A 71406-nucleotide genomic window follows, 5' to 3' on the forward strand; every position below is an offset into this window, starting at 1 on the left:
ATTTAAAGGTAAAGTAGAAATCAATAAATAGTTTTATTTCCAAATCTTTGAAACATTTTTCCAAATACATATACATATATACAATAGTCTTTTTTCACTGAACTTACTTTTCAAATGTGGCCATCACAGATCATTACATTAATGTGTTAAATTTAACAGCATATGACACCAAACTGAGGCAGGAGCATCCACCCCTGCAGATCTGCCCCAAAGGAAGACACAGGGATAAAATGGATGGATTTAAGCCTTTTTACAAAAAATAAAAAATCTATTTATTTAGCCGCCATTTAAAGAAAGAACAATAGTGAAATTTAAACGCCTTGCCAAAAAAAACTTACTTATAGGTTGTTTGTAATGACAAACCGGCATGGCTGTAGGGGTAGTTTATGAACCCAGGAAGCCCAGGATCCTCTTGCTATGAAGTGACAGATCCGCTTAACTACCATGAGTATTTTAAATATACAAAACAAGAATATCTTTTCCCAACCTTTTATCAATAAGTGGGTTAATCAATGAATATCTGCCTCTCTCTGCCTATATCTGACATCACCAGTGCATGTCACACTACAATTCCAGAGAAAATTCTAAATATGTTTTCATACTATCTATTTAAAACTTTCATTATGCAGCAGGAATCTAAATATTATTATCCAATCCAATCCAACTTTATTTGTTAAGCACTTTAGCCCCTTCAGACCCGCCTTATGTTCCAAGGTTGTGAAAAATATAATAATGACTTTTTCCCATCCTTAATGCAACCAGAAATGAGAATCAATAAAAAAAATGTTTTTAATCAAAACCCTTTAATTGTTATTTTTCTTGTCCATTTCAATGGACATCGGGTATGACAACATCATACCTATTTTTTGTCTGTTAAATGTTGCAAAAAGTAAAAAAGAAGCCCCTGTCAAGTTACGTCCATTGTAATGGACACAGGGTCTGAAGGGGTTAAAAACAACTAAAGTTGACCAAAGTGCTGTACAGGAGAATAAATAAGACATCATAAATGTAAACAGTGATGGTGATGATGAAGACCACTGTGAGGAACATAGACAGTAGGAAGAAATGCTCTCACATTATCATGTTAAAAGTGGGTGGTGTGTGGGAGATTTGCGGCAGAAAGGTGTATGAGGCAATAACCATGTGTCCTACTTACAGTGGCCAAAAACATGTTCCATAAGTTAATGCTCTGTGGTAACCTCACATGTTTACTATGGGGTGTACCTGTGGCTGGGTACGCCACTTAGCTAAGGACAATAGGCAGGGTGGATCTGGAGGGGTGGCCTGAAAATGCCTTTCCACCCCAGTTTGGTGTGAATGTCATTTAGACTAGGTGATAAAGGTTAAATTCAGTGAAAAATACATACATTTTGAAGAATGTCTGAAGATTTGAAATGTATTCCTAACCTACCTTTAGATGTTTCTTTGTGCCACAAAAATGAAAAAATTATTTTCCCTAATTAGAATATATATATATATATATATATATATATATATATATATATATATTTGGGGGATTTTCCTAGCAAATATTGATATATTAGATTGTTTGCGATTAAATAATCATATATTTCTGCCGCCCCTGAGTCATAAAAGAGTTCTAAAGTGAACGGATTATGACGTGAGTTCACCTGCGGTTCATGAAGCCTGCAGCGATGTTGCTACTCTGTATCCATGGTAACACCAAGATGTGACGACGTTTTATCATGCTGCCTTCCGGTACTGTCTTCAGTTGTGAAACTTTTATTTAAAAATCCCCCAAATAACTACAACGCGTTGTCTGTGTCAGTAAGGAGTACAGTGGCAGTTTAAATGGTACACACAGAGCATGAATTCATGGTTGTAATAGGTAGGCTCCTACAAACATCAGTCTTACGCATTTTTCCACTTAAGTCTGGTGTTGCAGAGCAAAGTAAAGTCTGTACGTTCGTTAGTGAAACAAACTACCAAAAGTGCTACTCTGTGTTATAACAGTGTGATAACTTGGCCTATGTTAGTGTTTCGAATTATTATTATTTTCACGCAAGAGGTCTTAAAGAAGTGGAGTTTCCGTGGAACTTGAATGTCGCACCAGCTGTAGCGGAAAGTTCTCGCTGTCCGGAGACTCACAGCTGGACTCTGTGTGTGGAGAGAAGTGGAGGCACCACCACCACGACACCATGTAAGTTTACCATCGGTCTATGCCTGCGTCGTTCATTTAAAGCGAAGAATCATTATCTATTATAAAATATATATATTATATATATTATAAAAAGTTGTTTTATTTGGTCCTAGAAAGGTTCTCTTGTCAATACTCTGTGTCAATCATTTACACTCTGTAGTGTAAATAAATACGTGTGATTGGGAAGAATCAATAGGGCAATGTGTCACCTGTAGCCTACACGTTGTATTTGTCCCTGTGCTCGAGGCTGGCTGCATCCCTGTGCTCGCGCGAGTGTGCGCGAGTGGGCCGATGACAGTTTGATTAATCACCGCAAACCAGGTGATTCAGAGACCAAACGAGGCCAAACGTTAACGAAGCTACTCTGTTGGCCGTCAGTGAACAGTTTCAGACAGAAGGTCAGGTAACGTCAGGTAAGGTCTCCCTCCGCCTCCAGCTGCACACACACCGACACAGCGCTCTGTCCCTCGCCACAGCTGCTCGAGAGAAACATGGGGTCCGCAGGACAGCTCTGCTCGGTGCTGCTGCTGCTCTTCCTCCTGGGGCTTCATCACTCCTCAGGTTTCTGGATCGTCAACGTCGTCTTCCCGCCAAACGCCAAACCCAGAGCACCAAGCAACAGCACTCCACCGCTCATTATTGGTAAGTGTTGGCATTGTTGTGGTCCATTTAGTCTTTTTAGATTATTTAAAAATACTCTTATATGATAAAATATGTATTGAAGGGCCAGGGCTTGACTACCAGCTGGGCAAATCAGGCAACATGGTCCCTGAAAGCGCCATTTAAATACCTTCTGTTATTTCAGTTACGTACTCCATACTCTGTTATTATTTCATCTTTTTAAAATAAAATTATGAAACCTGTGGCCAAGTGGTATTCTATCTATCTATCTTCTATCTATCTATCTATCTATCTATCTATCTATCTATCTATCTATCTATCTAATTGAATTATCTGTCTGTCTCTGTATTGATGTCTAGGCTATCAGTGTGGTTGTACTCTGTACATTTGACCCTGCTCTACTGTTTGTTTGCTGCTTATCTAGGTCATAGTAAGGCATTTTAGGCTCAAAGGGCCAAAACCTGATTCAGTGGTCATGCTCTTCCCTGGCCCTCCACGCTCCAGCTGTAAGGGTTTTTCACTGTCTGGCCTCATAAAGTCCCCCAATTTAGCCCGTAACCAACCCAACTGCAGAATTGTCTCTCTCTTGATTTATGCCCCCAAGGCCCCTGTGGTAAAAGGGGTGACATGTGAAAAAACTCTTGCATATTTATTTCACCCAAAAATGGGCCAGTAGTGTTTGCACATTATGACCTAACTTCTGCAGCTTGGCTTCAGAGAGTAAGGATCTTAATGAAATTAACATTATCACAAAAGAAAGAGGTCAATACTGGCCCACCAACACCTCATACAACTACATAATCAGTCATTTTGAGTGAAGCTTTCTTTACTCCATCCACTCATGAAAAGCGGACAACTATTCAAGCCTTCGTCATCCTAGGGGGAAAAAATTCAGCTCCCAGAACTCTGCTGAGTAATGAAGTGGGTGTACCCAATGCAGACTGAAAATTAAGTAGCTATACTCCGTATACCTGCATATACCCTGCACTACACCACTGGTCAAGACCTCCCTCAATTCTCAATTCCCTCTTTACTTTCTTCATAATGATTCTTTATCTCATGTTATTACATTAGCTTTAATAGTAACAGTTAGTCCACACTAGCCCACTGATATTTGTCTGGATCTTTTATTTTCCATTGGGTTGTACTGAAATATAATTCTGCACAGTCTTAGAGATCGTCTTTGTCAGAAATAACAACATTAGTTTTAAAGTGTAGCTTGAAAAATACCCAAAGATGGAAACCCTATAGTATAAACTTTGACATAATGATGTTAGAACCCTAGAGGCTGCCAACACCATGAATTATGAGGGATGTTTTGCCCATTTGTTGTTGGTACCACTCATAAGCAGGTGTCACAGATTGTTACCATAGAAACAAGGCTCTTGGTTAAGAATTGGTGGGGGGTGGCTCCCCAGTAGCTCACCTTATTGAGCTTGCGACCCAGGTACTAAGGCTTAGTCCTTCCCTCAGCGACCTTGGTTCAGTTCAGTAAAAACATCTGCACGTCCTTCTTTATCTTCTCTACACAAAGGGGCAAACTTGAGTCCTATTCGTGGGTCCTTCTTTGCAGTCTTCATGCAACACATGCAACTGATGCGTCATTCAAGACAGTAGGTTTCGTAGTTCATTTTAAGATTACACTGCGGGGCATTTTCTCTTCCCACCGCTTTATTACTCATTGTTTGCAGTCAAAGGTCATTGTCCAGGTCAGGATACACGCTGTCTACTGTAGAGGAACTCCAAGTAGAGGACAGGCAACACAGTGTAGGGGTCGCTAGTCTACAGTACATTTTGTTCAAGGCCAAAAAAGTAAAGTTGTGGAGTAAGGCTGTATTTGTCAATATGATGTGGAAAGTGTAAAAGGTGGGCACACATCCACATTCTGAAAAGTTTCCAAATCTCTAAACATTTAGAAAACCTGCTGTTTAGTCAAAATAAACATTTTACTGCACACTTTATTTAAAGGTTGGTAATGTCACACATTCTGCAAGATATAGTGAAAAAAATAAAAATAAATCTTTAACAAACGTTTTCTGACTCTTTTCTGACCCCAGGTTGAGTTCTAACCTCATTCCTTCCTAACTGTGAAGCAATTTCCCTCCTACACAGGACAAAGTACAAATAAGACCTTACAAATACAGTATTTATAAAAGAGGATTACACAATAATAGTTCTTAATTTATTTTATTTTATTACTTTGCATTTGCCAATATTTTTATGTTAACAATACATAAAATCACATATCACCGTAATGTGATGCTCACAGTGAACAGAATTATAACCCAACTCTGCATGTCCCCTCAGCACCGCAGAGGTTTGTAGCTTCTTTCAGCTCATTGTTTTGGTTTCTGACAGCAAACTCCAGCTGCAGCAGGCAGTTTATATTAGCCAAAGAGGCCCAGTAAACACACAGGACACTACCTGCCCAGCCCCAAGCGGCAGATAGACAAAGTTAGCGAATAGCAGGTGAACATGGTGGAGCATTTAGTGGATAAAGAGCAGTTTTATATGTTTTTTACTTTTCTCAGGAGTTGGTGAAGATCAAGAGAGAGCTAAAAGGAGAGTGAATATCAAATGTTTAGAAACACCACTTATATAAATGCTAATGTTGCTCTGTGTCTGCTGGGTGTGTATGCGAGCGTTAGCTAATGCATTCACCATAACAGTATAACGGATTGTTGGTCTTCCCTCAAGTGAAAATCTAGTGAAGGTCCAGTATGTAACATTTAGGAAGCTCTATTGGTAGAAATGTAATATAATATTCATAGGTATTTTTTTATTGGTGTATAATCACCTGAACATAAGAATCATTATGTTTTTGTTACCTTAGAATGAGTTTTAAACCAAACACTTGCTCTAGAGTGGGGTGTTAACATTTTTCCTACATCTCGTGGCCACCGTAGTTTCTCCTTCGTGCTTGGAAACTAAATAAACTAAACTAAATCCTACACACTGGGCATTTTCACTCTGTGTTTCATATTTGTAACGTACTTGAGTCGTCACCAGTTATGACCAGTGACCTACAGCAGTGGTTCCCAACCTTTTCACCTGGTGACCACTTAAATAAGTCAGCTTATAACCCCTTATCACAACTTACATGTACAGTAACACAGGAGGAAAAACTGTCCAGGGAATTTTAATGTATAGCAAAACAATGAATATTACTGCCTCAAATTCCATTAAACATCCTGTGACCCCCTCAGTTTGATTCACTGATATGTGTGTGCGTGTGTGTGTCCAGTGCCAGGGAACTTGGGGAACCGTCTGGAAGCTAAGATAAACAAGCAGACGCTGGTCCACTGGATGTGCTACAAGAAAACTGAACACTGGTTCCCACTGTGGATTGACCTCAACATGTTCATGCCCATAGGTGTTGATTGCTGGATTGATAACATTAGGTAACACTGACACTTTTAATGTCCTCTGTCCTCTTTCTGTATCTGTATGTCTTACAGCCGTGTTTACATGTTCTCTTCCTGTTTGTGATCTCCTGTCAGAAACTATTCAAGTCACAGTAGAGAATGTTTTTGCCCAATTATAACACATAAATGTCTATGTGCGTGCCCCAGACTTGTTTACAACAAGACGACTCGGCGATCATCCAACTCACCAGGAGTGCAGGTGCGGGTGCCAGGATTTGGGCAGACGTATCCCATTGAGTTTCTTGACTATAACAAACTGGCGGGTGAGAGATTTATATCTGTGCTGGTGGATTATGTAATCTTTCCTTTAATTTCTTTGTTGGATAATACAGATATGTCAAAAATATGTTTATGTCATATGTCATAGATATGTTTTCATTAGTGTATAATCTCCTGAAAATAAGAATGGTTAGGTATTTTTGTTACCTTAAAATGAGCCCTCTATAGAGGGAGCGGGTGTTCTACAGAGGCTGCCATGTTGAACTGCCATGTCTCTACAGTAGCCCAGAACGGACAAACCAAACACTAACTCTCTCTGTCATGCTTTACACAAGCTTTGCATCCACCCTAGTTTCTCTACATGCTTGAAACAAAAGGGTGAGGCGAGGGAGTTGTAGTCACCTAATGCACTGCTAGATGCCACCATGTCCTACACACTGGTCCTTTAATTCCTACACTAGATTGACTAAATATCCTTAATCCACTCTGTAGCTCAGCTGCTTTGTAGCAAGGGTTGCTTTAGACTCTGACATCTGTATTGATTTAGTCTGCTGCTGTTTTTTTGCAGGTTATTTCTACACTATGGTGCAACACTTGGTCAACGTGGGCTACATCCGAAATGAGACAGTCCGAGGAGCTCCATACGATTGGAGATTAGCTCCGAGTAAGCAGCAAAACTACACATGCACCTTCACATGCACACTTTACACATTAAAAGGGCTTAGTACAGTCTAGCACACTGTCATATCACACACTTACTATGTGGAATTTTTATCTTGAGAGCATATGTAAATGGGAAGGTTTAGCACTGGATGTGTTGGCTTGGAAGTATAAAAAGTACATCAGCAGGCAAAATGAGCCTACAGACCAACTCAGCTTGTTCTTTTTAAGTTATAAGGTGCTGTGTAGTTGGTATTTGGGCTCTCTTTCCCCAATATGGTATTAATAATATGTATTAAAGTAAAAATATCAGCTGAGAAAACAAAAACAGTGTGTAACTCATAAAGGCCTCTTATATACAAACGTATTTAAAGCTCCACCAATCAATATTTGTTACATTAAAGCTGCATCAGTTAATTACTTTTTGCCACTTAATGGCAGCAGAGCAAGCTGTAAACACAACACTGACACACTTTATATAAAGTTATTACGAACATGTAAGCAATCAGTTGCTTATTTACACATCCAGCAAACCCAGAGCAACATTAGTGTTGTGATCTGTTATTTCAGCAGCTACTGGCTTGACCCTTGAGAGTGGAGTTTCTGGAAGCAACAAGAGCAAAGTGACACAAAGCAGTTGAACAACGTTCCAGGTTTTAACAAAGCACACTGAATTATATAGTCAAGATGAAACAACTTACATATAGCTTGAGATAAGAAAGAAATACATAAGATGTCTAGGTTGGTAACAAGGCATTCAGGGTTCAGGGTGTGATGAGAATGGAATGTGACAGGGACAGAAACATTTCCCAACAGTTGGCATTCATTTGGAGTCGTGTTTCTGGACACCTGATGAATATAAGCCTAATATTCACTGCTTCACAGCTAAAGTTAAAGCTAATGTCTGTCTGTCTTTTGGTGCCGGAAAGGTGGTGGGTTTATCAGAAAATGGCTGCCTGTTGCAACTAGAAACGAGGCTGATGGGAGCAGTGAGACTGAACCTAAACAGTAAAGTTGTGAGTTGTAAAACCACAACGATGAGCTGAAAGGAGAGTGAACATTAGACATTAAGACATTCTGGTGGCCACAAACACAAATAATACAAAATGTTGCAAATGTGGAGTTCCTCTGACCACATGTGGTCAAAAGAATTGAATACAGTTTTAAAGAACAAACCCAAACTCCATATCATTCTTTATACCACATTTCACACCCTCCTGTCATCCTCCCTCACACAGATGAGAACACAGAGTATTTCACAAAGCTGCAGGACCTGGTTGAGGAGATGTACGAGCAGTACCAGCAGCCTGTTTACCTGCTGGGACACAGCATGGGCGGCCACTACGTCCTCTACTTCCTCAACCATCGACCCCAGGCCTGGAAGGACAAGTACATCAAGGGCTTCATTTCCCTGGGAGCTCCATGGGGGGGTGCTGTTAAACCACTTAGAGTCCTGGCGTCAGGTAAGGGCACTTTGAGTACAGTACACGAGAAGAAGCCACTAAATGGATCTGTAGCTGGCACTCTCAATACAACAAAAGAAGTATTACTGTACATCTTTTATATTTGTTGTTATCTTTTTATTAAGGATCAGAAACTCCACAGGGCAGTGTTAGCTTTGTGGAGCAATGAAACAATCACGTGATTTATAGTATTTCATATTTGATCCATTTATTTTTGCTTTAACTTGCTGTTCACTGCAGGTGAAAATGACGGCATCCCAATGATTTCCAACATTAAGATCCGCGAGGAGCAGAGGATGACAACAACAAATCCCTGGATGGTGCCGTCTGAGGAAGTCTGGCCAAAGGACCACGTCTTTGTCTCCACACCAACTTTCAATTACACCAACCAGGACTACCAGCGCTTCTTCACAGACATCAATTATGAGGACGGCTGGTAACTAACACCTTTAATGTTATTACACAGCCTTGATTAACAAAAGCTGTGCCCATTACCCACCTCAGTTTTAGATATTCCTGAATCAACCTAACCGACTCGGAAATGTTTTGGAATTTGGATTTGGAAATGTTTACGATGTGCAGAACAGTGACTATATAGTGTTAGGGGTAATCTATGGTCAGTTTTACCTCTTAGGAAACAGGAAAACCTGGTCAATTATGTCAATTGCTGCTTTGGGAGCAGATAAGTGTGTAGTCTCTGCACCATGATAGACAGAACAGTGTTTCATTGTGGTAGCATCTGTGTAGACACATTGTGAGGAACAGCAGTTAATGATGGGACATTTTAAAGCCCCCATGTATTGAATTTTCCTGTGTACTAAGCAACTTAAAATCATTTTGATGGCTAACATTTTTATTTGTAGAAAAATCTGACAGTCTATAGGTTTTTATTTTATACTACCACTGGGATCTGCCATTGTCAAAAATGTTCAAATCGGACATACAGTATACAGCAGTAGGGGCTTTAAACCTGCACTAACAGATTTTGGTCATTTGGGGGCAGCAGACTCAAGCTGTTAACATAACCGTAACATTATTATTATAACCTTTTAAGTTGATATGGTGAACATGTTAGCAAATAGTTTCCTATTTACACATCAAGCAGATACAGGTGAAAGCCCAATATTCAGACTGCTCTTTAGCTCTTTTATTTCGTCTCCAGCAGCTCCTGAGGGAAATATCAGACTCTTTAGCTCAGGGGTGCCCAAACTGATTTCCTTGGAGGGCCAAAACTGAAACTTAATGGTGGGCTGTGCTCACTGTGTCTGCCTAATGGTGCTGGGCAGGTAGCGTACAGTCTTTTTAAAACTGTTTTCACTCAAAACAGCAAAAACACAGAGTGAACCAAAGTTGCAGGCTGCAAAAACCAAAACAATGTGCTTTAAGGGGAGATCTGACACTGATTTTACACATCAAAGTCTGTTAACAGGTTTTGCGGAGTACTAGTCCATATGTGAGAAAAGTTGTTTAAAACCTTTTGTGGGTCTAGAGGGAGCAATCTGATTGCCTTAAGTGATGCCATGTGAGTCAGTGTTGGTTGGCACTGCTAACTCCAAGCTGGAAAATGGAATAAAATCGGGGGCCTGGAGTCACATATCTCTGTAGCCTGATCCTCATCTCTGCTTGAGGCTACATTAACCTCTACTAGCATAACATACCCAAACACCAGACCCCAGACAGTTCGGTTTGGCAGCCATCCCTCCTCCACTCCAGTGCTCAACACGGGAGCCCCTAAGGGCTGTGTGCTCTGCCCCCCCAACTCTGTTGTAAAATTTGCAGAGGACACCACCAATCATCAGCTGGAATTCAAACAACAAGACTGAGACGTATATATCTTATATCAAAAGCAAAGAAAACTGCTCAAAGTCAGCAAGAGCAAGGAGCTGATTGTTGATTTTAGGAAAATAGAGGCAAAGACACACATCCCTGTTAACATTAGTGGAGCTGAGGTGGAGCAGGTGAATTGTTTTCGGTTCCTGAGAATTAACATCACAGAGAGCCTGGCATGGTCATCTCAAATCTCCACTCTGGTAAAGAAATCTCAGAAAAGACTGTACATGTGTTAAAGCTATGTGATGCTAAATCAGTGGAGTAGTCTTTTAAGGTCACTATAGTTCCATAGAGCTGAGGAGAACCCAGAGTTCATCCCTACAGACGACCTTTTTCACAAGTAGTCATGTGATCCATTGTTAATATAAAAATATTGTAACTGCTTTAACGTTTTGGTCCTTATATCGCTCCATTTCACAACCCCCTTTATGCTCTTGTTGGTTCCAGGCACATGTTGGAAGACACCAAGAACCTCACCAGTGCTCTCCACCCACCTGGCGTTGAGGTGTGGTGTATGTATGGCGTGGGGCTTCCTACTCCAGTAACATACATTTACGACGAGGAGTTTCCCAACGCGGACCCGGTGGACTTTGTTTACGCCGACGGGGATGACACAGTGGACAGCTTTAGCATGAGTTTGTGCAAACGTTGGGCGGACCAGCAGGAGCAGCCCGTCCACATTACAGAGTACCGAGGGCTGACCCACCTGGACATAGTGTTCCATGAAAAGGTGCTCAATGTAATCCAGCATATCCTGGAGGGCAATTCAGACACACCCAGAGAGGTTGACGTCCGATCTGGAACTGAATAGCAGACAACAGCATTTAAGAGTTTAATAAACCAAAAACACACAGTGCTGGATTTTTACATAGCCTATAGTCTGTTCTAGTGCCCCAAACAACACAACACATTCCACATGAAATAGCCCCCCCCAGCCCATAACCATGACCCCCTTATCTAAACTACTTGCTGATGACTTGCAGAATGGGTTTGACTCTGATTTGTTTATGTCGATTTGCAGAGTATTATGTTGTTGTGTATCTCTCATATTTGATGTTGCTCATGACAAGACTTAGTGGTTATCATGATACACATAATTATCACAATAATTACAGAAATAGTAATGTGGAGTTATTTTCAAATGATGGTTTATTCAGAGTTGTAGTCAGGCGTTTTATCATTCAGGCAACGTCAAATCCTGTGACATACATCTTTACAAAATACACAATGGTTGGTTTACTTTTGATGGATGATGAATTAATCATCACACTATATCACAGGCGTATTTGTAATATTCTGGGTAGATAGAGTGGGACTGTAATGAATAGAAGCCTATTTTATTGTGTGTGATGTCACTGTAATATTTCTGTTCTATCTAAAGATTTATATATTTTTAGATGTGTGTGTATAAAATCCTTATTAAAAATGACAGTTTGCTCACTCATATACAGTAGCGTATACAATGAATAGTGTGAAATGATAAGGATATTTCATACTGCCAAATGTGTTTGAATGTTTCCACTTGTAATAAAGTATCTGCTGCCACAAAAGCCACGCGTATCAAATGATTAGTTCAGATCTTATAAGGTTATATAGTGTCCGTGGTGTAGATCCAGTCCTCTCTTGTCCGTCCGACTACATCTGAGATCGATGACTTTTGACTCCACTGTTGAAGTTGTCGGGTGGGTTGCTCTGTGATCTGGACCTCGTGATCGTCACCTTCTTGATCACTGACCACCGTCAACGTTTACATTGCGGTAAATCCCATCACAGGACTTGAACAGCACACCGCAAGACCTCCTCTGCACATCTACACACACCGAGGAGGCGACCATGACCGGTGGGCTATGAGACACCAGGAGCCATGGCGGCTTGGCAACGGATAACCGCCTTCTCTTCGCTGCTCCACGTCGGTTTGTTGTTGTTGCTGTTGTCGGCTCGGAGCAGCGAGAGACCGTTGGGGAAATGTGTCGGCGACAAGCCTTGTTCCCCGCGACCTCCCGTAGTCCTCGGTAAGTGTTTTCTTCGGTGTTTCTAGTCTTGTTTACCTGACTGTCTTCTGGCGGACAGCTCATTGTGCAACTTACTCATCAACAGCTAGCGATGGCCAAGACAGGCCAAACTCCATTCAAAATTAATTCAATTTTATCTCTCTTTGCTTGTCACAAATGCTGTATAAAGCATACAGTAAGATTCAACATTTTTCAAATGAGTATATGGCCAGTCTTATATTCGGCTTAAACATATTCCTCCAATTTGTATATACGTCGGTTAAATTTCTACTTTTGTAAATGTTTGGCCTGTCGCTCCTATTATCTTCTTCCACCTAAACAACCAGCTGTTTGTCGTAGAGAGCGGTCTGCACCAGGTTGTATGTCTAATTTTATCAGAAGAAATATCATTTTGACTATTATATTGGCGCTGTATCGAAAGCACAGTCCCGTCGAATCCGAAATGTGTTTAGTCATCGGTTGTAGAGGATATAATGTCTCTTTCCAGGAAGACGTCTTCACATTGCTATATTTGCGAACGGAGTTTGGCAGGACAGTGTCGAAGAAATGAACTCCCGTATTGAGGATTATAAGTAAAAAAAAAACACACTTATTACCACACTAATGCTGACATGTATTTACGTGGTTTAGTAAACATTTAAACGTTGTGTTCAGTGAGTGTGTGTGTGTATGTTGTTTACAGTCAGCTGTCCTCTGATCACATGACTGAGTTGGAACACAATCTGACTCTCCAGCATTGCAGCCAATTAAAGTGCTCAGGATACCGAGGAGGTCTGATATGGACTCTCTTTAATCTCACAGTAACTGTGTAACGTTTATGTACATTTCTATTCATAATCCAAGTTAAAAGCTAACACACTGCCACACTCCCTCCACTCATTGAAGGGGTCTTGGGTTTAGAGGAATCTGTGTTTGTCCAGCTTACAACCACAGCCTCAGTCTGTGCCTATGCATGTGTGATAAGAGTCTGTGTAACTGCTTGACCCACAGTGACCTCCTGCTGTTTGCTTGTTCTTGTGGTGAAACAGTAGAATATTACAGTTTTAGAGAAGCCGGTGTTGGGCTGCTGTAATTTTGTGGTAAATTGACAGTGAGGCAACCAGAAGGGCCCGTTCGACCATTTCAATATTATAGAGTGGGATAAAATGCTAAACTAATAGCTGAAAAAGGCTAAACACAGTCCATTCAGTCATAGGGGGAGAAAAGGTTAATATTTATTCACTGTCAGAAAACAAAACTCCCCCTCTAGTCAAAAATCAGTTTTCTTGCATTTTCATAGATTTGGGATTTTTTTATTTATTTTTTTTATGATGTAAAAGGAGTAGAGCAGATTTAATGCAGAAATTATACCTTTTTTGTGGAAAAACTCATTATTGTTTCGAGCAGACTATTTGTATTCAGGCTTTGTGTCTTCATACGTTTCTGGAATAGATCTTTAAGCTGTGAGTGTTGCTGCATTGGCGCAATCAGAGAAACAACTACCCATATGGTAGTAGTGGTGAATATTCATCGTTGTCTATAGAAAAAACAAAATTTAAAAAGTAATTTAAATAAAGTTCCCGCTTGGACTGAATCATGTTGAACCAGTTTTTATTTTGACAGTATTTCAACAGATATTTACCCATCCATCAATTAGTTTCTGGCACATTTAAGCCCAAAGGATAGGAAAACATATTCTTAGACATATCTTTGTCTATATCCATCATATCTCTACCGCAATTCTGACATTAGAACCAACTATTGAAGAGTCTAAAAAATTTAAGTATAATGTTTAAATTTCAAAGTCTTTGAAAAAGAACAAAACAGCCCAGCGATGCTCAGAATTTCCACTGACTGTCTGGCTTTTTAAAATGTTTTAAAAAGTGTTTAGAACTGTAAAGTATGCATTGGGTTCATGGCATCCATCGGGACAGTTGGCCTCATACTATATACTATACGTGGCCTTGGACTGTGCAATGTTTTGTGTGTGTTGTTTGATCATACACAGAGGAGGAGGAATAGACCAAGGGCAAGTAAATAAAGCTTCCTGTCCCGTCTCATGTCAAGTTGAATTATTGATAACTGACAAATATACATACATTAGAAACGTGTCACAGTATGGAAGAAGAGTAAGAATGAGATAATCACTAATGAATATGCACATTAACAGTTATAATTAAAAACCTTTAATGTCATCCGGACGGTCTTACTATGTGACTCATTCCTAATGTTACCTGTTGCAGTTCCAGGGGATCTGGGAAACCAGTTGGAGGCGAAGCTCGATAAACCTAGTGTGGTTCACTACATCTGCTATAAGAAGACTGAGTCCTTCTTCACTCTGTGGCTGAACCTGGAGCTGCTGGTCCCTGTAGCCATAGACTGTTGGATTGACAACATAAGGTATGACGTGGGTCTTTCTGTTCGCATTCAGACATCAATAAAGTACTGTTTGTCTGATGAATTTATCCGACTCACCAAATGTATGTACGAGGTTTGCTGATGGCCCATTTTGAACATCATGTGATGATTAGTGTGGCATGTTTCTGTTGTGAAATTGATTAATATTTTGCCGTTGGTGTTTTTATGGGGAAGGCTTGATTTTTATTTTTTTTTTTTTGTGTGTGTGAAAACATGCTGTGGTGCAAATTCCTGGAAGTGCTGTCATAGAATAAGGGAGTAGGTAGATGGGTTCGACAGCCTGTTTGACTTTCTGCTAACAGTTATCACCCAGCACTGGATAAACTAACCTTTGAACCCTCTATTTATCAACAAGGTATGGAAGGAAACAAAGGGTGAGATAACATTCCTTTTAAACCTTTCCATCAGCACTCAACTAAAAACCACTCACATGTTAGATTATTCATTTAGACATGAGAACTGTGAGCTGCTGTATCTCTAAATGAGAGCTCTGCTGTGATGCAATTAAATAGAGAGCCATTTTGCAGTTATGTTGAATAATTGCCCTCTTCCCTGTTCTTAAGATGTGGGTTCACTAATGCAGACTTCCTCTGCAGTTAGAGGATTGATTTGTTCATCGTGGACTAAATTTATCTTGACTGACAGTGGGCTCTTATTTTGAAAGGAACACAACATGATTAGTGAGTGGAAACCGTGATCAACACTCCTACGACTGGCTGCTCATATGATTGGACTTGCGTGACTGACTGTCATGGCAATGTGGCCACAAACAGAACATTTTTTATTGCAGATGCACAATAGTTCATTTAAAGCTCAGGAACCGCCTGAAACCAGAGATTAATTTGTATTCCCACTTTTCAGTTCAGTCAACAATCTGATTTAAATAAATTACCCATAATTTATAAACTATCTCTGACTGAAAACTGATCAATGCAAACTTACAATGTAAGAACAACATTTAAAGCTGCAGTAGGTAATTTTTTATAAAAATTACTTTTTGTTATATTTGCTGAGACTTTCACTATATCCTGACAGTAGAACACGAGACAGATAATCTGTGAAACAATCAGGTTCCTCTATCTTATTTAGTGCTCTTAATGGAATTTGCTAAAATTCTCCGGGCCTGAGCGAAAACATCCAATCGGAGCAAGTACTGAAGTGCTGCAGAGATGCCCTGGCCTACAAATGTAGCTCTCCAGAATTAAGGAAACTTGTTTGTTTTCACATTATCATGATTTTTTTCAGTGCAAATTAAATTTGTGGTGCAATCTTGAATCATATCTGTCAGAATAATCGCAATACGATGTTATGATGCCCTGGTGTCTTCATTTGGGACAATGACTTGGGTCCCACCTCTCATCAATATCTATCTGAAGTTTTCTAACATTAGCCACTGTATGTTAATACATATATAATTAGCATAATTCAGAGTTTTAACCCTTGTAAGTTAAACAAAAATAACACTGTTTTAGAACATGACCAAGATCCAGTTAGCGTACTTATCTAGCAACCATAGATGTGTAGCTTTCGAAAATATCTAAATGTCATTGTAGTTTAAAGATCTGCTTCTGCTTGGCAAACCCTGACATCTTCTCTCACATCTGCATGTGATCAAAAAAAAACAAGAGTTAGGGAAGTTGATGACCAACATAACTTAGAAGGTGGTAGAGCCATGGTGAATTAAAATGGGAAGTGCCTCTCAGTAAGATGTATTTGTGTGTGTGTGGTTCACCACAGATGCAGAACTGAGTCTGATCGAATGCTCCTTCTCACATTTTGTGTGTGTGTGCAGGTTGATCTACAACAAGACCACACATGCCACCTCGTCCCCCCCGGGTGTGGACATCCGTGTCCCCGGGTTCGGACAGACGTATTCACTGGAGTATCTGGACCCCAGCAAACGCAGTGTGGGTGAGTCAAAGGTCCAAAACCAAACAGAAAAAGGTCTAAATGGGTCCTCACAAAGACAGACCAACAAGAATCAGACTTTTGTCACACCCATGTTCTGAGTAAGAGACTGAACTGTACGAGGCTTTCTTCTTTTGTGTCTGTCTTCGTAGGCATGTATTTCTTTACTATAGTGCAGGCGCTGGTGGAGTGGGGCTACACCAGGGATGATGACGTCAAAGGAGCTCCCTATGATTGGAGGAAAGCCCCCAGTAAGCAACCCCACACACACACACACACACACACACACACACACACACACACACACTCTTACACTGGTACATTTACAACATGTGACACAACAACTGTGTCAAACTCTGCACATACAGCATTCAAACAGCACAGTGTAGGAACAAGAAGAAACACTGATTAAAGAGTGGAGGGGACTTTATTTAAATAAAAAAATAAAAAAATAATTGTTTAGCAGGCATGTTAAATGGTTACAATGATTACAAACACATATATATAATTTTGTGAGTAAGTGTTGATCACTAGGCACAATATGATGAAATACAAATCATTTGGATGACGCTAGATATAAATGTGAGCACATACTTTTAAACATTGTTTGAAAGAGTATTTTAGGCAGTGAAGCCAGAATAAATGGGGTAAATAAACTTGGGAAGTGTGGGGAATTTTACCCATCAGGCCACTTTTCAACTTGGAACGTTTCTGTACAAACCAGGAAGCAGCCAAACCTTGAGCCAAGATGTTGGCAGCGCTCCAGCCTGTTAATGGGAATGCAGGGAGTTTCACAGTAACTTTGTTTACTCATCTTCTCTCTGTTGGTCTTTTCTCCTCTATCAGATGAGAATAAAGAGTATTTCCTGGCGCTGCAGAAGATGATCGAAGAGATGGCGGAGAAGGCTGGCGGGCCCGTGGTGCTCATCGCTCACAGCATGGGCAACATGTACACCTTGTACTTCCTCAACCAGCAGCCACAGGCCTGGAAAGACAGATACATCAAAGCTTTCATCTCTCTGGGACCACCGTGGGCCGGGGTGGCCAAGACGCTCCGCGTGCTCACCTCTGGTAGGGGGCAGAAACAGTTTTGGTTTGCTTATGTAGTGGGTCTAACCCTAAGAACCGTTGCTTGCTAATACACAAAGTTATTTTAGATTGATGATCTGACACTCCATAAAATTAAATTAGAATTTTGTAATTATCTATAATAAGGACAATTTTAAATTACATGTCACAAAATAACACAACATGCCTAAATTACAAATAACCAGACAAAATAACCCAATAATGTCTGCTAGGTTAGCATAACCAGGTCTTTCTCACACATGTGTGAGTAGTATATAAATAGTATATATACATAAACCTACTCATAACTACACTTATGAAGGATTGGCAGCTTTAATATATTGTTTGCCTCCCTAAGACTGTTATAGTTGGAGGTTATTTACAGCTTAAATGCTTAGTGTTGGACTTACAAATAGCAATTCAAGCCCCAACTCAAAAGTGTTTCCTGTAACCTTCAAAATAAAAGTCTTTGCTAAATCCATTCACCTCCAAGATTTTACAGGAAGTTATAGTTCTCTGTTTATAATTTCTAAAAGTGCAAAAAGATAAACACTACTACACATAGATCAACCGAATACTTGCCCTTTGAAGGCAACCTGTTATTTAGACATTGCTCAATGATCAAAGCCTCATTCTGGGATGGTAGGACTGGCTCAATAGACGGTGCTCCCTCCTGTCTATTTCAGACTCCACACATATTTTTATTTTATTTTAATGGATATATCTGTTCTCTAATGTGGTCAACAAGGGGGAGAAAAGCCAGTACCAGTTGCTTCTGCCCAGCTGTGAGTGAATGGTCTGCTGAGACCAACTTGCTAATGCTGGTGCTTCAATGATTTTGAGTTTTTTTTAACCTGTACTCCATTGCTGTTTGCCACTAAAGAGATCGAAAGACAGTGCAGATTAATGGTGTTGTGTTACATCTTTACTGGGTAGTGAAGTCCTCAAGCTTTTCAAACATCCAGTCATCTGTTGTAGTCATCTAAGTAGGGAGTTAATGCGTTTCATGTGGTGTGATGGGAAGAGCCTGTGTAATAACCCCAGTAATGCACAGCAACTGCTCCCATCCATCCTCTGTTAGATATTAGATTGCTTAACTGCTTAGACCAGATTGCATAAAGGACAGTTACACCAGATCCTGAATGCTGGTAAATGTTTCCCTGCCCTACCAGTAACCCTGACACACTCTGGATTAAACAGAACTGTACATCATACTGGATTTTTTTTTTTTTTTTGAGAAGCCACACAGCGAAAGTCCTCGTTGGTTTTGGCTCTATGGCTGGAAATTCTTAGCTCGCTTTCAGTTCCCCCCTGACTGGTTTCTTTTCTCTGCCAACAGGTGACAATAACCGCATCCCAGTGATCAGCCCGTTGAAGATTCGCTCCCAGCAACGTTCTGCTGTCTCCACCTCCTGGCTGCTCCCCTATGCCCACTCCTGGCCCAAAGATCAGGTCTGTGTGTGATGTATGTTTGTAGGCAGGCGTCCATCATTTTCTAAGAAAGACTTAAATTGAATCCTTTGTTTGCATCTTTGCCTCTTTTTTCATTTGTCCTCCTCTCTTGGCGTTCTGAGCTTTCAGTGTTTTCAAATTTACAATATCAGTTGGTAGTTACGAGCCCACAGAATTATCACAACAACTCTGTATTCTGTTTGTCACCTTGGAATGAGCTGTTTTTATCTTCAGAGGGTCCTTTTCTACAGAGTCTGCCATGTTGAACCTCCATGTTTTTACAGTAGGCACAGATCAGACAAAGCAAACACTGGCTCTAGATAGGGCCTTTCGCGTTTTTCGTGGCCACCATAGTTTCTCCTACATGCTTTTACAGCCCGTTCTCATTCCCAGCTCATCAGATACCAACGTCAGTGGTGTTCAGTTGAGTAGGTCTTACCCATAATGCCAACAGGCAGTGGTGTAGATTATCAAAATGAATTTCTTTAGTATTTGGTAGAAGTAACCAAATCAAACAACTGAGTAACTTTGTTTCCCCACCCATGCACCACCAGGTCTTGGTGCAGACTCCCGCCGCCAACTACACTGTGCAGGACTACAAGCGCCTCTACTCGGACATCGGCTTTGAGGACGGCTGGCTGATGCGGCAGGACACGGAGCCGCTGGTGACCGACCTCACGCCCCCCGGCGTGGCCGTCCACTGCTTGTACGGCAGCGGCGTCCCCACGTCGGAGGGCTTCCAGTATTCTGACAAGTTCCCCGACGTTGAGCCCACCGTGCTGTACGGCGACGGGGATGGGACAGTCAACCTGCGGAGCGCCGTGCAGTGCAAGCGCTGGGTAGGAAAGCAAAAACAGCCCGTGGCGTTAAAAGAGCTCCCAGGGAACGAACACGTGAACATGTTGCTGAACATCACGACTGTGTCTTACATCAAGACTGTGCTGTTCTCCCCGTGAGGCTGGAAGGAAGTGAGGGACTGGCTAGAAGGAAGATTGCTTTAATCACACACACACACACACACACACACACACAGACACACAGACATAGAGGTATATGTAGGACAGACTGACTCATCTCGCCTGTCTTTCTCAACACTGACTGCCAAAATATTCCTGTGTACATGCCACATCGCTTAAGAAAAAGTATTGAAATTTTGTAGCACAACTGCAAAAATGTTTTAAAATTAATTTTATAGCCGTAATTATACAACTTCTGTTACTGTCAGGTTGTTTACTGTCGAGTACGCCTAAATACAATGACTTTTATGAGTCTCAGCTTTTAAATAACCCAAGGTTTTACCTACTAAATTCTTGTATGGTTATTATGATAAAGAATGTGCGTATGTACAAGTGGAAACCCAGGGATATACAGTATGTGCCACTTTCTGAGTTATTAATCAAAGTCAGATCTTTTTATTAATATTGGAGATTTCTGAACTCCTTGGACTCTGATGTTTGGCTAAAGGGCATACTGTATTGGTATCTTTCAGGTCACATGTTACAGTGCTCTGACTTATTAACAAACCTAAGTAGACTTCTACCAAATCAACTTGTTTATTTGTTTTGTCATTTTATTTCTAGTGATCCTTTTGTTGATCTTTTATGTTTATTTTTTTGCATGCAGCCAAGCTGTACGTCCAGGATTGCTTCAAGGATAGTTTTTATTTACACGAGTCACAGAGGGACTGGAACCATACCTGGGGTGTGGATGTTGATTTTAGTCATGTTGAAGCCACTTACTTGCATTTTCAGGACCTTGAACCACATCTCATGGTCTGAATCAGTGAATGCAATCGGCTCCATTCATTGAGTTTGCTCATTGATGAAGACCATGAGATGCAGCTGAAAGCTCCAGAAAGAGCTAGCAAGTGAACCTTGGAGAAAAAAGATTTGTCAAAAAAAAAGAAAATCTTGAGTCAAGGTCCAATTACTGGCTTTTTCCAGAGCTTTCAACTGCATGTCATGGTCTTCATCAGTGAATGCCGTTTGCTCAATAGTTTTGGAGATATCTCTATTGTCCTGTCCATTTTTAAAAGGCCATGTGATGGCCGCTGTATCCGTTAATGAGCATGACATGTAGGTGAAAGCTCCAGTAAATCTAATAAGTGGATTTTTTAGTGTTATGGATTTAAACAAATTAAATTCTGCTCCTGATGGATCAAAAAACGTAATGTTTTTAACTGTTGGAATCATTGTTTTAGCATTCATGTATAATGTAAAATGAAATTACCCGCTATAGTAAGCTCTTTCTCTTCACTTTCAATGTCCTATACAGTACATTATGATTGTTCTATACATATGTTTTGCCCAGGTTTGGTTTGACCCTGGTGCCTGGATGGGCTGGATTTAAACAGGGACAAATGAGGGTTATTGTTCTTACCGTATAATTCAGATCTGTTTATTATTTTATATATCCTCTTTCTGTTTAGACAGACTTGAAAAGTTCCATGTGCAGAGTTTAAAACCTGACTCTGTCCTGGTGGAGAATCTGTCTGATCTGAGGGATTTTACTGTGCCATCGAGCCCTCTGTGGGCCAGACCAAGATGATATGCTCATATCTGCTGTGAACTATCATAAATGTGTGTCATAAACGTGTTGCCTTCTGTAGAGTAAATATTTCAAATATTACATTCAGCCATTGACTTTTCTTTGTGCAGTAAATCCCTCTGGTATACACTTCATTCATGCTATGTGGAAAAAAAAAAAAAAAAAAAGTTTTCCTTCAGTTTGATTTGAGAGACTTTACAGAGCCAGTGACATTACAATAATGGTCATTTTAACTGTATTAAGTGATGACTAACCTCTTCCTCTGTGTTCATGTCAAGGTAAATTACCAGATATGACTGTGTTGGAACCACACGCTGAGGTTTCAGTATGAATACATTTACAACTTCCTTTCTAATGTGCAGCTTCTCACACATGCGTCATGATTCTCTACAAGCTGAGCTGACGTGTGAACATCATACATCTTGTAATATTAATACCGTCCAATGCCAACCCAAAACTAGTATAAAACTAGTAGGAACTTTATTTATATACAGTATTACAATAACATTAACATTCTTTATTCTTGCTATGGAGCTTTGATTGTCTTTGCCGGGATGTGTCACACATAGCCACATTCCTAACAACTGTATGGCTTTAACCATGCAATTTAATCCATTCTCTTGATCTGATCATGTTTCCAGCTCATTTATGGTGGTCAGGAGTACACGGCTGTAAAGGTCCAGTGGTCAGTGTGTAGGTTATGTCAAATGTTCGGGCTCAAGAGGGAAGCGGAAGGTCTTGTTTCCCGTCCTGCAGCGCAGCTCCGTGCAGTCCAGCCTGAGCAGAAATGGTCCTTCTTCACGGTCATCAACCAGACTCTGAGGGTCACAAAATCAGAGCGTCAAGAGTAACCAGCTGGTAAATTCTGTGCAAGTCATTCAGTCAAAACTGCTGTGACTGCTTATCATGCGCACCCAGCGTTAACCCAGAACGGTCCTCAGCAGTGTTCAGCACAACACACATGCAAGAAATAACCGACTGCTGTATGAGTCTAACAGAGATTGCGATCTAAGCCTCAGAGAGGAACCCTACATCCAGACTAGAGCCTGATGGTCAACAGTATATCTGCTGATAATCTTTTTTTTAACATTAACACACATCCAATTTGTTAAAGAATTATGACTTGAGTGGGGCATTTTGCAGCTAATAAAAGGACTTCTAACAGCTCTTGGTAGATAAACTGATTAAGACATCCTATAAAATTACACACATATCTTTGGCATTTTTAATTAGGGGTGTATGAAAATATTGTAAAAACACTTTATTACCTTTTGTGTTTAAGCCCCCAACCACTAGATAGCAGTGTTGTAAATGTAAACTGAGGGCTATGATGTTTGTTGTTAGACGGACTGTGATACATACAAAGGCAGAAGCCCACTGTTCTGGTTGCACAAAATAAGTTAACTTTTTAATTTACTCAGCTTTTATTTATATTGTGGCGTGGTCTTTATAGCTTACCTAAAATCTGTTTTTTTAAATTGCAATATATCGCAATATACTGAATCGTAATGATTCACAACGTCAGTGTTGTTAAGTTCAGATGGACAGACACAAGCCACCCTAGTACCTGCAGCTCCTGAATGCACTCCTTCATCTGTCCCGTCACATCTCCCACACACCAGGCCAGACTCACGTGGAAAGATGGATCCTAGAAAACACATCAGAGGGAACATTGGGGAGGGAAGACATGGATGTGCACTACTCCAGATTCAGGCATTGACTTACACTTACACTGAAGACTGTGCTAGGTACTATAATGTAAAAACACACCTGTTATCTTATTATCTTAAAATGTAAATGGAATGTTTGCTACAGCATAGAAGAACATAACCCACTGAGCACATTTGCTGTGTTTACCCAGGTATCAACATATCAACAACAGAAAAAGACTAATTCAAACTTAAGAGTGAACCACAAAATGGTCCAACTGGTTGAACAGAGACCTTATAGAAAGTGTCCAGGTGAAACTCTGTCATTGTTCTGTCCACTGCTTGCACCAGCTCCAACAACTGAGCATGCCCAGTACACACTTCAATCCCCAGAAACGTCCTGCAGGGGATGACAGACAGACAGAAGTGATGCTCAGACATTTAAAACACACAGACAGTCATTAAGATTGAGGACACAACTAAAGGCACTGACTGTACCTCGTTCTCTCAGCATTACAATAGACCCTCAGTCTTCCCGCTGAGCACACAAACCTGGCAACAGGAAACACATTTAAATGAAAGTTCCACTTTAATCAGCTTCTGGTGTAATTTTTAATATATTTTTACTATTCCACTTACTCCATAGTACTCCTTATTCACCTTGCCTTGAGATAGTTATATTTATGGTAATACAATGATTATATATAACTGCACTCTCTTCATTGTTTGATTTCTCTATCATTTAATTTCCTTTTGACCTTGTTTTTTTTCTGTGATATATTTTGGTTTCATTTCACCACCACAACCCTTTATTAAAACATTTTTTGTAATAAATGTGTAAAGCAAAAAAAAGCAAAAATGAAATCAAAAGGAACTTAAGTTCATTCATCCTGTGTTTGGGTGTTTGAGCTAACCTCTTGCAGTGCAGCAGGCCTGCCCTGAGGCTCTGTGTGAAGGGTTGGATCCAGTGGTGTCTCAGCACCACCGTCTGAGACACGCTGAGGTGGAACTCCTCCTGCGGGGTCAAAAGCACACCACGGGCCCTTGCTGCTGAGAGGAGCTCCTCCAACAACTCCCTGAACTCCTCCTCAGGATGGTCTGACGTGGGGAGGAGACAGACAGAGAAACATGCACACAAGAAGAAATGAATGTGAGGCATCAGGTTGAATAAATGAGCACAAATCGATCAATGATAACTACCAATCATCAACAGCAAAGAGTGCTGGTCTTACATGGCAAATAAACATAGGTGGCCCAGTTGCCTCTCTCGTGTTTGAAGGAGCGGACGCGTCCACCATGAAGAGCGCTGTCTTCAGTCTGTGAGTCCACTTCCTCTGGAAACATGGCCAACAGGCATCCAGGAAGAGGCAGCCTGCTGGAATACACAGCCCAATATGAGTGCTCACCTTCATCTTCCAGCTGTTTAACACTAACTACGGAAGCCCACTTCTGCCAGTAAAATAAAAAAAATAATAATATGAAAACTCAAAGCCTCAAAACTATGAGATAAAAATGTATAATTGTAAGATAGAAAATTCATAATAAATCGAATTAAACTTGTTATTTAATAACTGTTATTATTATTATTTATTATCTCATAATTGTTACTTACCATGAACACTTTATTACCAAGGCTAAGTTTTCATCTTTTTTTTTTTTTACTGACGGAAATGGTCTTCCATATAAAAGACCTTTAAAATGGTTTAATCAGACAAGTTTAATAAGTAATCACAAGTTATAATGTGAGGTCTATACTGTGACATCCTCCTTATACTGGGCCCCCACACACACACACACACACACACACACACACACACACACACACACACACACACCTTGTTTTAGGAACCTGTTCCTCAGTTTTTGGTTTCTTCCTCGTTGGACAGCCATCGTTACCATCATCTTCCTCTTGGCACTTTCGAGAGCAACTTTTGTTTCCAGCAGTCGCCTCAGTTTCCCCTTCCTCCTCCTCCTCCTCCTCTTCCTCGGAGCTGCTGCTGTAGCCGACCAGCATCCTGAAGGCCGAGCTGTGTCAGCACATGTCAAACATCACGCATGTGAAAGAGCTGGAGAGCCTCGGTATTGATTCAAACTACAGCGGAAACAAACATGTTGGCTTCTAAACGTATTTTCAAACAAGCAGCCGGCGTATCTTCCGCTAAGTCTGTCGCTTCCGATGTAAACAACCCGTTGTAATGTTAATTTAGGTCCCAGTGAAACACAGCCCCACCACTAATGGGTTCCCCTTTCAGAGGTTTACTACAATTCGTGTACAGTGCATGGATGAGGAAGAAACTAATGAAGAAATGTCTTCATTAGTCATAAATGGATCCATGTCATACAGTCATAACAATATTTAAAGAGGTGACAGGTTCGGGTGCACCTAGAGGAAGACGTCGTTGTTCTTACTGTATAGTTTTGTCTTATAACCACTCACTAACACATCTTACTCTCTAGTACAACAGGAATCCAATGTGGTGGACGATAATACTTCTGCAGCAGAGTTTCATTAAAGCCATCATGTACCAGGTTCCGGGTGTGTGTGTGTGTGTGTGTGTGTGTGTGTGTGTGTGTGTGTGTGTGTGTGTGTGTGTGTGTGTGTTGTGAGCGTGCCAATTAAGTCTTGGTTTATTCATGTTCCCGTGCGCGGGCAGGGGCTCAGAAGCTAGCCGATAGCTAGCTACCAATTTCTATCAAAATGCCTATGTTTTCGCCAGCCGGGAGGATGCCCTAGGAGCCAAATAAATGAACACGTGAAACGATAGCGTTTAGGGGGTGATTTGGGAAATCGCGGGAGAATTTTCGACCATTTGAATGACCCGCAAATCCAAATATTTTCCGGCCCCTGAAGCCACAGCGCTCGAACAAGAGAGCTCCCGAGCACCGTCTGCGGATGTGAAGAAGAGACCTAGCGGTATTTGGGGGAGTAGCTAACCTACTACAGACTGGCATCTATCGGGGACACTCAGGAGGCTTTTCTAAACACTCCAGGTATGTAAATGTGGAGCTTCTCATCCCTGTTGACATGCACCACTCACTAACAAACGTGTCGGTTGCTAAGAGGCTATTCTTTTCCCGTGGCTAGCCCGCTAACGTTAGCTCTTTCCTGCGCCTCTGTGGCTGCGTTAGCAAGCGGCTAGGCTAGCTAGCTAAGCTATGCTGATTACACTGATCTTTGCCTGGAGACGAAAAACGTTATGATGCGCAGACGCTGCCTTCCACTTTTTTTTTTTAACCGCGAATCGTTGAGCATTTGGATTTCTGCATAGACAGGGGTGGTACTGCATAACCTGAATAATAAAGAGTTGAATATACGACTTTATCGTGAATTGTTTGTGCCCTGCTGGGTATGTTAACGACTGCTCGCTTGCTGTGTGTTTCTGCGCTCACGGATGTTGCACATTTCCTAATCGTTAACGATTATATCTCATCGCATTGGGATGCTTTTAGCAATGTTAACACACTGTGCAACCCACTGTAAGAGTGTTCCTCCCGTCCATGTACATGGCTCTGTGACTTTTGGATGAAGATATGACTGATGTGAACACGTTTTCATCACTTCAACCGTTGTCACATCCGTTTTGTCTTCAGTCGGAGTTGCTCAGTGAGCTGGTGTGTGAATGTGAACAATCCGCTCTGGTATTGTGTTACAGAGGCTGTCTGGCGCCCAGCTGTTGTAAACCTAACATTGCAACATGTCCTACACTATTACTAATCCATTAATGTGAATGTTTCTGCTTCTGCTGGGTTTACACAGGTGGGTCGTCTGGCTCCTAGAGCTGATGGAGGGAGGTTGCAAACGCACATTAGCAATTTCTCTTCATTTTTTGAAAAGCATTTTGCTACACAAATATTCTTTTTTGGCCAGTGTGTACTTTTTGTTGCACCACATGATGTTGGAGAAACGACATAATGCTTAAACCCATAGACACCGTTGTTATCTGCCCATTGTTTGACTCACTATGACTCTCTTTTTCCATACAGATACCACTTGAAGGCCAAGAATAAAGTTAAAGTAGGGGAAGTCTGATATCCACGCAGCTGTTCTCCTCTGTGCATCTGTTCCCGCCATTATATCCTCCCCTACTACCTCTCCACCAAGCACCCTCGCTAGTTCTTCACTGCTGCTACTGCAATGGAGTGAGTTTCTTGTCTTTTTATCTTGACACACTCTGAAGCCTATAGCCCATTATTTAAATATGTGCCTATCTCCCTTTCTCACTGCAGTTGGGCCACACCAGCTGCCAAACTGAATCCCTACACCAGAGCCCGCATGACAGAGGCCTGGCAGCAGCATGCGGTCGCTCCACCTCAAGTCGTCCACACCATCCCTCCAGGAGCTGAGAACGCGTTGGGCTGTGCTGTGTATGGCATTGTACTTCAGCCAGATGCCACGTCTTTGCAGCAACAGAGTCAACATGGACAGCACAGCCAACACAGCCAACAACACAGCGGGGGTCAGCAGCTTGGAGGCGGGCAGCACAGTCAGCAGCAGCACCCCGCCCAGGCCCAGCAGCCCTCCCTACAGGTAGGGACGGAGGGAGGACACAAGTGTGGGGCCTGTGGACACGATATCTCCCACCTGGCCAACCCACATGAGCACCAGTGCATGGTGAGTCAGGACAGGTCATTCCAGTGCACACAGTGCATGAAGATTTTTCACCAGGCGACAGACTTGCTAGAACACCAGTGTGTTCAGGTGGAGCAGAAACCGTTTGTGTGTGGGGTGTGTAAGATGGGCTTCTCTCTACTCACTTCTTTAGCCCAGCACCACACATCCCATAACAGCACCAACCCAATGAAGTGTTCAATATGTGAGAAGACCTACCGACCCGGTTCTTCTGGCAACGTCACACCCAACTCAAATAATCCCCAGCAGTCCGGCAGTGATGGGGCGTCAGCCAGCAGCAGCTCATCCATTCTACCCTTTCCCTCGGCCCGAGACCGGCCGTACAAATGCTCTGTTTGCCAGAAGGGCTTCAAACACCTGTCAGAACTCACACGGCATGAGAGGGTGCACACAGGAGAGAAGCCCTTCAAATGTGACACATGTGACAAGGCCTTCAGCCAGTCGTCACACCTACAGCACCACCAGCGAACACACAGCAGTGAACGCCCATTCAAGTGTGCTGTTTGTGAGAAGAGTTTCAAGCACCGCTCCCACCTCGTGCGCCACATGTATGTGCACTCCGGTGAGCACTTGTTCAAATGCAACTTATGTGAGCTGCACTTCAAAGAGTCGTCAGAGCTCCTCCACCACCCCTGCCACCCGCAGGGTTCTCGGCCATTCCGCTGTGCCACATGTGGTAAGGGTTTCAAGCGGCCATCTGACCTGCGCCAACACGAGCGCACACACTCAGAGGAGCGTCCCTTCCACTGTGATGAGTGTCAGATGAGCTTCAAGCAGCAATATGCGCTGGTGCGCCATCGACGCACACACAAAGACCCTACTGACCGGCCATTCAAATGCAATCTGTGCGACAAGGGCTTCATGCAGCCCTCTCACCTCCTCTACCACCAGCACGTCCACGGCATGGACAACCTGTTCAAGTGCGCCTCATGCCAGAAGGAGTTCAGCCAGTCAGGAGAGCTGCTCAGACACAAGTGTGGCGAGTCGTCAAACACCTCGCCCGACAAGCCGTACAAGTGCGACGTGTGTGGCAAGGGCTACAAGAAGAGTTCCACGTTACAGCGTCATCAAAACTCTCACTGCCAAGAGAAGCCCCTCAAATGCTCGCTCTGTGACCGCCGCTTCCTGTCCTCTTCGGAATTTGTCCAGCATCGCTGCGACCCGTCGCGGGAAAAACCGCTGAAGTGTCCTGACTGTGAAAAACGTTTCAAATACTCTTCAGACCTGAACCGACACCGGCGCGTGCACACAGGGGAGAAACCGTACAAATGTGGCCACTGCAACAAGGGCTTCAAACAGCGCGAGCACCTGACCAAACACGCGAGCACGCACTCCAGAGAGGGCCAGTTCAAGTGTGTTTGGTGCGGCGAGCGTTTCAGTGACTTGGGCTCTTTGCAGGATCACACGGTGCAGCACACAGCCGATGGAGGGGGTTACCCTGTGCCCCAGTGCATATAAATCCTTGGAAACTTTTTCTCTCAAACAGACAGTCCCCTCAACTCCTGTCCTTTTGTCTATCCCTTGTAGGCTGTTTATTCAGCCTAACTATCACCGCATCTGCAGGACAGACCAGGCTGTTATTAATGCACTCATTCACTTCAGTGATACATCAGGTTTTCATTGCTTTACTAACCTGCCCAAAGCCCTCATTCCATAAAGTCCTGAGGAGGCCTTTTTCTCTCCATGTGCTTTCCTTTTTGTTCCACCTCTTTTTATTCTTTTACCACTCCCCTGTTTCTCAGCCACACGTTCAAATAGTTGATAGCAGTGAAGAAGCCACAACCACTTAACTGCCATCATTTATATTTGGACTGAAACAGGTACCATAATACAGGCTGATTTAGCAAATACTTAGATCCTCCTAAAAAAAAAAAAAAAGAAAAAGACATTGTCTTATAAGAGACATAAATTGTTTGGTATAGTGTAAGGTGTGCTGAATTAGTCAATATAGGCGAGACTCACCTAAACTGACTGGGCCACAAACGTTTTCTTTGCCGCTGGAGTATCCACTAGAGGGGGATCATTCCCTTGTTTTTTGCTTTCACCCTCTCTTTCTCCGACTACATCTCTTCCCCCCGGTCTTCAGTTTCTCCCTCGTTCTTCCCCCTCATTTGTGCTTTTGTTTTGCATCCTCTTTCGGTCTCGGCCTGTCGCTGTTTAGTATCAGACGAGTGGAAAGTTTGATTAACCCCTCAGATGCACATGCACTCAGATTCAGACTTCAGATGCTTTTCACCCCCACACGGTCATAGTATATCGTCTATTTTGGTCCCGACCCAATTCCCACGTCCCTCTGAGTTCTAGTACTTTACTTATTATTTATGAAGTAGCCAGAAAGCTCCTCAATGTATGTGAAGGGAAATGGGGTGGAGGGTGGAGTTTGGGGATTTATAGTCCTATAGTGAAATTATTCAGATGATAAAATGTCTGTGAGCGTATGTGTGGGCCATAGTTATGGCTACCTCCCGTTTGTACCAAAACACCAGGATGAAGCAGCACCCGATCCCAAAGGTGTGTAGACTAACTAACCAGCTGAAGTTAACCAATAAAACCCCCAATGATCGATACCAGTCTCTCTTGTCAGTATAGACATATATAGAAATATATATTTCACACCTAATGTACTTGTCATATTCCTGCAGAGGTCTGTGCGGTTAGACTTATGTGTCCTGGAAATGTCCACGTTTTGAACATTACACTTCCTCTCAGCCTGTACATACTGTGGATGTGTGGAAATGTCAGAACTTGTCTTTCTTAAAAACAATATGTAAGAACTGTTTTTGTATTCTTGCTACTTTTTACCATGTTAAATGTTTTGACAAAGGCTCTTTTGTTGTTTTTGTAGTCCATGTAGTGATTGTATCGGTATGTTGCAGGGAATCTCAAAGAGCACCCTGCGCGTGTGTGTGTGTGTGTGTGTGTGTGAGTGAGTCTGAGTGTGAATGTAAACAGTATTCTGTCAAACAGGGAAATTCAGACTGTAGAGAATCGTATTATAAATGTTTAAACAGACCTGCGCCTTTTTTTTAATTTACTAACCTTACTGGTCTGTCAGAGCTGTTTCTGCAGGATGAACCTGCACTTTGTGTTACATATTTTCCATGTTTTGAAAGAAATATTAATACTGTTTGTTCTGTTACAAGTTGCATTAAGGTTTACGTTGTGTCTCAGAGGGAATGACACCTTCCTCCTCTGTGAATGCTATGAGATTGTAGTTGCACTTGAGAAGCCTGGAATGCAAGTTGGTTTTACATGTCAGCTGTGATCGCCACTGTTCCTTTTTCTGATCATCTGGGGAGCTGTTCCCTCTCCCCTCTCCCCCTCTGTCACTGTTGATTCATGGTTTGAGTGCAGTATTGAAAAGTGTTGAATACAAACAGAGGAGGCCAAGGAAGTAACTTTTTTTTTTTTATTCTGGCTTGCAGTTCTTTTCTTTTTGTTTTAGCCTTAAAGTGGCCACAGTACCTCTCTGCTCCTTCCTCCTCTTCTGCTCTCTGTCTTTGTCCTTCATCACCATCATCATGCGAGGTCAGACGGTTGGTTCCACCAGCCATCATCTTTCCTTTTTTATTTTCTGAATCTGGCATTATAAGACTTTGAGAACAACCTGGACTTAAAGTAAAGAAGTACTGTATGTATTTTTTTCACATTTGTTTTTATTATTTTTAATGCGTATTCTTTAAATTGATATGAATATCTATATTCCTCGAGGGAGAGACCAGGGCCTTGGGTGAGTTTGTGATGAAGGCTGGCTGGTTTTTTTTTTTTTTTTTTTTTTTGAACAATGTAGAATTGTTTCTAAGGCCAAATCACAGAAGACACAATTTCTACACAAAGAATTCTGTAGGGTGGTGGTGTGAAAGTTGAGTAATTACAACAAAAACTGCATCAGGAATCAATGAAGGTGGGTTCATATTTGCCAAGACCTACAAGTACTCAAGAATGTTCGACTTGTTAATTGGTGCTGATACATCATCAGATGTGCATAATAAAAAAATAGTCGCTCCAGGTGCAGACCAAGGACCTCACATACTGTGTTGACAGTAGACTTAACATGTAATAATAATAATAATAATACAAGTGTCTGTTCACAGCCCAATAATTCCAACCCTGCAGCACTGGTTTAGTTGTTTGTATCAGTGAGGGCAACTGTGTGGTCGTGCATTTGTCCTGTGTGTTATAGAGTACTGTTGAGGTGTGTGAAACATTAACGGACCAATCTGCAGTGAGGAATACTGCAAAGTGAAAGGGAGAGCTGCACTGATCAGTGTAATATCTACGCAGTCAGGGAAAGGAGAGGAAACTCTCCTGTATAAGCACAAATGAAATAAATCCACCCTCTTGCATTTTAACTGATGGTTCTAATGGAAACATTTGGTTCAGGCACCAGTTCACCCAGCCACCATCCTCCTTCCTTTTCAGTTCCAGTAAATAAACCCGTCAGACCCTGGTGTCTCTTGCTCTCTGCATGCTTGCTGTGTTAGTTCCTGTGTTCTGTCCCTGGGAACTAGTGCCCCCTTCCTCCTCCTCCCCCTCTTCCTCTCCTCACAGCACTGTTCCCTCCTATAGCTTTTTTCAAATTGTACTGTAGTTTATGTGAATGATGTTGAAAAAAAAGAAAAGAAAAAAACTTTTGTGGCGACGTACATGTACATTCATGCTAAGATTATCTGTATGTATGTAGCATTCAATTACACACAGCACTAACAAATAAAACTTTTTTCATTTATAAACTTACACGAGTCAACTGAGATACAACATTTTTCTGATTTTGGAGAGATATTGTTGACATTTTGGGGGGAGGGTTGTTTTTTTATTTCTCAAATATTTAATTGTATCCTTTAAATGTATTATTCCAGCCAGAGCACATTCACAGACCCATTTGACACCAGTGTTAGTACTATAATGAACAAGATCCTTTAAAAATAAAAGTGTAGAGGATAAATACAACCACAAACGTCTGATTAGACATGAAGTATCCTTGAGCAAGACAGATATTCACAGCCTCAGTAGGTGGTCTGCTGAGGGTGCCAAAATAAAAGAATCGTCCTCTGTGGATTAAGTGTTACAGAATAAGCCTTGAGTGCAGACTCACATCTACACAACAGCTGTGTGTCAATGGTGAGCTGTTGAGAAGACATTATTTACAGTGCTCACATTTAGCTTTCTTTACCGGGTATTGGAAACAGAATGGACTGCAATTGTCAGAAATAGTAGCACTCATTGTTAAAGATGACCCATTTAATTATTATGTGTATATTATATTTCATTGTATGATTATTACTGATGCATTAAGCAGCATTGTAATGTAGATATTCAAGGTGGAAAGCATCTAATGTGTTGTATATAACAATTTTTAGACGTATATAATCTGTAAATAAGCCACTAACTACAGCTGTCCAATAAATGTACTAAAGAGTGCATTTCCCTCTGAAATGTGGAGTTGAATTGAGTATTTAAGTGCATTACTCTGCACGCGCGTTTTCTTCAGTCCATGGCGATCCCAAACCCCCACACACACACACACACACACACACACACACACACACACACACACACACACACAGACTCTCATATGTTAGCCAAACTGCAACTATGACACTGACAGCTCAGTTTACATTCAAAACCGAATCACAATGTGCGTAAAACCAGAGGTCACCAGTGGCGCAGCGGGAGAGCGCATGCCATACAGCCTGCTGCTACCACTGCAGGCCTCATGTGATTGGATGATCTAATTCATATCAATTGTATTATTCTCATATGGAATGAAACCTCTGCCGTGCCTGTGCCTTATTTTGTTGTAACAACATGTCACCGTGCGTAGAGGCCAACTCAGCTGTGCGTAAAAGCGTACGTTTTACAGGCTTTAATGTGCGTTTTGATATTTATTTGTATGCACTTTTGGAACAGCTGTCTGTAGGACTGCACATGTGATTGTTTTTTATTAATGACGGATAGACAGATATCTGATTTCATATCAGACAACAACAAGATATAATATAACAAACTCTTATTTGACACTTTTAATTAGGGGGGCTGTGAACTTTTGATTAGAGCAAGTTTTTTTTTTTATGACCCTAATACTGTACTTTTATTTCGGGAAAACGACAAACTTGTTTTTTTTCCTTTCTCCATGAGCCCTCTCGGGCTCCGTATAATTCAGAGGTTTGGGGGGAAATGTTGATATAAAATGCGGATAAATGCTTGACAGACAAAAAACCCGTGAGACTTTAACGTGTGTCCCTGTCTCACATCCTCCCCAGCAGAGGGCGCTGTGCCCCGGCTGCTCAGCCCAACATCACATTCCTCATCTTCACCCCGGCAGGCAGCTGCTTTCACATCCGGGCGGCTCTCTCGCTCCTCTTCAATCGCAATCCGCTTCCCTTCCCTGCGCTCTCGACCGGGGAGGTCTGTGGCTGCAGAAGAAACCCCCGATTCCCGGGCCCCCTCCATCGGCGTCTGGTACCGGGCCACTGAGGCGCTGCATCCCCGCACAACCGGTCGCACATGACGCGGGCTCCGCCGATGGTGGTGCACGGCGCCGAGCGCTCCCCGTCGGTGCGACATCTCCGCGCTGAAGTAGCATCGCAGGCTAACGTCAGCTAACAACATCGATCTCTCTCTGCTGCTCCACCCCCCCCCCTCTCCCTCCGGTCGACCCCCGCTGCTACCGATCCGTCACATCAACAGTTGATTGATAGCTTACACTGGACCACCGAGGGCAAGCCCCCCACCCCCACGCCCCCCCACCCGTCCGTCCATCGGCTAGCGCAGGAAGCCCACCCGTTTCCTCCCCTTACGTTTTCGGATTCAGGGCCCGCAAAGAGAGTATCTTCAACCCGTGATTTTTAGATCACCGACCCGCTCTCCTCCTCCTCCTCCTCCTCCTCCTCTGTGGCCTTTTTAGGGGTCCGTTTCCTCTCTACCTCAACACCCCGATGCCTCCCCGTCCCTGTATGTAACCTCAGCTGCACTATCACCCCGACTCTGATCAGCCCCACCTCCGAGCCCCGCCGACACCGGCTCTGCTGCTTCTGACAATCCGACCCAGGAGCGCTGCTCGGCGCTCACTTACTGCGGCGAACCCCGGCGGACATCAGCGGTTCTTTCCCTCCCTTTTCTCTCAGTCTGGCCGCAGAGGGAAGCTAGCTGGCCGGCTGGCTGGCCTGTTCCACTTCACACCCACACAGACAGCAAAACCAATTACCAGTCTACCCCTACAGCCGCCTCCCCCTCCAGTTTATCCGTGACACCCCCCCCAACCAGCAGATCTCCCGTGACACACGCCCCACAGCGCCCGAGCCTCGGGTCTCGCCATGCCGGGTCCGGTGGCCGGTAGCAAGTCCCGTGTGTACGCAGACGTCAACACGCTGAAGAGCCGGGAGTACTGGGACTACGAGGCCCACGTACCCAACTGGAAGTGAGGACATTTGTGTTTACTGCAGGTTGCTGTAATTGCATGCATGTGATGTCTGACCACAGCGGATAATGGCTCTGTGTGTGTGTGTGTTGGTGGAAGAGGGAAAGTGTGGCAGATGGGTGTCTATTATTATACATCTAGCTGTGAGGGTGCGATGACAGGGTGGTGGTACAGTCTCTCAGCCCACTACCCTGCTGTTCTGCACTGTCTAACACTTTCCTCCATCACCTCCATCTCTGTCCCCATGTCCCCCCTGTCTGTTGAGTAACATCTGCCCCGAGATCAGAAGCAGAAATGCCTTCATTCCCCAGGGCAGAGCTTCATCTCAGTGACAGAAGAACACTTACTCAATACTTACGGACTTAACTGCACACTGACGCTGAAAATATTATTCTTTCTTTTCTCACAAAGTCACACTTTGCTCTGCACTGTTTCTCTGCCCGTCCCTATAGCAACCAGGAGGACTACCAGCTGGTTCGTAAGCTGGGCAGAGGGAAGTACAGCGAAGTGTTCGAGGCAATCAACATCACCAACAATGAGAAGGTGGTGGTCAAGATCCTGAAGGTGAGCAGTTGGTGGTCTGGAGCCCTCCCCATGAAATAGACTACAGTATACATTGTCAGTGAGCGTAACATCAAGAATGAGAGTCTTGATTCTTAAAATTACTCGGAACAGACTCAGAGATTGGATGACAAACCCTGCTGACCTTTGTTGACAGCACAGGCTTAAAAAAGGTGGTGCCACAAGGTTTTCTAGCAGATGGTCATTTTGTGTGTTGGACTATTAGATAGATGTTAGAGTTAGTGTAAAAACATTTAGTTGATTAAGCAATTACTTTATCCCCCAATTTAATCTGCTTCTGGTTTTTTCATCATCAAATACTTTGTTAATTATTATTATTATTGTTATTATTAAAGTAATTTCCAAATTCCAGCTTCTAAATAGTGACCATTTCCTACCTTTTTAAGTGTTTTTTTGTTGTTGCGATATATGCGATAATATCGTATGTTGTCATCCCTATTGTTACTATTACATATTTATTCTTTTGATAAATGCTTAAATATATAAATTAATATTCAAATGAATAAATTAGATAAACTAATATAAGCTGAAATTAATACATGAAAATATGACATTAATACATAAATGTTGGTCATTAATGAGGAAATGAATACGTCTTTATTTCTACATATCTATGGTATCTATGGTAATGAAGTAGGCGCTACTAGCTGCATTCTATCCAGGATTGGTTAGAGGAGCGTCACTTTGCCTCACTACTGGTGTATAAAGCTGACTGGTGCAGCTGCTACTGATGTGAGATAGCTGCAAGCTCTTCAGCTTCAGCCCGATTCGCTTGGCAAATGTTCACATATTTATTAACGATTTATATGTCATTAAAGCTCCACTCCAAAAACAGCAGTAATTGAAGTCATTAAAGGTCCAGTGTGTAAGATTTAGGAGGATCTATTGGCAGAAATGGAGAATAATATTTATGTTTTTATTAGTGTATAATCACCTACATTTTGGAATGAGATAGACCTACTTGGACGGATGAGGATGCCTGTTTCCATTTCCATTTAGCAAGGGACAAAGAGTCAAAGCCAGTGTCAAGTTGTCTGTCAGTCATTTTAATGTAAACATCCCCCTCCCCCGCCCACACTAAATGTCTTTGAACAAGGATTGACAGACGGATGCAGAAGAGTGCTACAGCAGCAGGATCAGCAGCTTCAAGATCAGGAGTCAGAAATAGCACATGGGCCAACGTCTCCGCTTCTACGTCTTGATGTGAATTTTCTTTTTTTCTTGTCTCATACTCCAAGATCTCTCTAAACCTCTGCCTTTGTTTTCCCCGCTTGGTTTTCCTGTGGAATTAGCCGGTCAAGAAGAAGAAGATCAAGCGAGAGATCAAGATCCTGGAGAACCTGCGAGGAGGGACTAACATCATCCGACTGGTGGACACAGTCAAAGACCCAGTGGTAGGCCCGCTAACTGCATGCCTGGCCTGTTAAAATAAGGAAACGGATGTAGAGTGATTGGAACTGTTGTGAGACGTTAGTTGTCTTTTTTTATTAGGTGCCCTGATTTCACACAAGGATGAACATAGCTCAAGTTACAGAGTTTGCTTCATCCTATAAGGACATTATTATTAGTAATAATAGTTATAGGACTGTTTCTTTCCCAATACCAATTTCGGTGCCTGAACTCGGGGTATACCAAGTTAACAAGTTCCCTCTTAAAATCTGTAAACCTCACTGCATGAGCCTGACTAGGAACATCATTTCATATGTAAAGAGATTTAGGATATAACTACACGTCCTTTCTTAAAGGCACCCTGTGGAGTTTTTTGTAAACAAACACATTATTGTTAACATTCCTTGTTTCTCACCACAATACAAGTAAACTATCATTGGAATTAGAGCTTTGATTCTCTGGCCAAACCTGATTGGACCCAACACAACCCGCCTGGGTTTGAGCCCAAAACTGCAGCTGTAGGTCGGACTCGGGCTGACACAGAATTAGATATTTCAAAATATATATATATATATATATATATATATATATGTTTAATATTTTATCATTAATGCATGCCACTGTAATAAATTAATGAATTATTAGTTTTAGGTAATAATTTGAACTGTATTATATGCACAATGTAGTTTACTTTAGCTTGCAATAAATAATATTTAAAAAAGCTGAAACTTCAGGTTCGGGTCAGGCTCGGCCCCAAAACTGCTACCATGGTTCAGACTCGCACAGAATTCTTTCAGACTAGGCTCGGGTCAGGCTGTTTTGCGTTGCGGTGGGCCTGTGTGTACACATATGCGTACGCAAGCATGTGCACTACAGACAACAAAACGAGATCCCACTCATAGAAACCTTGCTCCATAGCACTACTAGTGGTCAAAAACTCTCATGGTGCCTTTAACTGTAAGTGGAAGCTATGAGTTGCTATGTATGTAGTGGCATTCCATCACCACAACAAATAAACAGGGCAGAACAGGAAAGAATTGTATAACAACACTGACACAGATTTTAATGTGAATCGCCACTTAACAATTTCAGCACCAGTACTGTAACATATTGCATCTCTGCGTCCCTAATTACGTTGTGATAAAATATGTTTCTCTGCAGTGTAGTTCACACTTTAGGTCAACACAGAAGTGTTCTTTATTTTGTTCCATCATTTTAGAGTTCATATGAGAAAATCAACTTGAAACTTATTGACTGTATTTCTGTATCTGATGTTTTTGTTCCATTGAATCTTATCAATCCCCAAAAATCACTCTTCTTGCAGCATGTGATCAAACAGCTACCTTACACCTGTGTCACATATGGATATTTAAAGCACAAGTAAGCAACTGCCAACTGGGTAATGATGGGTTTAAGGAAAATGTGGATTTTTTGAGTGATTTCAGCTGTCGCAACTGATATAATCACTTTTGGGAAGCACTGATTGTTGATTATCAACTGGATGTGATTATTACTTTTATCAGGGGGGTGAAACCTGGTGCTGCTGTCAGTGTGGATGGAAGGAACGTTGTTGTTCTGCTGCTCATGTTGTGATTATTTTAGTTTATGGGGTCAGGGTTCCCACTGGTCCAGAAATTTAAGCAATGTAATCCAGTAAAGTAAAGAATTATTTGGAGAGTTTTACAAATGGGCTATGTATGGATATGTTCAGTAATAAGTCTGTGCTGGAAACCAGAGTCAATACCTCCTTTAGATAACTTTTCTGAGTTGGAAACCATAAACAAACCAGGAAGGAAGAGTATTTTTAGGCCATGGAAGCACACCGACTTATCCAGGGCGTCTTACAGTGCAGTGGTGGGAACCATGCAGGCTCCTTTTGTTTGGGATCAAGTTTCCTGTAAACAACATTTGTTAGAATACTTTTATTATTAGTAGTAGTAGTATTAGTATTATATTCACAGTTTTTGGTCTGTTTGCTTGAAATCAAGCAGAAACGACTGCTCGGCCGTCTATGTAACGTGAGGCAGAAGGTTTACCTATGTGTCCAGTTTGGGTCCAGTTCACTTCCAGTAAGATCACACACTGGGGTTGTCAAATCTGTGATTATTCAGGTGACTGAATCAGTAATGAGCCACATCCTGCTGTGTTTTCATCGTTGTTTCCCCTCTCTGTCTCTCTGTGGCGGCTGTACAGTCCAGAACTCCAGCGCTCGTCTTTGAATGCATCAATAACACAGACTTCAAGGTACAATGATCACCTCTCTTCTGCATGCTTCTGGGGCTCTGCTGTCATTTCTTTCACTGTAATGCCATAAGTTATTTTAACTCAAAAAACTTGTTGAAACAGATTAAATCGAAAATTAGTAGTAGTAGTAGTATTCTTGATTAAGCAGCTAAATGAACTTATCTGGTTTTACAGTGTTGAGTTGCCATTGAATGTGTTCAGACCCAGCCAGGGCAAAAGCTGCAGGGGGCATCAGTTTTTCACATTGAAGATTCAAATGCTGGAACTTGTTTTTCCTTGCAGGAGTTGTACCAGAAGTTGACAGATTATGATATCCGTTTCTATATGTATGAACTACTGAAGGTGAGACCTGTAACATACTTTCAAAATGTTCAATTCAATGAATAAGACATTTTTTCACTTACTCTAATCTTGGCATGGTTCCTGGGAATTCAGAAGACTGTGTACACATATTTATATATTTGTCTGCTCTGACATTACGTGTTTGTGTGTGTCTGCCAGGCTCTGGACTACTGTCACAGTATGGGAATCATGCACCGTGACGTCAAACCCCACAATGTGATGATCGACCACCAGTTGAGAAAGGTAGGTGGTGCCCTATATAGTTCTTTTTTTTTTCTTCACACACCCACACACACTCTGAATATTATCTCTCGGCTGCTATTTCAGCCTCTCTGTCTCTCTCTCTCTCTCTCTCTCTCTCTCTCTCTCTCTCTCTCTCTCTTTCTCTCTCTCTCTCTCTCGCTGTTTATTTTCATTCTGGCTTTCTTTATCCTTTCATTCCTTTCCTTTTTTATATTCTCCATTTGAAAAGGAGTTAGACTATTGTTGTTTGGTAATGCATTAGCCTTGGTTTTTATCCGCACGGTGTCTAAATAACAGCACAACTCATAAATGTGTGTTTTGTTGCTGTCTGTTGGTGAGTGCTACAACACAATTCACTCTGTACACACTTCATGAAAGCATTTATTGTGACTGTGCTGAACATATGACAAAGGAATATCATCTGTCGAGACATGAGCAGTGACGGCAGAACAGACAAAGTAAAGAGTGCAGAAAATCTGTGTCTATCAAGAAAGAAGAGGATAGCCAAGCTAGGACTGCAGCCATAGCCACTGGCTGTTACTAGTGGGCATGCCTCTTGCTGTGGCCTTGGCTAATGGCTATTGCTATAGTTATAATGTTAACTGTGTCTGTGATTGAGACTGTCTGGCTTGCTTTTTTTGTTTTAAAGGTACAGTGTGCAGGATTTAGAGGCTTCTAGCGGTGTAGATTAGAGCTGCACAATTAATCTCAATGTTATGGAAATCACAAGATGGCCCAGTGCAATATCCAAATCGCAGAAGCTGCAATTTTAATAAAGGTAAAATGTGTGACAAGCACCATTCTAATGAACTGCTGTTGTGCTGCAGAGATGCCCTGACCTACAATAGCTTATTCTCCAGTTTTAAGAAAACACATTTGCTTGTACAGACCCCCGGACTCCAGGGAAGGCAACTGTAGGCGTCTGTAGACATCAATGGCTAATTCTAAGGTTAACAAACATAACTAGTAGTTATGCATATTATATTTCATTCCATATTCCATTTCTGCCAATAGATCCTCCTAAATGTTACACACTGCACCTTTAACAGTACTAAAAATAGTTACACTGGCCAAGAAAGTATAGCCATAATCACAGCAACAGCAGTGTCCACAGCTGTTGTAGCCATGGCTACGGTCTAATCACAACTACAACCTGTCACAACTGCAGCTGTAGCCAGTCATAATAATTAGTCTGTGCCTGCTAGTTTAACATTAGCTGGGAAGGTACAGGCTTGTGGCCGTGTTACCTATCGTGACCGTGACGTATTTTCAGCCCCAGTCTCAGCACAATGTGATTAAAATATCAACCTAGAGGGAAAACAAACCAAGCCAGCTAATACGAATAATGCTGCCACATAACTAGCATGTTAACCGCAGAGCCTTACATAGATTAAACATAAAACACAATTGCTGTTAGGCTGACATGATTGATAAAGGATCACAAACTCGACCTCATACCCACAGCCAGTGGCTATGGTTACAGTTGGCCCTGCTGGGATTTGTGGGAATTAGAGTGAAGAAAAACATAAACTACAAGCATCAAAATAAGAAAAACAGTATGTTCATCAGAGGATCCCACTGAGTAAAGCTGTATTGATTTCACTGCCATCTGCTGAGCAACACCATATTAAATTCAAATATACATGGATTCTTACCAGCCTTGGCCAGTAGGGGGCAGCAGGCTAGCATAAATGAGAATTAACCCAATATACCCCACAGAAAACATATCACACACTCCTGTAACAGTGTGTGTTGAAAGGTGATATTCGGTTACATCTGGTAGTGCTGTGTACTTCCTCTTTCTCTATATTCTTATATATTCAATATTCAAAACTGTGAAGTGAATGAATTAGGATAACTTGTGTTTCCATAGCTACGCCTTATAGACTGGGGTTTGGCAGAGTTCTACCACCCATCCCAGGAGTACAACGTCAGAGTGGCGTCGCGATACTTCAAAGGCCCAGAACTCCTGGTGGACTACCAGGTAACATACACACACCTTGAATCAGCCCACATTCAAACACCCACTGACGTTGTTCTGGACCCAGACTTTCTAAACACCCTTCAGAGAGACTGAACTGTACACATAACAGTGATGTTGATAGGTTTTCAATGTGGTGAGTCCCGAATAAAATTTGTTATTTGATAAATTGTAGCGTTGAACTCGTGTTTTGTGTTATTATGTGGTTTAATTATGCTCATATTCATGTGTTTTGGAAATGAATTACAATATTACAGAACATTTGGACCTGAAAAAAGTAATTGTTAAATGAGCCACATTTTACTTTATTTCCCAGAAAAACAAGCTCATGTACATTCATTATTTCAAAGCCATTTTTTGGCTTAGGATCGTTGTTTTTGAATACTGAGTCAGTTCTACTTAATGACAGTGAAAAGGTCCACATCTTGCACCGTCAAATATTCTCATTGTACAAATTCCCTTATCGATTGTTTTTCTTTGCTTACCTGCCAATGTAAACTCGCCAAGGAGTGTTTATCAGTTACTTCACAAAATCCGTATGAAGCACTCTTCCAATCGGCATAAATTAGATCCGACACCGTGCTTTACATCAGTTCAAGCAAACTTCACAGAGAACAATGAGGGCAAAACATCATCACACATCTATTATAACAAATCTTCTCTTGTCTAGCTCAGCTAAAAACACAAAAGCACAGAATCTGTCAGCATGTTAGCGTGTCGTTCACCACCGAGCCTGCTTGTGAAAAACACAGAGCTAAAAAAAAACAAACTAGACGCAGTAAAGACTCTGAGCTAAAATGTATTGACTGCAATTGGGTAAATAACATAAATAAAATATTTTGTTTCCGCACTGACTTGTTGTTCACAATAAACCTTCATGTGGGAAAAATAGGGAGCGTCGATGGTGAGTTGACTGCGTGCTTTTGGATTTGAATGCATAAGAGACCCAGGACGTGCACCTAGCAACATCACTGCGCACACACACACACACACACACACATTTTTAAAATGTTGCCAGTCACACATTCATGAGAAAATGTTATCACCACACATGGATAAATCTGACGTCTGTTGTTCTCATCATCGGCAGTGCTGTTTGATGATTTTGTGTTTCAGATGTATGATTACAGTCTAGACATGTGGAGCTTGGGCTGTATGCTGGCCAGTATGATTTTTCAGAAAGAGCCCTTCTTCCACGGACAAGACAACTACGACCAGGTACCTCTGACACGCACTGCGCCGCTCCCACACACTAGCACACAACAGTAGCACATTTGTATCAAATGAGACAGACGAGTCAAAGGTCATTGATTAAAGAATCCATGCACACATACTGAAAAACACATGAAAACAATCTAATAGTTTAGCTTACTTTTCTGCACACACACAAGGCTGTTTGTATCTCAGTTAGGCACAGGAAGTCCTAAACATGTAATGGAGACAACCTGTATTTGTACCCTGGACCTTTATCAGATGTAGTACCTCGCTCTCAAGTGTCAACAGTAGCAAAAGGAAGGGGGCGCTGTCGTTCAGCACAAACAGAGCTAGAGCTCTGAGAGTTTCTCACAAGGGGGGAAACAAATGCTGTCTTATCAGGGACAAGTCAAACCAACAAAGAAAGAATAATCTTCTTGAATAGAGTTTTATTTGTGAATAAATGTGTCAACCATAATGTGATAAGATTTGTTCATATTTCAGAGTGGTACACAGCGTTTAAACCTGGTGTGTTGTGTTTTTTTAGTTGGTGCGAATTGCCAAGGTCCTGGGGACAGACGAGCTCTTCGGCTACCTGCGTAAATACCACATTGAACTGGACCCGCGCTTCAAAGACCTGCTAGGACAGTAAGTCCACTCTGACTTTGCCTCTGGGATTCCCATCACACTCCGCTTATTTTTACCTACAGAAGCTGTTTGGGGGCTGAATGCAGTGTAGAAGTCAAATTAGAATACAGGCTAAAAATATCCTGAAGGGCAGCAAAGTGACGTAGTATGAATATCAGAAGAGCCTCTGCCCTGATAAAGTCCTTGAGGAAAATACTGAAACTGCTAATTTGATATTTTACACTTTCAGCATGCATATGCCCTCTTGTGACTCACACGCAACACTTGTGGTAGTAGTCAGGAAATCTTTAAAGGTATTTAAAGGTAAAAGGGTATTGTTTCGACATGGTATATTTATGTAAAAGTGACTGAGGACAACAAGATTTGAATTTGGTTCACCATTGAGTGAGAGCACTGCAGCTGCAAAACAAGCCACATAATCCTTGTGGGCAATTGCGCACTGTGAAGTACGTCCACTAAAGTGCTTGTTTGCCACTGAGTGGCTCAGATTGTTATTATATCTGTATTATAGGTATAAAACATTTGCAGCATCCGTTTTATTTAGTTTCCATTCACATATCATTTTGCTTTTGTTTTCTTTGCCTTTTTTTTAACAAATTGTTATGTTTCTTGGTATCACTGCCAAGTGTCGATGGAATCATCATCTTTTTATCTAAATCCTTGGAAGACACACTGAGGGAGAACCGTAATTTATAATAGTGCCGAGGTACAAACATAAAATAAGAGCAGACACAGTAAAAACATCTGAGAAGCTAGGAGGTAGTAACGAAGAATACTTGGCTAAACAAGGTAAAGGTGCAGGAATTTACAAAGAGGTAATCAATAAAAAGATTAAAAACAAAAACATTTAGAATCATTTAGCAATTAGACCGTCTTAGCGGTATTTATGAGGACTTCTTAAAGCTGCAGTAGGTAAATAGGTATCTAATTTTTTTTTAGAAAAATAACTTGTTATATTTGCTTTGTGTCCTGACAGTAGTACTGTACATGAGACCACTGGCCCATGAACGAAAACAACCAATCAGCATCAAGAAAGACAGTTGATTGCTGAGTCTCATTCTCAGGGCGTCAAATACAGACGCTTTGGTACCCTGGGAATGAGACTCGACAATCAACTGTCTTCAAGATTTCAACCAATGTCTTTCTTGGCTCTGATTGGTTGTTTTTGTTCAGGCCCAGTTGAGTCTTGCAAATACCATTATGAGCACTAGGAGGAACCAGAGGAACCGGATATTTTTCACAGATTATCTGTCTCATGTTCTACTGTCAGGATGTAGTGAAAGTGTCAGCAAATATGACAAAAAGTAATTATATAAAATTTACCGACTGCAGCTTTAAATGTTTTTGAAGCAAATTCCAAGTATGAAGCACACAGAGAAAGCAGATCTTTCCAACTCTGTACGAAGTTTAGCTGAAGGATCATGTTTATGAGCGGGTACAATGGCTAGAGAAAGAAAGCAGCGCTGAGAGAATTTGTAGAATAGCTTTATAAATAAATAAATACAAGTGTTGATCTCTCCTCGTGGACAGAGCTGGCAAGCCAGTTTTTTGAGACTCCCGTGAGACTGCAGAAATGTGAAACATCTTCACCTGACCCATTCACTAAAACCTCGCTCCCTAGCACCGCTACTGGTCAAAAACTCCACAGGGTACCTTTAAGTTCTGTGTCACTGCAGCGGCACTTAAAGCAACGCTGCTGCTTTATTGTTCACAGCCCAGCTGTTGGGATAAATGTATGTCCTATGTTTTTGTCAGCGAAAAGTGACAGAAAATGACTCAAGCGGTTATGTTTGAATTCTTTGTGTGTGAAAATGAATTACCTGCAACCTCTGAGGTTACTGTTCTGTAGCTAACACTGCCCTATGACCTCTCCATTTTATGTGCTAGGCAGATAGAAACACACAATAAATGCTGTGCAGGCATAATGAACAAAATGGGTCACCATCAGTAGACGTCCCCTCAATGGTGTGTGTGTGTGTGTGTGTGTGTGTGTGTGTGTGTGTGTGTGTGTGTGTGTGTGTGTGTGTGTGTGTGTGTGTGTGTGTGTGTGTGTGTGTGTGTGTGTGTGTGTGTGTGTGTGTGTGTGTGTGTGTGTGTGTGTGTGTGTGTGTGTGTGTGTGTGTGTGTGTGTGTGTGTGTGTGTGTGTGTGTGTGTGTGTGTGTGTGTGTGCGTGCGTGCGTGCGTGCGTGCGTGCGTGCGTGCGTGCGTGCGTGCGTGCGTGCGTGCGTGCGTGCGTGCGTGCGTGCGTGCGTGCGTGCGTGCGTGCGTGCGTGCGTGCGTGCGTGCGTGCGTGCGTGCGTGCGTGCGTGCGTGCGTGCTGCGTGCTGCGTGGTGCGTGCGTGTGTAGGCAGAGCAGGAAGCGCTGGGAACAGTTTGTGCAGACAGAGAACCAGCACTTGGTGAGTCCTGAGGCTCTGGATCTGCTGGACAAGCTGCTACGCTATGACCACCAACAGAGACTGACCGCCACAGAGGCCATGGAGCACCCCTACTTCTGTAAGCAAGACACACACAGCTTTCACAGGCAACACACAACAGGAAATGTGCTCAGTATTAAAGCTGAACCTCTGGCTCCTTTGTCCATTTATAGCCTGAGTGTTGTTCTGGCTTTTAAAGTGGTCCTAGTAGCAGTAACTTAAGTGTGAAAATGTGGTTTCTCTCTCCTCCTGCAGACCCAGTAATAAAAGAGCAGTCTCTGTCAAACTCCGACAACAACATGGTTTCCAGTGGCAACACTACGGCGCGGTGAAACGCAGGTAACACTAAACTCACTGGTCACCTTTATTTATTCATTTTTTTACATGTTTTTTTTTATATTCAGACATTTTTAATATTCAGAAGGGACTGAGGAACCCTTTTTTTTTTCTTTTTTTTTTTTACAGATTATTATGTGTCTCTACTGTCAGAATATCGTGAAAGATTCAGCAAATATGAAAAATAAATATTATAAAGGTTACCTACTGCAGCTTTGAAACAACCAAATAACTAATAGAAAAAACTCACTGAATTCAGAAATCATTGGATTTGTCAAAAACTAAGCCTATTAAGAATGTTTGTTTGTTAAAAATATAAGAAATGCATAGTACAGACAGAATTGTATAAAAAGTTTGTAAAAATATCAGGAAACCTCTGGTGCAATATTGATCAAACTGAAACTAGAGGCTGTGGCTCAAAATGAATCTAAATCACTTATTTTACCCAAACCTCCTGCAGTTATTGTGTTTACTATTAGACAGTTTATCGGTTGTTCTGTACTGTTATTGTTATGCATTGAATATAATAGGAAATAAATAAAATATGTAACTTAGTCAGGGGTTGTCAGTTTATGATAGAAAAGGGGTCCCTTAAGGAAAAAGGATGGGAACCACTGTGTCAGAGGACTGCATCATTAATGGGTGACAACATGTTTGCTATCACTATTCATATTGTAGTAAACTGGGAAAATCAAACATAAAATGTGATGATTTGTGTGATCATGTCCCGTCTTTCTTTTCCTCCTTCTCACTCTCTCTGTTATGTTCTCTTTCTCTCTACAGAAGTGAAAGAAGAAGGATGTTTGTTACCTCAACTTTGTACCCGGTTGTGACAGTAACTTTGACAAGTGTACAGTGACAATGGATCAAAGTAACTCTGACCAGTTACACACAGATATGTGCATACGGATACACACACACACACACACACACACACACACACACACACACACACGCTCACACATACACACACATTGATGCAAGCACACCCTCGATACAAACAATACAAACACACATGCAGACATGTATACATACACCCTCCTCCTCTGTATCAGTCTGCGATTGGCTTGTCCTGGTTCCCTGTCCAGCAGCCCGACCAATGAGCTTGAAGCTGCTCCCCCATCGTCCTTTTTCCTCTCAGCTCAGTCTCATGTACTCATGTAGGTCAACAAGGACAAACTACTTTTAAAGACAATTCAGTCCCTCCTCCTCTCTATGTCTCCTTTATGTCATCCCCTTTGTTTGCATCAGCATGGAGAATGAACAGGAGTGTGAGCCTGTACAAGTACAAGTACCAACCCCCCACCCCCCCTCCCACCCCCTCCGACCTGTTCATCCATCCGTCTGTCTGCCCCCCCTTCCTCCCTCCCCATCCTGTTCCCCAACAGACAGACAGACGTCTTAGCACTACTCCAGTTCTGAAAGTGGCATGGTGGACTCTCTCTAGATAGAATGATGATGATAATAATAATAATATTAATGAAAAATAAATGATTTTTATTTAGATGAACTCTGCCTGTGTCAAGAGTGGATTTATTGATCGTTGTTGAGGGTATATGACATCTCTCAGGTTTGAGAAATCGTTTTGAAGGTGATATAAAACATGAGGATTGGTTGAGGAGCACTACACTGCCTGTAAGAATAGTCATAAAATGTACAGATGGGGTTCTAACAAAAACCACTAATTCAACAGTCCTGCAATAAACCTTCATGAAGAGTTTCTGATTCTACTTCATGATCATTTTGGAGGCTGTGGTTTGTGGCGCTGTTGAATTGTATTGCATTATTGTCAGGTGTTTCTGTTATTTTATCCACCCCGTTCATATCATTGAAGGTAGACTAAATAACGCTCTGGCTCCATGTGAATTACTTTTTCATTTTGATGAGATTTCAGCCCTCAGGTATGGAAGCACATTGCTGCCACACCAGAAAACAGATCAATAACACATTATAATGTGAAAAGTTACATTTTTTATATTTTCATGTTATGTGCAACATAGAAATGTAGCATGTTATAACAAACATGATAATATAATAATATATTTTAAATGATTGTTATTTTTAAAAAGAGATTTTTTAAAAGAAAGAAAAAATATATATACATAATTTGGCTGAATTCTTATAAAAGCCAGAAGTGGAACTAAAGCGAAAGAGCCTGCTTTCATTGCTAAGCTGAACCAAATAATCTGACTCACTACAAATAGCCGAGGTCCCCATCCATACTTAAGAGATTTAAAAACGGATGCTTGCATTTTATTTTTTGTTTGAATTGCCATCCTTTTTCAGCATCACCCTCACTCCCACACACACAGATGTGTAATCAGTGAAAACCTTCCACTGACTCTATTTTAAACCCCAACCTGTAACCTCTACTCTGAATCATACATACTGTAGCCCAGAAAACTGGACCAAATGACCTGTCAAAGTACACCTGCACAGAGCCTCTTTAATGAGAGTGTGGACACCAATCAGCTGATGAACTAAGTGTGTAAGTGAGTATTTGAGTATGAAAGCCGAGCTTGAGTTGTGCTACTAGCTCGTAGCCAATTGGATGTATGTCGCTCTCTGTTTTTCAAATACCCAAACTCACTTTACGTACTTACCTACAGCACCAAACAGAGGTCAGATAAAGCCTAGCTGGTTAATGTAGAGGAGAATTTAGCAGCTAAAGTGCCAGATATTTCCTTCAGGAGTAGGTAGAGACCAAAAACCGAGCTAAAAGAGAGTGACTATGGGACTTCGATTTATCAGGTGGACAAAAATGGAACTGGAATTAATGCTACTGTTGCTCCATATCTGCTGGATGTGTAAACAGGCAACTGTTTGCTAACAAGTGCACCATGTGATACTATGTCAAGGTTGTGTTTACAGCTTTTTTCCGCTGCCCCAAAGTGGCCAAAAAATCAGTTAATGCAGTCTTAAACCATATGGCTCTTTAGCAGTTAATGAATTGGTTTTCGAAAGTATGTTCTCCTGCTAGTCACTAACTTTATCTGATTTCTTTGCTGGAAACAACACTGATGAGTGTGGAGTGAATCCAAACAAAGTTGCGTGCCGTAAAACCAGAACAATGAGCTGAAAGATTCTTAAAAACCTCCACAAAGCTAAGAGGAACTGTCGTCATTTGATCCATTGGTAATTTGACAATCTTAACTAAACTTATCCACTATAATCAGGCAGGTTTCATTAAGACACGATTAGCATCTGACAATATACGCCGATTGCATTTTATACAGACATCACTTCACCATGTGCTATTTTATCTTCAGAGGCAGGAAAAGCCTTTAATCGGCTCAAATGGGATTATCTATGGTTAGTTCTGGACCTCTTGGGGTTGGAAGAGAAATTCATTAAAATGATATAAGTTCTTTTTAATAACCCTTCAGATGTAGTAATCACAGGAAACAACACTTCCAGTAAATTCCCCATCTCACCTTCTTGCCACCAAGGCCTCTAAGTCCCCTTTTATTTGTACCATCGCTGGACCCTCTAGCTCAGAAAAACATCCCAGTACCTCCTTTATAACTTTCCACAATACAAGGCACCATATCTCCCTATATTGTGTTGATATATTACTGTATGTGGACAAAGCACCTACCTCCAGTCCTTACACTGGAAGTTTTCGTGACATAAAATGAACTGGTCCAAATCTTCCTCATTACCACTAAATTCCCAATCTAGATCTAATCACAAATAACTATTTGGGTCTTTACAAGCGTATGGTCATGGTCGCCATGTGGATGAGGGAGGGTAGTAAGGTAAATGATGCCAATCTAAACATTGTTTCCCTCGCACAGACTGTGTATGATGAAATTGCAACTGCAGGGTAGCTCTGAGTGATGGTGATGTAAACTGTCTGAACTTGTCAAATAAAAAAAATTATCATAAAAATAGAAAATGTATTAATATTAGACAATGCGTTCACAATGTTATTTTATTGGTTTTAATGGATCAGCTGAAATTAATACATCAGCACCCAGGGGGAACATTTTGCATAGTGATAATACAGAATAGAGTACAGGGCGATCCCAAATTAACCTGTTTCACTGGGATGAACCAGCTGCCTGTGTCTGCAGTGCTGTTGTTAGGTATGACTTGTTTCTCTTGCAAATGATGTGGCTGCCAGTTTGTGGGAAACGCGAACTTTATTTGCATGATTCAAAATAATAGCTCTTTCAAAGAACTGTCATGAAGGCTGTTCAATTCACTTTGTAATAATAATAATAATAATAATAATAATAATAATAATAATAATAATAATAATAATAATATTGCAATAAGGGAACATGACCAGACTCAAGCCAGGGAGGTTGTAGTTCATGGTTGATGTCTTAACATCCAAACTATGAGGCTGACGTGCACAAAATTCACAGTTCACAGTGAACCAGCCTTTGTTTAGAACTAATCAGAATTGTTCACATTATTTACTGACAAACTTTTGCATTACGCAAAGATTTCATAGAGGCTGTGCAGCCTGGGAGGATAGAAGTAACTTGGCCGTGAAACCTTCGAAAAACGGGAAAGCCAGTGTTAGTTTGTCCATTCTGGGCTACTGTAGAAATATGGCATAGGTCAAGGTCATATCCTGATGAAAACATAGATATGAATATTATATTCCATTCTAAATGTTACACACTGGAGCTTTAACATTGCAAAATGGGCATTTTTTAAATTTTCCTAATAAACCTTTTTCACAGCAGCCATTTTGACATGAAATAGTAGGGTAAACACAGGTGCACCATTGATACTAATTAAGGTTCTGTTCCAATCAGGTCAAACAGTGTCAGGGTGCTGCTATTGTGCATGTTGGCACATTGGTAAAGCTCTGCTACACTAAATGGAACAGAATCTTTTATTTGCCCTACTATTCCAAATCAAAATGTCTGCTGTGAAAAAGGTATTTTTACTGTGTCAACACAATCTACCCCTTGTAACCCATGGTTGTGTGTCATCGTGTATTTTGAAGGAGATCAACAAGAGATACACCCACTTTGAACATTTTCTACTGTCTTATTTTAGAGGAGCCTCGGATGACTTTTTGTTATTTCGGGATTTTGAGTTTGCACAATTCAGTTTCATATGGGGGAGTATTTTGAAAATTCTTCCGAGCTGGTGCATTGAGGTTCCTGTGAGAAGGTAGGAAAATGCAATAATCAATCTAAAATAATATGAAGATGATTTTGAAGATGAACCCTGCCAGTGTGACATTAACAGTGCTGAAATTTTGTGTTATGACCTATCAGATTGTTACTGGATGCTAATATTAAAGCACACCAGGAACTCTTTACTCCTAGTAGCACTTTAACATTTCTTTATATTACTGCCAGTTGTTTGTTTATTTTATGTCAAACCTGTATTATGTAGCTTATGATTAATTACAATGTACATAGTTGTCTTTTACAGTCACTGTTATTGTTGTTATTGTGTGTGTGTGTGTGTGTGTGTGTGTGTGTGTGTGTGTGTGTGTGTGTGTGTGTTTTTTTTTTTGGTCTCTAAAGTATCAGCTTCCTCCTTGTATAGAAACCAGAGCTTTGGCTTCCTGTTCTACAACCTGACTCCTCAGTCACGTTCAGGTACACTCTCACACACACATATAGAAAGAGATACATATACCCGGATGCACAGGAACACTGTGTTATCCCTTTAGAGCATCTTGGCCATGAAACATTCAGCAGCAGACTTGTCTGATCAGCAGTGGCCGCTGTCCGGTCATAGGGCCCCCCAGTCTCTGGTCTCTCTGTCCCACACACACACACACACACTCTCTGTTTTCTGTGTGCAAAGGTGCAGGTGAGCTGTAGTTTCCACAGTAGTAGTCAACAGATGAATAATTCTGGTCAGTAAACAAACTGGGAACTTCTGGACATTGTGTTCCCATTTCAATCAGTACTTTTCCATCTGACTACCTTTCCTCCGGTTCACATGATACTCACTCATCTACATGTACAGTATTACAAACAGTGTTTACTAAAATTGTGTTTGCTGCATTTGATTAGAAAAAGTCTGCAAACTGATTATTTAGGGGGCAACATTTCAGTGTGTTTACACACACAGCTAATACACAGAATCTCAAAATAAAAATGAACAAAAAAAAAAAATAAATCTCTTTTCCAACTTTAGATAACATCTGACACACACACACACACACACACACACACACACACACACACACACACACACACACACACACACACACACACACAGCTTCACCGTCACTGCTCCACAGCGAGGCAGGGGCAGATCTGGAGAAATATTTATGGAGTGGTAAGGGGGTGGGATGGAGACTTTAAAGGGTGGCAGAAATATATGCTGATCTAATTGGAAACAATCACATGTATCAATATTTGCTTGAAAAACAATGAAGATATTTGATCTAAAAAAACATGACATTATTGTAGCACATTGGTAAAACATTATAGAAATTTCCAAATGGTCTTGTTTCTCAAGGATCTTCTTGTTTCATTGAACTGAAGCCTGTTTAAAATACAGCCATAACAGATCATTAAATTATATGTGTTCATTTCTGTTCTGTTTAATTTGACAGCATTTGGTTGTGTGCTGTCAGTGTCCTCTTTCCGCACTGTGACTTTATCAGTTATAAAAATAAATTCACTGCATGAGAAAATGGACGTGTGACATGAGACTGTATGCAAAGCATCAGTCAATGCTCGAGAGTTAGAAGCCCTGCTTAGGCACAGCAGAGATTTTAGCTAAACACAGTAATATGTTAACATGCTGTTGTGCGGTCTCTGATATACTGCTAACCTGACTGTGTTGTCGTTTGAAACTGATGGCACTTTCACAAAATATATTCTGCAAGTGATGAACCAACTGTTTATCACAAACAAACTTCAACTAACTAACCATATAACATGGTCAAACTCCTACCGAAGGCAGTCTGGAGAAGAGCGAAGATATCTTTCCCATCAAGAAAAACCTTGAAGAAATACTCTCCAGTTCTGATACTAGCAGAAACTCTTTAGCAGCCGGCATTGTTGTTTTTGAGAGTCGTTCTCGCATACGTCGTCACACACAAAGAGCGTTAAACTCATGCAATAGCCTAGCAAGGTTAATATTCTTCTGTAGGGCATGAAGAATAAGTATTTGTAGTTATTATGAGGCAGTATACGTTTTTTAAAGGACCAGTATGTAGGAATTAATGGCATCTAGCAGTGAAGTTTCAGATTGCAACTAACAGAACACTGCTCGCGTGACCTGGGATTGAGAACAGGCTGTGAAGTGGGTAGTAGAAATTATTTAGGGTGCGAAACTCGCGAAAAACTCTAATGCCCCTATCTATTGTCTGCACTAATTTGAAGGCCTCAGTCGAAGAAAGGTGAGGTCATGTACTTCTGTTCACCTATCAGGTTTTAGCAACATTTGAATCCAAATGTGTTTTGAGTGTTAAACCCTTGATTGTTGCTTTTTTGTTCATAAATAGTATAATAATAGTTTAGAGTTTAGAGAGGGCTTTAATGTCATTTTGTTTCATTGGAACACACAAAGACAGTTCAGTCACAATTTGTTATGATTGATTACTTAAAGTTTTATTGCACATTTAAAAGACAAATTCACATAAACAACACTACATGCAAAGAACAGAGTGAACAGCTGCCATATCATTAATTTTAGACATTGATTTTAGTGGAATTGTCACATGTACCATGCATGGTAATAGCCTCTTCAGTGTGTGGCTTTTTATGTGATGTTAGCTGGTTATCTATGCCATATTTAAAGTTGTCTTCTCTTTTTACAGCCCCAATAATGGTAAGCATTTAGTAGTAGTACATGTTTTTATTCAATAAGTGAACAAATTAAACAGTAAAAAAGCTGCTTTAAAAAGAAGTCTTATGGGAAGGAGAGTTTCACTCCTCAAATCCTTGAGAGGATCAGAGGGAAAAGTGCTGATAATCTTGGGTTTGGAGACTGAAGGGGACCAAAAAATTTAATATAAAGAATAACAGGAATCAATAAAACTGTGCTGAACAACAAAAAGCACTCAAAAAAACCCTTTAAAAATAGTAGTTTGTGATAATTTTGTCTTTAAAAAAATCTCCACTCCAAATCTCCAAAAATCTTCCACTTTCTAAAGCACAGGGTGTTTAGGAATAAAATCATGCCATCCTCTCCTGATGGACCATAAGTCAAGGGAACGTCGTCCTCCAATATCATCAGTCACACGGCTAGCTGTCCAAATTGGAATAATCTGAATGAACTTTCCCATTGGAGGATTGACGATCTACCATGTCACTGTTAGAGTTGTAACTGGGTGGCAAATGGTTTTCTGCTGGGGGGATAAAGGGTTGTGTGCGGTTGGCCAGGGGTCCTGGGTCAGCCAACACGTTTTATACTGCGTTTGTGTCTGAGACAGCTCGGGACGCATTTCTTCTCCGACTTGGTGCAGGGCGACCCCGGGGCAGGAGCCGCAGACCCCTGCTTCCTGTGCAGAGAGAGAAACCAGACACAGAGGCAGAGAAATGAGAGGAGGAAGTGTGATTGAGTGTTTGTTCTAGCAGTGACACAAAGGTATTTAATTATTAACCGTAGACTCCTGTGGCCTCTAGTGACAGAACCACTGATGTGATCACAGTCCAGTCTGGGGCAGCCAAGGCCAGAACAAACAGGCTGGTTATTATCCTCCCTAAATACATCAATAATGTAATAGTAATCAGCGTGATGGGTGGACACATAAGTGTCCTTGCTTGTCAACTTATGGTATTCTGAAATAAAGCCCATTACAGGCCTAGGTTGCAGTTTTGGTGGCACTACTGTCTTTGAAAGAAAAGAACAAAAATTGGTACATTTTCTAATTAGGCACCATTTAAAAAGTGTTTATAAACTGTGATTAATGGCTTTATTAATGCTTAATAATGCAATAATGAACAACTTCAGGGTTGCCAGGTTACTTTCCACACAATGGCAAAAAAAACATCTTAATTAAGAATTTACTAGTGGTTATTGATATTTATAACTGCATTATTCCCAAATTGAAAGCATGAACACTAGCCATACATTAGTTTTTACAAGCTGGCAACCCAAAACCTGTTCCTATTAATGGTTTAATATGTTTAACTACATATTACATTTCTACGTTTTGACCATTAGAGAAATACCGAGTAGTGGAGTTTTTGGCTTAAACATTTAGTCCCAAAGGTGGTCCTTATTGTTCAATTATCTTCTATTGTGCTGATTAATGTGTCTTGGGCAGCCTCAATGGCATTGACAAGACAACAGTGTTTCACATTTCCAGCAAAATATTGTTATTTCAGACATTCATTTTCCCCAGAGGATGTACAATAGTGACTTGGTTGACATTGGCATTTGTCCAGTACTTTGGTTTACAACCAAATACCGTCAGAACTAATGACATCCCCATCAGCCTTACTCTATACAAAGCAAATGCCAGTACGCTAAAATGCTAAAAAAAAAAAGCTAAGAAATTAAGCATGAGACACATTTTTCCTGATAAACATGAGCATGATAGCATTGTCATTGCTAACATCATTGAGACAGTGGGTCTTTGTGATCACACTGAACATTATGTATTAATATTTGTATCAATTTACAAAAAATCCCACCGCCAGTTCTTCACCAGTTATTGGCTGCAAGTTACCGGTTAGTGCAGCGGAGTTGTTCCTCACCTGGTAGCAGCAGCAGCCGCAGCCTCTCTGTTCCTGACCTTCTTCATCACCTTCAGCATGCGACAGATCTGCCGCAGGGTCATCTTCGGAGCGTGGCATGCCAGGCGGGGTCGAGGGGTGCAGCGAGGGCCCCGGTATGTATATAAGAGGGACAGATAGTTGGCCCCTCTGGGTCCTCTACCAAACAAATGCAGGGGCTCAACACTGGCATAGCAGGATGCAAACTGGGAGTCACAAAGGGAGGAGAGAAAGAGGGAGAAGTTTATATACATACGTAGATATATGTATACTCATACATACATTACATACAGTACATAGTGTTAATATGGATCAGCACACTGCTGCACTGCCTGAATGAACACAGTGATAAACTCTGAATGTGTAAACTGTACTGCAGTCTAATGTGTGTCTGCCTCACTGAAAATAAGGCTCTGCTTTTACACACTTTGTGTTAGGAAATCATTTGGCCAATGATGCATCCTGGAGAGTACTGATAATTATTTAATTACTAATTGCTATTATTGGCTCCCCACCGTTTTAATCTACTGGAGCATAATAGATACTGTAGATAGATACTGTAGTTCAGGCAGTGGAACAGAACGAGGCCATGTAGTCTCAGCTGCGTGTTTCTGTCATTCACACTTTAATTGTTACACTTTGACACACACATACACACACTCACACACTCTCACACACACACACACACACACACATATCACACCATTTTAATTAGCGTACGAGCCTCTTCCTCTCGCAGACTTAATCACCCTCTCCATCAGAAACCCAAGACACACAGAGAATTCAGCTGTGCAGATTCGTTTACAGGAGCGACACTTGATCATGTCGATTTGCTTCCCAACAGTTGTTTTCTCATTCACGCACACACACTTGCGCACACACGGACACAATAGCTGACCAGCTTACAATGATCGTGTACAGAGAAATGAGGAGCTTTGATAACAAACACACACATTCTCAGTATCTCTCCTACAGTATTCTCCATTACATCTGACCAATTAGACTGATTACAAACATTCAGTTTTGAGTGTATGAATGAGATGATATCTCATACAGGTTTGTCAAAAACTTTCCACTTTCAGCATGGTGGGTCACTTCCACTGAGTTTGCTTCTAACTGCTGTGCTGCCTGATTTAATGCATTTAAATCACTTTAAGACACAATTAAAATGGTGCATCACACTGCATGAATGTAACAACACTTACTTCTACTTCCAATTAGTGCAAACACTGAAATAAACCTTGTGGTTCTATGCAGATTCATTCTAAACTGAACAATTTCGAAGACAAACATGCACATGCAGAAACACACACAGATACTTACAGGAACGACAGTAGCCATGGAGGAGTGTTAAAGCTCTGTGGTGAAGAAATAATCATCAGACTGAGAATCATTGCCTTCTTATACATGCCAAGATGACCAGACCAGATGATGGGCCAATCATTCTTCAGAAGAGGCTAAATAACCCCCGCCTACTTGTGACCTCACACAGTGAGGTCACATTCATCACACACATACACACACGCCTGTTGCTTCAGGTTACACATGCACTGACACGCAGTCTATTATTGACGACTCTTTTTGTTACGCAGGGTATATTTAGATGCAGCTGTAATTCTGGGAGAATGAGGAAAAACATAGGGGAGCAAGATAACTGAGAGAGACTGGAGGAAAAGAGGGAGGACTGAGGGATGTCAAGAAAGAAGAGAGAGATGACAGTGTGGGAGTAAGAGAGGAGAAAAAGATAGTGATGGAGAGAGAAAACAGGTGGACAATAAAAGGCCCTGAAGCAGGCGTCACACAGTGTAAGGTGACTTGCCCAAACAATGGGGATGCATCGGTGCATTACATACCGTCAATCAGTACAATATTACATATCACTGATGGGAAGAGACAATAGATGTGTGACACACACTCGCTCTGGTGTGTTTTCTTGGTTGTGAAGAAAAGAAACAGGAGAAGGGCTGAGCTGCCAACACATCACACTGTCCAAACCATCATTCAAACTCATTGTCTCAACACATTATTCTAATATACAACCTAATTAAGTAATACATGTCCAAAGAACTTCAACGACAGGGAAACAGAGCCGTATAAAATGATGCACAAGACATGTCAATTTTAGGTATTTGTAAAAAAGTTAGGTTAATAAAAAGTTAATAAATAGAAGTTAATACAAAGAAGAGAGAAAATAAGTTCTCAGAGCCAGTGAACTATACGTATTAGCTTGTGAGCTTAGCTGGGTGCTAAAGGGACAGTAAGTCCACAGTTTATTTAACTTTATTTAGACTATTTGTACCATCATCTCCTGTCTCATACCTGTCTGCAAATGATCTAGTAAAGAGTTTTAATAAAGTGAATGGTGTAACACAGTTAAGCTATAATAGCTTCCTCACATTTGGACTTTGGAAGGTCAGCGCTGTCAAGACAGTGTGCTATTGCCCCACTGTGTGATAATCCACTGATAAATGCTGGTGTGAGCAGGCCTTTAAGAAGTAAAAAGATCAGTATTTCACATGAAAAGGGCAAAAAGTAAATAAACAGAAACTAAAATCATCTTGCTACCCCTCAGATTTATCTTGGGACCCCTTGAGGTCCCCGACCCCCACCACTACTTTTTACAAAGTTCTGAGACGGGTGAGTTTATATTAGTTGTGAGTTTATTTTTTATTTCCAAATAAATTTATTTGAAGGAAAAGCTCCAATTAAACCCAAGTACCTATTCATTCATTAATGAAACGTTGACTTGTATGTTTGCCAGATTTGACATTTTTGTATGTTCAACTCAGCTGCTGTACACCAGCAGTTTATTGATTAGGTATATTTATATTATTAGGTAACTGGAAGTATAATTGAACACTACCTCCATTTCTTCTGTACTTACTAACAAATTACATGGACTTTCCTATGAATTCACAGTTAAAACACATAAAGGGACATTTTTGTTCCAATAATGCAGCCATAAAGATAGCATCTTAGGCATTCATGTTTTACATGGTACAAGTGTGATGCAGCATCTGTCTGTGGTAGAGGTGTGATTTAATTTCTGTGCTAAAACTTGAACCCCAACCCCCGTGTTACCATACACAAATGTTCAGATTAACAAAATTATTCATTATTAAAGCTGCAGTAAGTCATTTTTTTATAAAAAGTAACTTTTAGTCATATTTGCTGAAACTTTCACTATATCTTGACAGTAGAACATGAGACAGATAATCTGTGAAACAATCAGGTTCCTCTGGCTCCTCCTAGTGCTCCTAATGGAATTTTTGAGAAAACAACCAATCAGAGCCCAGAAAGATAGTTGATTGTTGAGTCTCATTCCCAGTGTGTCAAATACAGATGTTTTGGGATTCTGTGAATGAGACAAAACAATCAATCTATCCTCAAGCCTCCAACCCAAAGCGTGATAGGTTGTTTTGGTTCAGGTCTGTTGGATTCTTGCAAACGCCATTAGGAACCTGATTGTTTCACAGATTACCTTTCTCATGTTCTACCGTCAGGATAAAGTGAAAGTTTCAGCAAATATGACTAAAAGTTATTTTCATAAAAATTACTGTCTGGAGCTTTAACTAAGATAACTTTATGGCTCATCTGTTTTCATAAATGCAATAATAAATGAAAGACATGTGTTTTTCACCTATAAATAAAGTGATGTTCCTCTTTATCCTGCCACATTTAGAATCAGCTCACATAATCACTCAGCTGTGAATCACATGCAAGTCACCCTGTACAACGCCCACTCACTGTATGTATCCTTTGGTCCTTTTCTGCCCCCTGCTGTTATTTACGCCACTCTACTGTAAACAGGTCAAGAAATGTTGCATTGTGTTAAGATAATGCACTGTATTACTTTGTATTGTGTACTATGTATATAGTCTATAAAAGGCATTCCCAAACATTTTAATGTTAAGGACCCAATAATAGATGCACATTAGATCACAGACCCCCCCCCATTTGAGAGAATATATATCCTTCTCAAATTGTAATGAATAATTTTTTCCCTATGTTTCAAGATAATAAAATGTTTATTGTCACAAACTGGGATCAGTAAAAATTACAATCAGATCTGTGAAAGCAGCCTTTATTTCTTCCCTTGTTGTTCCAGTTTCCAAAAAATGTGATAAATGTTCAAAGTTGTATCCACCAAAGACCCCAGTTTGAAAACCACAGTTCGATACTATTATAGTCATTATTAAAAGCTTATGTAAGTATTTGACTGTTTTGCAGTTAAACGCATGTGGAGCTATAGTATGAAGAGATGTAGGCTGATGCCAGTAGTCTGAGACTCTTCCTCACATCCTTTGTTGAGCAAGGCACATAAAGCCTGGTATCTAAAATTAAACACAGTGACTGACAGCAACATGCGCTGATGTGAATGTGTTTAACTAACAATGTGTTGTTGTACATAGATAGTACTGCCTCTAGCTAAATAAATGTAAAATAAAATCCTCTACGGCTAAACAGTAACTTCTATGTGCATTTCTTAGGAAGCTCTGCATACAGTATAACACAGTATGTGGTCCATTGTGTGACCTATCTCTGATATTAGGAATAATAGTCAAATGATGTGGTCAGATGGGACCAGGATTAGGACAATTAGGCCTTATATAAACCAGGTTTATTTGTTTATTTGTTAGGATCCCCATTAGCTGTCTACTTGGCTTTCACATTTAAACAAATCAACACATTAAAAAACCCATATTAAATCTTACAATCAACATAAATGACAAACATCATGCTTGCTAGAGGTTTCAATTCCTTTTAAAACATTCATTAAACCTAAAGTCCACATAAATCACCAAGTTAGAAAAAAATCCATTAAGCTTTACAGTCAATGACAAACATAAAACAGGAGTAAAAACATAAACTCAGTATTAGTAAAGCTTACAGAAGTTGCCCATACAGTCCTGCAAATATGATGTTCCAAGATGTTTCCTTATTCCCGTTTTAAACATTGATTTCTGTGTTCATTTATCAACAACAGTAGCAAAAAATCCGTGTTTTCATATATATGATGATATATTTGTGTTTACCTTAGGGACTGAGAACCGACCCTCTGGTAGCATATGTATGTGACTCTAACTTGAATTTTAATTGACTGTACTGATATGATGGTGTTCTGCACTGTAAAACTTTCCACCTAGAAAGTGTAAGTGCAGCCGTCGGCCTGTCTTCAAGATGTCTTCAGTAGACCTCGGCTGCATTTTATTAGAGTTTATGGCAAAGCTTTATCATACAGGTCCACAGTCAGTCGTCTTGTCAGAAGGTCACAGGCTTGGTTTTTTTCTGCCGTTTTACAAATCCTGCCAACATCTGACCCATACTGCTCCAGGAGCAACACAAGTGGGGCCACCAGTTCTTGTACTAGCCCACACATTTGTGTTTCTTTACATTATGACTATAGTGAATGCTGAATTTAACTGTGCCTAGTTATACCTGACATTCACATCATTTTGCCCACTGTCTCATATTCACTAAAACACGCAGGACGGCGCTCGTGGACAAATGCTGGGTCTCACGCTGCCTTCAGGACCAATCTGTGACTTCGCTGATCTTGTCAAATGAAGTCCTAAACGGGACATTTAGCTCTTTTGTTGCGCATTCAAGCGTGTTCTTCCTCGGAGACAATAGCATTATGTTGACAGGCCTCCCAACAGCACAGTTTCATACTCATCAGGTCTGTAGCTGATATCTTCATTAGGCTAATTTAACTACAAACCTGCAGAGTAGGTTGCATTTAATAACTGCTGGCTCAGCATCCACGTCCTCCAAACACCTAAACATCACAACTATCAAACTTGGATAGTAAAGAAAATTCGCACTTTATTAATATTCGTATTTTCTACTGATATTTTCTTTGCTGTCGCTATGCTACTTGGGCTCACCTGTGGAAGGGAGTATTTCCGACGGTACCTGAAGGCAGCAGCTGAGCTCATCTGTTCGCTGGAGATAAAGCAGATAGGAATGTGTAAACAAATGTACGCCCTCTTTTGTAAGGCGACCTAACTGTTGTCGGATATATTCGAAATGTCACTTTACAGGAACGATTTAGCTTTGAACATGAGACACGAACCCATCAGGGACGTGTGAGCGCACAAAAATGGCTGTTTTCTCAAGTGCAGAGAAAAGGTTCATTTCCCGTTAAAGAAAGAGACAATTTCAGGTTTAGTACAGTGAGTTAAAAGTATTTGGATTGACGCTGTAGACATTAAATGCCTCAGAGTAGCAGGCAGGCATATTATCTGATGATCAGGAAGTGATGACGGCAACATATGACAGGTCTTTACATATGATGTCACTCGTTAGTTGACGATAATGAAAGTTCATTTGAATAAAACACACTGAGAGATGTTAATTTGTTGGAATGTAATTGAATTATTAGATCATTATCGGTCCACACACACACACACACACACACACACACACAGCAGACTGGAGGAGTTATCTTCACTGTCGACCCGAGACTTTTCAAAGCAACAGGTGCGTCTGGATGGAGCGCTGCATTCAGGGAACATCCGGTAGCCATCATGTGTTACCTTAAAGTCGACTTTTGTAAGCGTTAATGTGGATAAAGGTGTTCGGGAAGAGTAAAGATGTGTTCATGAAACAAAAGCAACCCCCCCATTCCTTAGAGGTTTCAAGTTTTTCAACACCTGTATGCTGCTGTAACTGTGTATAACTCCTATCTACGATGTGTTCTGAACCTCTCACAGCAGACCCCGCCTCTTCACACTTCAGAGTTTGTTATAGTCTCTGGGTGTCAACGGCGAACTCTCACAGTGACATTAGTCAGGTCGACGGCCCTCTGAGGAGGTCTCTCTGCTCTCCTCTCTGTCTTCACTTTTTGGTTCGGGTGGACGTTTTCGCATCTCCGCTGTCAGGATGTCTCCGTCCACGTCCCCCCGGTTCTTCACGGAGCGGGAGGTGGCCTCCCACTGCACCAAGGACTCCTGCTGGGTGCTGCTGGGGACCAGGGTGTACGATGTGACCGCTTTCTTGCGGATGCACCCGGGAGGGGAGGCGCTGATTCTGCGCAGGTCGGGCAAGGATGTGAGTGGGGAAATGGAAGGACCCCCACACCGGCACTCGGAGAACGCCCGGCGGTGGATGGAGCAGTACTACATCGGGGAGCTGGACAGGGACAGAGGCACCGACGAGACACAGGTAGAGCCGGGTGGGGGGATAACTGACCCACACCTTATCTATGGCTGACATTACTGACCTCAGAGCAGCAAATTCAGAGGAAGATAAAGAAGTAAAACCTGTTTTCCAGGTCTTCCCTGAAGGGTCTTCTTTGAGAGTTTAACAGGTGTCTTAATATTTACATTTTCTGCAGAGTAACTCACTATTTTGGTTGAAAGTTGATCATATTGGGAATCTCTTTAACAGATTTCCCTCCAGTACAGACAGGTACTCAGGGGCCCATTGCTCGTAGAGAGGCCCCCCCCTTCAACAATGTGTTGGGGCGGGTGAGGACCCCTGAATCAGATTGTGTAAACTATAAAATAACATTCAAAATTAAATCATTTAGCCAGATACAGTTATGCATGATGGTTGCTGGGTAATATGTATCTTGATGTTCTCCAGTGTCAGCTCTCTGTTTGATCATGTGACCATAGATATACTGTAGCTAGGGCTCCTCTGAATAGCTCTTGGGGCCCGACCTAACAACCTTACGCCACTGGCCTCCAGGCAAAGCTGTGGCCCTTACAACAGTCAAACAAAACCACACCATTCTCACACTTTACACTTTATTTGTTAAATATTCTGCCTAGAAGCTTCTAGCATGTTTGACACAGGCGTCATTTGGGAAGCAGTGGCACACTCCTACCTGTGTTCAAATGCCAGCGGCGCCACTGTGACTTCTCTTAAAAGCAGTTAAGGAGAGGAAGAATGTTCCCCTCTGAGCTGTGCCTGGGGAGCTAAAAAGTTCTCACACTGAGCCAGTATCTTTGTCAGTAATGACATATTTTGGGCTCCAGGCAGGTTTGGTTGTTTATTGGCTTCACGTGATGTCAGACTTAGTGACTTTGCCAAACGCTTAGTGGTTTTGATGCGGTGGAAATCCGATAGGGGCTTGTTGGTTCTGTGAGCAACAGGTGTATAATTGTCTCTCACTTGACTTTACTGGGCGTTTCTGTGAGGCAGAGAGAGAAGGAACTCCCTGCTTTCCTCTTCCGCCTGGACAATATTGATTATAGGGTTATGGGATCAGGAGTCAGTGGAAAAAATTCTTTGAGGAGCAGAGCAGGGAGGGGTGTGTGCAGGTGATATAGACCTGTGGATGGGGGTGTTGGTGGTGTTAATGAATGATTCAAGAGGTATGTGTGTGTGCGCGTGTGTGTGTGTGTGTGAGAGACAGAGAAAGAAACTGGTTTGTGTTGTCCCAGTAGTAAGAATAGAGGCGGCCACAAAGAAGGCAAATTTGAGGGGAACCCGGAAACTTTCCATCACTCATTGTTCAATGAATCCACACCCAAATGAGCTCTCTCTGTCCTTGTGTGTTTCTCTCTGGCTGAAGAGGGAGAGTTTGCATAAATCTCCTACCAACAGAGTTGACATTTACATGGCTTGCCCACTCTCAATTTTGCCTGTTGCATATGGGTAAACAACAAATTTCACACAATTGCAGTAGCAAAATAATTTTTTTTGCATCTTCCTTCCTCTCTGGAGCTCAAATGCCTAAGTCACTAAGAAATCACATCTAAGAAAAAAATGGACTCTCAGCTGTTAGTTTTGAAGATGGCATACAACTCATAGTATGTGTGTCTGTATGGACTGAATGGGAGAGGTGTGTGTCATGCCGTTAATGTTGTAAAAGTAGTTTGACAGTGTGACAATGTGTGAAAATGTGTGCAGCCTGGGCAAACAGTCTGCACACATTTTCACACATTGTCACACAGCCAGTTTGCAGTTTGAGGAGTTAGTGGTTTTTCTTTTTTAGCAACTACCATCACATCTCAATTAATCACACATTTTCATCTTTATTATTTCAAGTGCAGCTTGTTTTTTTTGCACACGTCCAGCTAAGGGTGTATGGAGAAGCTCTCTGGATAAAAATATGTTGAACAATTTGTAATTATGTTTCTAAAGTATATGATTCTCAGCCAGCCTTACTGAGGAACCTGCATTTCCTGCTGCTGGGTGTGAAACTCGTGGTCAGATGTGACAATGGAGGTCATGAGACAGGTTTCAGCCCACTGACTGAATGACCAGGACATTCCAGTTGGTAATGAAATACAGCCCCTGCATCATTTGTCCTCCAGGTATGGCTGGAGAACAAATAATGCTCACTTTCTCTTCTTTCTCCAGTCACTTAGGCACCTCGGCCCAACTGCAAATGTTAAACTCACATTTTCTTTAATGATTGGCCTTTAAATGGCATTTTCATCGAGCAGCCAAATACCAGCACAGAAACGGGATGTATCCACATACGGTCACTCATTGTGACTTTAAAGAGGTTTTTAATTGGTCTTGGATCGCATCCTGTAGAAAGGTGACATACAGAGGGAACACCATCAAGTTAAATATTGTCTAAATAGTGCTGCTGTGGCTTTTGCTGTTTGGTTTAAGAATTAAATATATATAATTCTATAATAACTCTGTTGTTTTGTCATGGAATCATCCTCCATTACTGAGCGGCTTGAAGTGGGACTGGGGGAAAGAGAAGGAAAGTCATCACACGTCACACAATTTGGCCTTGAGAGATAAACCTTTGCAGCTGTAGAGTCACTGAGAGGTGATGGGAATCAGTGCAGTGATACAGTTATGATGCCTCATTTATACTGGGGCGTCAACAGGATTTGGAGGGGTGTTTTCCTCTTTTACTGCACACACTTTCTCTCTGAACTGACATTTCGGTGGTGCCACATGTGCAAATGTTACCGTGTGTGTTTGTGTGTGTGCGTTTTAGGGCCGCAGCTACCCGTTATTTTCATTCTTGATTAATCTGCTGGTTATTCTTTGATTGTTCTTCATCATTCCTCCTAAGTTAAAGATAAAGCCTGTATGGTGATACCATGGTTATGATGGCTATAATGGGTAGGCATTGCTGTTAATTGCCACAACAAATCCATTTTTAAAGGCCAACACACTCAAACCCTACTCCCTGACTTCATCAATCCCTATTTTGACATAATCAAGCCAGGTCTGACGTGGAGGCAGCGAGTGCCAGAGTATTCTATAATGATGACGCGCCCAAGTCTGGTCCCCCCAAGGGTTAATCCCTGCTAAGCAGTCTGAACAGTGTCTCTGGGGAGGCTGCTCTGCCTGCGCTCTGCCACATAGGACTAAGTGTTTGAACAGTCTATAAGCAAATGGTATCTAGAAAGCTTGGCAGACATTACAGGACTTGTATAACATTCAGTTTGAGGTTACTCCTAGTACAAACAGAAAGAGATTAAAGGGGAGATGGTATCCTTTTTGTTTACATAATTAATCTTCATACACATATTCTTTAGTAAAAAGGGGAAATCTGACATTTGCATGTCCAGTATTTCCCTGTGACTAGCAATTGGTATGTCTTTTTGGACAGTACTACAGGATCTTTAGGAGAAGATAGCAAATACATTATCTGAAATCTAGGAACCTGAAGATTGCTTGTGTGTGTGTTTTGTGTCGGCATCTGTTCAAATATTGAAAGAGTAGACTGTAGATGGGCATAGAACATTGATATATGATGACCATCCCCATGCTCAATTATGTCTCATAAGGTGTTGCAGCCATTTCAGGACTAATACCATGTGTTACACAGATTTGATAAATTGAAACAAATAGTCAAAAAATGTGTGGAGAATGTCTGGGGGTAAAAATGTGTGATTTGGTATCAAAACCTTTGACATTAGGAGATAGAAAGAACTGCATTTTTTTCCCGTGTTCTGAATGCTCTCGGTCTCTAGTTTGCAATTTTATAGAGTGAAGTCCAGTTTTAAAAAACTAGGGCCTCACTACGATAAAATGGCTTCTATGGGGAATAACGTCATCACACATTAATACAATTCAGCATACTGAATCCACAAGAGTCTTACCCTCCCAGTCATACCCAATTTTATGCAATACCAGTACTGTTTAGTGACGCCAGTATGCAGAAATATTCAAATAACCCATTTTCATCTTGAGGTCAGAGGTCACGGGACCCCTTTTGAAAGCATTACAGTTTCCAGGGTAGCTTCAGTGAAAATGGACAACGATTATTGTCTGTATGCCGACATGATTCAGCTAAAGTTGGATGTCTCTGTGGAAACACAAACATGTCATTTACTTGATCTCACAGTGCGTTTTACCTGCAGACAGCAGTGAGATACTCTAGGACTGCATCCAAGATCTTCATGAATAAGAAGGGGGTGGAAGTGTGTGTGTGCGTGTACATTGGAGCAGGTTTACAATCAAACAGAGGTGCTGTTTACACCGTCAACAAATTGAACTGGTTTGTAATAGATGCTGATTACCTCCATTTAGAACCAGTGTTTGTTAGTGCTTTTCCACAATGAAAATGACGCCAGCAATTGGCACAGTTTGTCTTTAAATCAACAGCTCAATGATTTTCATATAAATCATTAGGGATGTCCTGATTTAAGTTTTTTTTTTTGGCCAAATTTGATTCCTTCATTGGGTATCTGCTGATAATGAATCCGATCAGATACTTACATTTAACTAAATGTTGATTAAATATATATCTGACTCACAGAAATGTCAACAGATGTAGCCTTCTAAACAGGGCACACCTTATTTTCCATGAGCTATTTGACCCAAATACTGAACGTCCTGATTCAAAGTAGATAAGCTTAAATTATTGATATGATATGGATGGAATGGACTGTGCACTCAAACCCCATAGCAGCCACATTTTATGTTGGCCTGTCATGAAGTTAGCTAGCTGAGGTGGACAATAGACAGTAAAGAAAGGATTACATTTTGATTGGCTTTATTTCATCTGATACTAGTAAATAAAATATGCCTGTATCAGTCCTGATACCTATCTTAAAAATTACATTGTGTGTCATAAATGTTGCTTTTATAGTATACTGCCTGTTTGGAATAACTAAAAGAAGAACTGAGAAAGCCCACTTGGCTCAACACACAAAGAAGAGAATGACAGTTATGGAAAATCAAACCTCATCAGTATAAAAAACAAGGAAAAGTCATCACTGGAGTACACAGACACTTTCTTTGATTATATTGCATTCTGTACACAAAGTCAAATTCACATGCTTCAGCTACACCAGCTGTAAAAAAAAAAAAATAGCCCATGGTGCTCCATCAAAACTCAGGCAGTGACACACTAAACCCTGAAATGCCTAATAAGTAACAACATCAGCTAATTATTTAGATGAATGATGTGGATATTACGTGCTGTTAGTGAGTGAACGGAAGCTGTTCCATTTCTGAGGCCCACCACACATGCTGCTGTCAGCTAGTTGCATTTGACCTTGTAGTATTTTGTTCAGAATATAAGAAACCATTCAAGAAAAGCTTGGATTTATTGTAATGTATTTTATTGCAATGAGGAGCTAAAGTACTAGTATTCCATAAAGTTGGCTGCCTCACAAGAGACTGATTTAAAAAAAAAAAAAAAAAAAAGGCAGCAGAGGCCAATATATTCAGACCTTTTGTCCCTTGTATGGGTCAGAAGAGTTGAATACTACATTTCCCATATTGCAACTTGATAGCATCTTTCTGTTAGATCCTCTGGCCCACATTTTCAAACTCCACACCCCAGTTAGAAACTTTGGCTTTCTGTTGAAAATGTGTTGTCTCCATGACCAAGCGGATGACATAACTATGACATCATCAGGGTGCTCAGACATCACAAAGCTCTCCCAAAGCCACAGTCGACATTATACAACTGTTTGTTAGTAAACCAGTAGCTGAGTTTTAATGTGTACAATCACTGCCGTTCCCTTTTATTATGTACTCAGTACCCAGTAAAGTATTCAGATTGGGATCGGAGACGTCTCTACACATTATCTCTGCGAGGTGCAGTGTAAAAGCACCACAGCAGTTAGGTAAGTCCAAGCACCAGCATTGTAGTATGTTGATGTGTGTGTGTATGCATTCTTTATTGCAGGTTGAGTAAAGGCACAATGGCCTAATAAGCCTGCCAATCATGGGTGCACCTTTGTTTGCTCTGTGCTCCTGTCGCTTTGTCTAGAAGGAATCGAGCCAGTGCGGCCTATCTGCCTCTCCACAGGATGTGGAAAGTCACTGCTCAACAATCCCTCCAACACATTCTTTCATTTTTCTTTCACGTGGTCTGTAAATGCCATGTAAACAAATTCAACAGGGCAAAGGGCAGAGGCATGCCCTATTTATGCCTAATGTTCAGGAGAATGTAGCTCTATAGTGGTGAACTTGGGAGGATAGTACATGTATTGTTAAAATCACAAATGAATGAGTGTGTGACTGAATGAATGAGCAACGGAGATAATATGGGAGAGCTCAGCACAATGAGAACATATGCAGAGATTGAGACTGGAGTTGGAAGTTCTTACAGTACTGAGTGAGTAGCTAAGAGAGGAGAGCACAGATACATGCAGAGTACAGAGTGTAAGAAGGTAGAAACCAGCAGGTTAGAGTACAGGGTCAATCAGTGAGGTTATCGTGATGGTGGGTCTTGATAAGTTTTATGGATGGAATGCTGGAGTACCACTGAGTCCGGCTGGTGGAGCGCTGGAATGCAGTCCTTCATCTGCATGGATCTTTTTCTGCTCAATGATGCGATTGTCTTTCATCAGAGGGCAAGTGGAGTAAGAGAGGGAAATATTAGGGGAGGGGAGGGACTGAGTACAGTGTTAACACTAAGTTCAATATTCAACCCCTGCTACTGCAAGTGCCAAATGTTTTGGCGGCACACTAGAGCAGTAAATTGTGGTTATTTATTAAAGACTTTGTCCTTGCAGGCCATTATAGACTTTCATTAAATATGAACCAATCACAACAAAGCAAAATAACAATAATGCTCACTAGAATCGTGGTGTTTTATTCAGCCGTACTCTACACCAGTGCCTGTGTCATCAGTTTTTCTCCAACAAGCTGTTGAGGTGAACTACCTCGTTTATAAATCTCTGCTCCGAGTTTATCACCGTGTGTATCACCGTGGTGATACATTACCCAGCACATTGTTTACCTTTGCTACCATAGAGACTGCCGACGCAGCAATTAGTGCTCAGGTGCAAGCCTCAGGTGGCTCCGCTCATCGCCATAGTAATACCTGGAAAAGAGAGAGGGCGAGGCGGAGGGGAACCTGGATGGACGGTCAGAGGGGATGGAGATGAGCGTATGCTTGAAAAGGTGCAATTGATTTGGGCAAAGGTCTCACAGGAGTGGTACTGAAGACTACCGTCACCGTTTTCTGTAATTGTTTGCCCTGAGCCGAGTCCTAAGTTTGTAACTTTTTTTTACCCATAAATCATTTCCCTATGGTGTTCTTCATTCTCATTGGTCTGTTGTGGTCCTGTGGGGGGGGGGACTGATTGGCTTGAGAGATAGCAAGAGGCCATGCTAATGTTTGCCAGTGGTCATAAAGAAAAGAACAGAGGATAATGCGTATCACTGGGATTGAATTTCTGCTTCCTAAAATATTACAAAAAGCATTACAAAACAACATTTTGTGCCTCATTTTGTGAGAGGTAAACTGGGGCCTTTTATTATTTTAAATACTCTTTTACCAAAGAAAAACACTAATGAAACAATAGTGTTTAGGTGAAATCAACATGTTAAACATTAAGCGGTTGCACAGTGTAAATAAAGAGGACTATAGTAGGCTATGTTCCTCCGTTCATTTGTTCCTTCCACCCCACCTCTCTTCTTATCCCATTATGCGTGTGTCCATCTTGTCAACTTAACATAATAATACAAAGGTGCTCTTTGCAGCAGACAGGCCTTGGTGTGGCTTTGTGTATACAGT

At 41.3% G+C, this 71406-nt stretch overlaps 6 protein-coding genes across 7 annotated transcripts in view; 5 read left to right on the top strand and 1 right to left on the bottom strand.

Annotated features, from left to right (window-relative positions):
• Window positions 1-2352: 2352 nt before the first annotated feature.
• lcat (lecithin-cholesterol acyltransferase) lies at window positions 2353-11929 on the top strand. The gene is made up of 7 exons (XM_051382253.1): window positions 2353-2803; window positions 6027-6183; window positions 6355-6470; window positions 6995-7090; window positions 8325-8549; window positions 8790-8985; window positions 10827-11929. Exons 1-7 carry the CDS (start codon window positions 2653-2655, stop codon window positions 11188-11190), a joined length of 1305 nt encoding a protein of 434 aa, XP_051238213.1. The 5' UTR covers window positions 2353-2652; the 3' UTR covers window positions 11191-11929.
• Window positions 11930-12020: 91 nt separating this feature from the next.
• pla2g15 (phospholipase A2, group XV) lies at window positions 12021-21844 on the top strand. Its single transcript, XM_051382255.1, has 7 exons — window positions 12021-12391; window positions 14614-14770; window positions 16581-16699; window positions 16849-16947; window positions 17543-17767; window positions 19104-19216; window positions 19771-21844. The coding sequence occupies exons 1-7, from the start codon at window positions 12244-12246 to the stop codon at window positions 20170-20172; spliced, it is 1263 nt and encodes a 420-aa protein (XP_051238215.1). The 5' UTR covers window positions 12021-12243; the 3' UTR covers window positions 20173-21844.
• A 382-nt stretch (window positions 21845-22226) lies between these two features.
• On the bottom strand, window positions 22227-25699 carry usb1 (U6 snRNA biogenesis 1). 2 transcript variants are annotated; one of them, XM_051382259.1, is made up of 7 exons: window positions 25248-25699; window positions 24645-24784; window positions 24327-24510; window positions 23911-23964; window positions 23707-23812; window positions 23331-23411; window positions 22227-22581 (listed from the first exon to the last, which is right to left on the bottom strand). In XM_051382259.1, exons 1-7 carry the CDS (start codon window positions 25424-25426, stop codon window positions 22462-22464), a joined length of 864 nt encoding a protein of 287 aa, XP_051238219.1. In that variant the 5' UTR covers window positions 25427-25699; the 3' UTR covers window positions 22227-22461. The 2 variants fall into 2 exon arrangements, with proteins under 2 accessions (XP_051238219.1, XP_051238218.1); XM_051382258.1 differs by having other exon boundaries at window positions 24645-24787.
• A 340-nt stretch (window positions 25700-26039) lies between these two features.
• znf319b (zinc finger protein 319b) lies at window positions 26040-32779 on the top strand. Its single transcript, XM_051382252.1, has 3 exons — window positions 26040-26403; window positions 27397-27552; window positions 27640-32779. The coding sequence occupies exons 2-3, from the start codon at window positions 27548-27550 to the stop codon at window positions 29498-29500; spliced, it is 1866 nt and encodes a 621-aa protein (XP_051238212.1). The 5' UTR covers window positions 26040-26403; window positions 27397-27547; the 3' UTR covers window positions 29501-32779.
• Window positions 32780-34368: 1589 nt separating this feature from the next.
• Window positions 34369-48349, top strand: csnk2a2b (casein kinase 2, alpha prime polypeptide b). Its single transcript, XM_051382257.1, has 12 exons — window positions 34369-35462; window positions 35915-36026; window positions 37337-37438; window positions 39627-39677; window positions 39960-40019; window positions 40179-40262; window positions 42136-42246; window positions 43360-43461; window positions 43985-44085; window positions 46434-46582; window positions 46759-46842; window positions 47623-48349. The coding sequence occupies exons 1-11, from the start codon at window positions 35359-35361 to the stop codon at window positions 46833-46835; spliced, it is 1053 nt and encodes a 350-aa protein (XP_051238217.1). The 5' UTR covers window positions 34369-35358; the 3' UTR covers window positions 46836-46842; window positions 47623-48349.
• A 14912-nt stretch (window positions 48350-63261) lies between these two features.
• The window catches only part of fa2h (fatty acid 2-hydroxylase), a 31447-nt gene continuing 23302 nt past the window's right edge, over window positions 63262-71406 (top strand). Inside the window, exon 1 of the mRNA XM_051382256.1 lies at window positions 63262-63665. Within this exon, the coding sequence (XP_051238216.1) occupies window positions 63384-63665 (282 nt within the window). The 5' untranslated portion in view covers window positions 63262-63383. The remainder of the gene's footprint in view (window positions 63666-71406) is intronic.

The sequence above is a fragment of the Dicentrarchus labrax genome, unplaced genomic scaffold (genome assembly GCF_905237075.1).
Source record: "Dicentrarchus labrax unplaced genomic scaffold, dlabrax2021, whole genome shotgun sequence".
NCBI classification, from domain to species: Eukaryota; Metazoa; Chordata; class Actinopteri; family Moronidae; genus Dicentrarchus; species Dicentrarchus labrax.

Coding starts and splice junctions, on each gene's coding strand:
- usb1 (XM_051382258.1), bottom strand. CDS start 25,426: ATGCTGGTCGGCTACAGCAGCAGCTCCGAGGAAGAGGAGGAGGAGGAG. Junction 23,965..24,326: donor GGCCTGCTGCACTGCAAGAG/GTTAGCTCAAAC, acceptor TCCTGTTGCCAG/GTTTGTGTGCTCAGCGGGAA. Junction 23,813..23,910: donor TGTAATGCTGAGAGAACGAG/GTACAGTCAGTG, acceptor CATCCCCTGCAG/GACGTTTCTGGGGATTGAAG.
- pla2g15 (XM_051382255.1), top strand. CDS start 12,244: ATGGCGGCTTGGCAACGGATAACCGCCTTCTCTTCGCTGCTCCACGTC. Junction 14,771..16,580: donor TGTTGGATTGACAACATAAG/GTATGACGTGGG, acceptor GTGTGTGTGCAG/GTTGATCTACAACAAGACCA. Junction 16,948..17,542: donor TGATTGGAGGAAAGCCCCCA/GTAAGCAACCCC, acceptor CTCCTCTATCAG/ATGAGAATAAAGAGTATTTC.
- csnk2a2b (XM_051382257.1), top strand. CDS start 35,359: ATGCCGGGTCCGGTGGCCGGTAGCAAGTCCCGTGTGTACGCAGACGTC. Junction 42,247..43,359: donor AACTCCTGGTGGACTACCAG/GTAACATACACA, acceptor TTTGTGTTTCAG/ATGTATGATTACAGTCTAGA. Junction 46,583..46,758: donor CATGGAGCACCCCTACTTCT/GTAAGCAAGACA, acceptor CTCCTCCTGCAG/ACCCAGTAATAAAAGAGCAG.
- lcat (XM_051382253.1), top strand. CDS start 2,653: ATGGGGTCCGCAGGACAGCTCTGCTCGGTGCTGCTGCTGCTCTTCCTC. Junction 7,091..8,324: donor CGATTGGAGATTAGCTCCGA/GTAAGCAGCAAA, acceptor TCCCTCACACAG/ATGAGAACACAGAGTATTTC. Junction 8,986..10,826: donor ATCAATTATGAGGACGGCTG/GTAACTAACACC, acceptor TGTTGGTTCCAG/GCACATGTTGGAAGACACCA.